Source organism: Leptodactylus fuscus, chromosome 7, assembly GCF_031893055.1.
Source record: "Leptodactylus fuscus isolate aLepFus1 chromosome 7, aLepFus1.hap2, whole genome shotgun sequence".
In the NCBI taxonomy this organism is placed as follows: Eukaryota; Metazoa; Chordata; class Amphibia; order Anura; family Leptodactylidae; genus Leptodactylus; species Leptodactylus fuscus.
This window is the reverse complement of record NC_134271.1, coordinates 119082182-119154270: the sequence shown is the minus strand read 5'-3', so window position 1 is coordinate 119154270 and position 72089 is coordinate 119082182. Positions and strand designations below refer to the sequence as shown.

Sequence of the window (72089 nt, the reverse complement as noted above, 5' to 3'; positions counted from 1 at the left end):
GCTGATCCGAACAGTACTCTCTCAACTCTAATTTTAACCCTTTAACCATATACTACTAATGATATTTCTTATGTCTACAGGTTTCTAACAGAAACATTATTTCCCTTCTCCCCTAAACACTCACTCCCATTCAGCCATTCCATGCTTTACCCCTTTCCCCTTTGTTCCTTCCTTTTATGTTTTCCCCTTATTTATATTTTTGTTATTTATCTCATCCATTGATTCATTGATTTATTCCTTGTTATATATACATACTCCCACCTCCTCTTTTCCCCTTTTTTCTTTTTTTTAAATTCTTATATCCCTTTTCTTACCAGTTTCCCATCACTTTCTATTATTATCTTGCCCCACCTCCAGTTCAGTTTATTTTTATCATCTTTACTCCTCTCTTGTCTATTTATATTCCCTTACACTCTCCCCATTAATTATTCCCTCAAGATGGCCGAAGGCACCCATCAATCATTGCGCATGCACCATCCCCGATGACCACTTCAGGTCATCGGTGTAGATAAGATTGCTTATATTTTATAGAGATCCTTGTTATACCTACTTACACATGTGTCTAAATACATATATACATATTATATACACACAAACAGAAAATACAGACTCCTTATGCATACTAGTAAGGCTAAATTCACACTAAGTTTTAATTCTGTTGTTCTGATCTGTCATAAAACCAGAACTGACTAAAAACTAATGTAATGACGGATACAGGTGTCCGACAGCTAGTGTCCAATGCTAATGTCCACGGAAGATTTTAGCATCGGACACTAGCTGTGTCCGTTTGCAATTTGCATGATTTTAAATGGGACATCATGTAGTGTCCTTAAGTGTCCGTTTGCAAAAATGTACGATTTTTCAAGCGGAAAGCAAAATCCTACATGTACATATACATATATACACACACAAACACAAAATCCCACAATACATATACATATATACACACACAAACACAAAATCCCACAATACATATACATATATACACACACAAACACAAAATCCCACAATACATATACATATATACACACACAAACACAAAATAAACACACCTTACACATGCTATTGAACTTCCACTGTCACTTCACATTAAGGAACACAATCACAAGTTGAACCAATTGAAATTTTGTATTATCGAGACGAGTGGGTCCCCCCTCCCCACCAGGTAAGTGACCCAAGAGATGAAGTGGATTCACACCTCATACACTCTACATCCACATGGACTTAATAGGGATTTTAACCATGATATTTCTTATGTCTACAGGTTTCTAACAGTAACAGTATTTTATTTTTATCACCTTTACTCTTTCTCTTGTCTACTTATTTATATTCCCTTACACTCTCCCCATTAACTATGTCATCAAGATGGCCGAAGGCACCCATCAATTATAGCGCATGCGCCATCCCCGATGACCAGTCAGGTCATCGGTAGATAAGATTGTTTTTCTTGCTGCTTTTTTATATCTCACCCACTTCCCACCAAGGATTACCTAACATATCTTCCTCCACTCCTCATCTCCTTGTGGCTCCCCTATCCTCCATCTGTTTGCACCTTCTTGCCTGGCCCCTTTTTTTGCTATCCAGCCCTACTACATTAGTTTTTCTACATTTCTATTTTCCACATTTCTCTGTTCTTTGTTACCCCTCGTTCACATCAGTGTTTGAGTGTTTGGATTCCGTCCCCTGAACTGAATACCAAACGCAATTGCAAGCGCTGGTGCAGTGAAAGCACACGGACCCCATAGACTATAATGGGGTCCATGAGCTTGCCAGCAGATCTACTATTGATACATACTCTGCAGATAAGGTTTTGGTGTGCTGTCACATTCTGTATTCATATGATTTTGGGAGGTGCCCTCTGTGAAAGTGCACCCAACAGAGTTGTGCCAGTCGAGTGCTGCTGTGTACATCTTTTTTCGGTCTGACTCTATAGTTATGTATATACATCACACACCTTACACAAACCAAGCATAGAGATACTTGTTATACCTACTTACATGTGTCTAAGTGGACACACACAAACACAAAATACACACACCTTATGAATACTAGTTAGGCTAAATTCACACAAAATTTTAATTCTGTTGTTCGGATCTGTCATAAAACCAGAACAGACTGAAGAACTATTGTATTGACAGATACGGGGGGAGCGCATTACAGCAAATTTATTAAAACTGGCATTGCATAGACCAGTCTGAGTAAAGGCCCCGACAGGCGCAGGACACCAGTGATTTATGAAGAGGCTCCAGCTCTAGGCTCTTAACTGGCATAGATATGTAGTGTAACTTATGCCAGAAAACTAGCGAGTGATAATAAATATGACGGATCAGAACAACAGACTTAAAAGAGGCTAATGAGAAATTAATCTTTTAGAAAAATTTGCTACAAAACAGGACACCGTGTACATATTTAAAAAAGACATCTAAATATATATATATATATATATATATATATATACCTACTTTACACATACTCTACTGTCCTACTATATACATGCACACACAGAACGTTTTCCTCTGGCGGTTTCAGTTTTAAAATGATGGATACCCAAATAACCCCACTATAGTCATTGAGGTCTGTTGGACTATTTTAGCGATCTGACTCTGTTGCTCTGGTCCTGTAACGGACCACAGGATTGGAGATGTAACACTAATGTGAACCAAGTGTTACACAAATTGGGGGAAATGAGTATGTTGGCGCTATATAAATACAATTTATTATTATTATTATGCCAAGTTTGCACAAAAAATGGCTACTTTTTTCTCATTTACACCACCCTTTCCACTGTCCCGAAATGGAGTGTAGCGAGGGGCATGGTGTTGGTAGGGCCTGAAATCTACGGCCTATTTTTTCCACTGATAAATCCCACCACTATATATACAGAGATATGTATGACATAATAGGACACGCATACATGTCTAACACTACTACTAATGCTGACACTATTTATTGAAATATTTAAAACCTATACATTTATATGTGCCATATCTATTTATCTATACACACATATAGTACACACACCTTATAATACATCCTATACACATGTATAAATATGTGTAGTGAATTTTTAGACCAGTACTGGACATATATGATTCCCCTCCTCCCACATCTGTAATAAGATTGGTGAAATGATCGCTTGTGTCCTACGATATTCAGTACTATGATTAATCCCAATTACTTATCCTAGATGTGGCCACAATGTTGTCACCGCACGGAGCCGAGCCTGTCCATCTCCATCATCATCACTGCGAGGAGTAACTGACGGCAGCCAACTGTCATTTTCAAATATACATCCAGCAATTCTATTGGTTGCAAGTGGATGCTATTACCATGGTGAGATATACAGCTGAGGATTTAACCTCTTAAGTACCAATACAGTTTTAGCACTATGGCAGCGTTTTTTTTTTCCATAACTATTGCTGTATGAGGCTTGTTTATTGCACAATGATATATATATATATACCCGCGACTTCGTCTGCGGTGATTGTAGCAGTGGGTATATACAGGTGTGGGTAAGGTTTTCGTACTGTGTATAAGGTATGGGATATGAAATGTAACTTTGTATCTTGTTTTTGCTGTAATTCAGAGAATACGTGAGACTTTTGTGTTGAAGTTAATTTGTATTTGAGCTGCTATATATACGGTGTTCTGAGAATCTTTACATAGTGACTTTGGGACAGAAGTATTTGAAGTTAACCCTTTCCCGCCAATGGCAGTTTTTGATTTTCGTTTTTCGTTTTTGACTCCCCTCCTTCTAAACCCCATAACTTTTTTATTTCTCCGCTCCCAGAGTCATATGAGGTGTTAATTTTTCCTGGGACAAATTTTTCTTCATGATGCCACCATTATTTATTCTATATAATGTACTGGGAAGCAGGGAAAAATTCAGAATGGGGTGGATTTGAAGAAAAAATGCATTTCTGCGACTTTCTTAGGGGCTTTGGTTTTACGGCGTTCACTGTGCAGCCAAAATGACATGTCCCCTGTATTCTGTGTTTTGTTACGATTCCGGGGATACCAAATTTATATGGTTTTATTTACATTTTGACCCCTTAAAAAAAATCCAAAACTGTGTTAAAAAATTATTTTTTGAAAAGTCACCATATTCCGACAGCCGTAACTTTTTTATATGTGCGTATACGGGGATGTATAGGGCGTCTTTTTTTGCGGGACCAGGTGTACTTTGTAGTTTTACCATTTTCGGGAAATGTTATTGCTTTGATCACTTTTTATTCAAATTTTTATCAGAATCAAAACAGTGAAAAAATGGCGGTTTGGCACTTTTGACCATTTTTCCCGCTACGGCGTTTACCGAACAGGAAAAATATTTGTATAGCTTTGTAGAGCAGGCGATTTTGGACGCGGGGATACCTAACATGTATGTGTTTCACAGTTTGTAACTACTTTTATATGTGTTCTAGGGAAAGGGGGGTGATTTGAATTTTTAATCCTTTTTATTTTTTTTTTAATATTTTTTTTTACTTTTTTTAAACTTTTTTTTTTGCATTTATTAGACCGCCTAGGGGTATTGACATGGGTGGGCGGTGTCGCGGATTGTCAGAGCGGTGGGGGTCGGCAAACATGGCTGCTCCGGAGCGTTAAAGAGAGCCTCCTGGAGTATCGTTAAGGTGAGGGGCAAAGTGGTAAAGTATATGTATATGTGATTGTGTGGGGTTAGGGGCGAGGCTGTAGAGGGCAATATGAATTTTGTGGCTTGCTATGGTCCAAAGTATGTGAGATTGCAGAGATGGTGGTGTGAGTTTGGGTTTTGTGGGGGTCCTGGCACAAACGTATGTGCGCTATTGTGACGAAAAGTAGCCTATTGCGCAATCGGGTGTATTAACTATGTTTGTGGAAAATTTCAGCCAAATCGGTGGAGCGGTTTTTCCATGATTGAGGAACAAACATCCGAACATGCAAACATCCAAACACACAAACCCACAAACTTTCACATTTATAATATTAATAGGATAGGATATATATATGGAAACACACACATATACAGGTTGTTCTTTTTTTGCAGTTTTGCAATATTGTGAATAAATCAATAAACGTTATTTTAAAAATATTTTGGCCCACTAGGAGACTTAACAGTGCGAGCTTCCCATCGCAGATATGCCTTTGGTTTATCCATTGTCAATGCTTGATTCCAGACATGTATAGGTTCAGCTCATGATGTGCCACATAGTCACTTTGTAGTCCATACACAGGCTGAATCCATCGTAAGGCTAAGGCCCCACGGGACGTTCTGCAGCTCTAAAGTGCTGCGGGAAAAACCATGGCAGGAACGCATTGCGGTTCTTCCTGCAGCGCTTTGAATAGAAAGTTGACAGAGTTTTCCTCCACTGACTTTCTGTTACAATTATATCTAGCCGCCGGTGTTTCCATAGATTTAGTTGACATGGTGCAATTTATAAAACTGTGTCGGCTTTGGAAATCGCGCTGTGGTTTTAAATGCAAAGTGGGCATGGGATTTGCATGAATCCCATCTACTTTGCCTGTACTGTGTAACGCCGCGATTTTTCCTGCGACATTTCCGCCGCAGGTAAATCGCGGTGTTTCCAAGCTGTGGGCCCCGGCCTAATGGTTGGCAGTCCATGTAAATAGGGCCATGATAACAATGCTAATGACCATCTTACCTTTTGACCTTGGTTTGTAAGAATCTGTTAACTTTTGTTGTACCAAGGGAATATTCCTTTATTTTTGTATACAGACTATTGTAGTTGTTAGTTCATTACCCTAAATGACATCTCCATCAACAATATAGACAGTACTATGGAGCATAATGTACTGTGTGGAACCACTGTGGAGCATATTATACTGTTTAGGGGTCACTGTGGAGTATTATACTGTGGGCAGGGGAGGGCTCTGGGCCCACTTCACTAATTACATCACACCCCGTTTTATGGCAGATGTGATATTATTACAGTCTATAGTCTTCATTGCACAGTCACTATAAGGAAGATCCTGTAAAATAGTAAATAGTGAAGGGTGAGGGCGCTCAGAAAAGCACCACGGTCACTTTAAACAGTTGATCAGAAGGGGCCCTGGGTGTTGGACTCCCACCCAGGGCGTAACTTCTGGGGTAGCAGGGGTAGAGGCTGCCACAGGGCCCGGGACATTAGGGGCCCAGCGACAGCCACTACCGCTGAGTTTTTTCTTTTCTTAATAGGCCGTTACCGGCTGGAGTTACTTCAGTCGGTAACGGGCCCTATTTGCTTACCGATCCTGGCAGGGGCCGGGATCGGTAAGTGACGCCGCTGGCCCCACTAGCACTATCGTTATACTTGGGGGTCTTTTCAGACCCTGGAGTAGAATAATCGTAGGCCTGTGAGAGGTAAGCGAACATAAAAAATAGTGTTACTTACCTCTCTGGGCTTCGGGCCTAGTTGTGTGACATCTATGATGTCATATGACCGGGAACTGTGTCGAAGGTCATGTGATGACCTGGCGTCCCCCCTTCCCCCCCCCCCCCCCCCCCCGGTCTCCGATTATTATAATCTGGGGCCTGAAAAGACCCCAGAGTAGAATATTTGTTCATGGCTGTTCACAATGGGGAATAATACTGTGTATAGGGGCCACTATGGGGCGTAATATTAAGTCTAGGGGCCACTATGGGGCATAATAGTATGTGTAGGGGCCACTATAGGGCGTAATAGTGTGTGCAGGAGCCACTATAGGGCGTAATAGTGTGCGCAGGGGCCACTATAGGGCGTAATAGTGTGTGCAGGGGCCACTATAGGGCGTAATAGTGTGTGCAGGGGCCACTATGAGGCATAATAGTGTGTGCGGGGGCATAATAGAGCATGCAGGAATGCAACCTCAGGACAGGTGAATTACACTGGGGTCAACAGCTAAAGAAAGCATACCTCCCAACTTTTGAAGAACCGAAAGAGGGACAAAATGTGCGGCGCGCATAGCGCGCCGCGGCAAATTTAGCCCCACCCACTTTTGTGTTGACTCCACCCACTCGTTAATTTTTCATGTGCCCGCACAGAGTATAATCCTCCTACAGTCACCCGTAAATTATATGTCCACCCTCTATCTCTCCCCCAGTTTCATATACACCCTTCATCTGCCCCCAGTTTCATGTCCCTCTTCCATCTCTGCCCCCAGATTCATGTCCCTCCATCTCTGCCCCCAGATTCATGTCCCACATCTCTGCCCCCAGATTCATGTCCCTCCATCTCTGCCCCCAGATTCATGTCCTCTCCATCTCTGCCCCCAGATTCATGTCCCCACATCTCTGCCCCCAGATTCATGTCCCTCCATCTCTGCCCCCAGATTCATGTCCTCTCCATCTCTGCCCCCAGATTCATGTCCCACATCTCTGCCCCCAGATTCCTGTCCCTCCATCTCTGCCCCCAGATTCATGTCCCTCCATCTTTGCCCCCAAATTCATGTCCTCTCCATCTCTGCCCCCAGATTCATGTCCCCCATCTCTGCCCCCAGATTCATGTCCCTCCATCTCTGCCCCCAGATTCATGTCCCCCATCTCTGCCCCAATGTCATGCCGTCCTCTCCTTCATCTGCCCCCAGATTCACGTTCCACCTCCACATTAAACTTACCTTCTCCTCCGCTCCCTCGCCGCTCTCTGCCCGCCGACACATGCGGCTGAAGGAAGGAGCTGACACAGGTCAGCTCCTCGCTTCGCCGCTGCCCGCCTCTCTCCCTGACACATGCGGCTGAAGCTGCTCGCGTGCTCGCTTCGCCGCTGCGTCTCTCTCTCGCTGACACATGCGGCTGAAGTGAGGAGCTGACCTGTGTCAGCTCCTCGCTTCGCTGCTGCCGCCGGCTCCTGGCTTGTACATCGCGTCTACAAGTCAGGAGCCGGCGGCAGCAGTGAAGGGAGGAGCTGACACAGGTCAGCTCCTCGCTTCAGCCGCATGTGTCAGCGAGAGAGAGACGCAGCGGCGAAGCGAGCAAGCGAGCAGCTTCAGCCGCATGTGTCAGGGAGAGAGGCGGGCAGCGGCGAAGCGAGGAGCTGACCTGTGTCAGCTCCTTCCTTCAGCCGCATGTGTGTTCAACTCAAATCTGCGTCCTCTGGACGCAGATCTGAGTTGAAATCGGGACATACCTCCCTCCAACCGGGACCGCGGGACATGTCACCCAAATCGTGACTGTCCCGCGGAAATCGGGACGGTTGGGAGGTATGAGAAAGGGACCCAGGGATGTGACATGTAATGACATCCAATGTTCTTTGCTGAGGTCACTGATTGACCTAAGCAATCATGTGTGTTGCGGATGTCCACCAGAAGAAAACAACGGAGTTGTAGGACCAGACTGTACTGGGAGACACGTACCCTGGCCTAACTAAAACAAAAATAGCTTGGACATCCCCTTATACAGTAGTTGTAGTAGTCTTGAGAAGGCCTAGACCAGTGATGGCGAACCTATGGCACGCGTGCCAGAGAGGGCACGCAGAGCCCTCTATGCTGGCACGGTTGTGGTCTCCCGGATCGCTCAGTAACGGGGAATCCGGTACAGGATTCCCCGTTAGTGAGCAATCGCTGCTTTCAGCTGGATGTGCAAATGCACATCCAGCTGAAAGCTGTCAGTGTAGGCCACGCGGTACGCACGGCCTACATTGACTATACAGAGTGTGACCTCTGCACTGGTGCGGACATGATGACGTAAGTCATCAGCGCCCGTAGTGAATAGGTGAGAGAGAGGACGCCTGGCGGCCCTTCAGGTAAGTATATATGTGTATTGTCTGGGGAGGGGGCTGCTCTGGACCATTTTGTGCTGTTGGGGAGAGGGAACTACTGTGGAATATTTCATGCTGTGTGGGGAGGGGGCTACTGTGGAATATTTCATGTTGTGTGGGGAAGGGGCTACTGTGGACCATTTTGTGCTGTTTGGGGAGGGGGAACTACTGTGGACCATTTCATGCTGTGTGGGCAGGGGGCTACTGAGGACCATCTCATGCTGTGTGGGGAGGGGGCTACTGTGGAATATTTCATGCTGTCTGGGCAGGGGGCTACTGAGGACCGTCTCATGCTGTGTGGGGAGGGGGCTACTGTGGACCACTTCATGCTGTGTGGGGAGGGGGCTACTGTGGACCACTTCATGCTGTGTGGGGAGGGGGCTACTGTGGACCACTTCATGCTGTGTGGGGAGGGGGCTACTGTGGACCACTTCATGCTGTGTGGGAAGGGGGCTACTATGGAGTATACAGGTATAATCCCTTGGGGGGGGGGGCACCGCGGGGCAGATTGTACTGTCTGTGGGGGTCACTGCAGGGCAGATTGTAGTGTGTGTGGGGGCCACTGCGGAGCAGATTGTCCTGTGTCTGTGGGGGCCACTGCAGGGCAGATTGTACTGATTTTGTTTTGTTTTTTTATGTAGATTGTGAGCCCCACATGGAGCTCACAATGTACATTTTTCCCTATCAGTATGACTTTGGAATACAAACTCCTTGCAGTTGGTTTTATGCCCTTGGTGGGATTCGAACACCAGGATTCCAGCGCTGCAAAGCTGCAGTGCTAACCACTGAGCCACCGTGTGGCCCCCCTGGCAGATTGTACTGTCTGTGGGGGCCACTGCGGGACAGATTGTACTGTGTGTGTGGGGGCCACTGCAGGGCAGATTGTACTGTGTGTGGGGGCCACTGCGAGGCAGATTGTACTGTGTGTGTGTGGGCCACTGCAGGGCAGATTGTACTGTGTGTTGGGGCCACTGCGGGACAGATTGTACTGTGTGTGTGGGGGCCACTGCAGGGCAGATTGTACTGTGTGTGTGGGGGCCACTGCGGGGCAGATTGTACTGTGTACAGACCTTTCAGTACAAGCTCTGTAAAGCCCAATTCACACGACTGTAATTTGTGAGTCCGCAATTGTGGATCCAAATAGTTTTAAGGTTAAATTGCCGTGTTGGCACTCCGTGATAATTTATTGGGTTTTGGGTTACAGTTTGGGCACTCGGTCTCAAAAAGGTTCGCCATCACTGGCCTAGACAAATCTCATCCAGGTGTAGAAGGTAACAATGCACAAATAGGAAAATAAATATATTTCAGCAGACAGGCTATATTTAGTCCTTGTGAATATTCTTACTTTTTGAGGCATTTCTGCATGTGGCCACAAGAGGGCGATGCTGAGCTGTTTTCTCATTTCCTGTAGTCATTCATGAAATCCGCCAGTTTTCAGACCAAGCAGTTTCGTCATATCAAAACTTTGTGTGAATATGGCTGACTCAAGAGGCCAGAAAGAAATCCCAGCCAGTGCTCTCAGCACTATAAATAACCGGCTCACACGGCACCAGATATACATCAGAGACACTGTCACGAACCTTAGTAGAAAGTACAAGAGGATAATGTCCCTCTTGTTTCTCATCTCAAGCTGTCTGATATAAGATGGCTGTCTATTTATAGCCAGTCATTCATTTGCATCAAAGCAGCAGAGTCAGAAGGGCAGTTTATGGGTTTACTGTACAGAAAGATCTTTTATGGGGCTTCATATCCTCATCCTCCCCCTCTGCCCTTCATAACCAATTCACAACCTCCATTACGTGTCCCCCATTCCAACACTCAAGACCTGGGGAAAAGGAAGTGGCAACTGGACTATGGATTGGCGTAGGCTTCATGTTCCTAAACGTGGCCATACACATTTAAAGAGGACCATTCATGGTTTGGGGCACAGGCAGTTCTATATACTGCTGAAAGCTGACATAGCGCTGACTTCAGCGCACTGTCGGCTTTCCCGATCTGTGCCCCGGGTAAAGAGCTTTTGGTCCCGGTACCGTAGCGCTTTACAGTCAGAAGGGCGTTCCTGACAGTCAGTCAGGACCGTCCTTATGTACAAACAGCGCCAATAGCGCTGTGCTGTGTGTGCGGGGAGGAACGCCTCCCTCCCCTCCTGATAATACTCGTCTATGGACGAGCACTGTGAGCAGAGGGAGGGGGCGTTCCTCCCCGCTCACACAGTACAGCGCGATAGTCATTGCTGTGGAGACTATAAAGAGCTACGGTACTGGGACCGAAAGCTCTTTACCCGGGGCACAGATCGGGAAAGCCGACAGTGCCCCTAACCTAACTGTGATTTTTCCTTGCGAATCGCTGCCTCCATTGTCGAGATATCACTGCTTTTTGTGTACATGCAAATAACTTATTTGGAGCAACAAGAGTGCTGTCATTGCTCTGAAGAGCTCTGCACGGTTTCCATGTGAAAAAAGTACTGCTTGTAGCGGTTTTGTCTCCACATTTTTCATACGGACAGGGGAATAGAATAACCGAAGGCAGATGTGAACCAGGCCTTACAGAGGCAGTGATTCACAAGGGGAAAGCACCATTTGATTTGGGCGACCTTAAACTATGTTTGAAGGCCTAAGTTTATCTGCAGGATTCTGGAGACAAGACTGCCCTTGAGGCATAAGAAGTCTCCAAGTAAGGCCTGGTTTGCATCTGCTTTCGGTGTTCCGTTCGGGGAATCCGATTAGGAAACCCCCCCCCCCCCCCAAACGGAATACCAAACGCATTAAAAAGTGGCTGAGCACTGAAAGCCCACGGATCTCATAGACTATAAAGGGGTCTGTATGTTTTCTGCGCCTTGTCCACACAAATCATGCGGAGAGAAAAGTAGTTATTGAAGTTCTTTTTTCTCTGCATGATTTGTGTGGACACCGTACGGAAAACACACGGACCCCATCTATAGTCTATGGGGTCCATGTGCTTTCACTGCTCACCGCTTTTTAATGCATTCGGTATTCTGTTTGGGGTCCCCCAAGTGGACTCCCCAAACGGAATACCGAAAGCAGATGTGAACCAGGCCTAAGCCTGTAAAATGTAAACAGCATCTGTTGGGGCATTAGTACTGGCAGGGAACTGTCATTCACAGGTGCCCTCCAGTGGGGTCATCACACAGGATTCTGTGCCCACATGACCACCATTATGCATATTGGGATGCGGGAAAGGGTCACTTCTAGTTATTACTTTTTCATAAATTACCACCAGTGACACCAATTCTACCAATATATGGATGTGTAATACAGAAATTGGTCAACCAAGAGAAAGTCACCATCCTACAATGTATCACAACTTCCCTTACTTTCTTCTATTAGGGCTTGGCGAATTGCTCCTATTGCCAGAAATCATCTAATATTACTATGTACTAGTCGTCATTCTAGCTATGTGGTGCACTGTTTAGATGAATCCATCTGTTGTCACCGTTCTCCATGTGGGAACTGGGTCCAGTCACTGTGTGTAAGCTGTATAGAATGTCATGTGGGTGGGAAACAGTCTGAGTGTGTAAATGTGAACAAACCCTAAATGTTTTAGAAGTTTATCAGAACAAAAGACATTTCCACTCGAGACTCATGATGAGGAGACATCTCCCAGACTTTAGATCTTCCATGGCATATAGTCTAAACAGCCTGTGAACTAACTTTCAAGGTATCCAGCAGTTACACCATATACACACATGCAAGATCACTAAGAATTCCTAAGAATTCAACAAACTATATTACACTCATCAGAAAACCATCCAGTTACAGCTTTGTAGACATTCAGATTTTCTTACTTTTTTATAGATTTTAATCCATGACTCGTCTTGCTTTTCCTAGCAGTATGACTGGATTCATTTAAATCCTCCGCACCCTTAGGAAAGTGGCCATAAAGCTTATCTATGTTTCCGGATGACCTCACACGTCCATACCTTTAATGGACAGCTAAGTGACTTCAGTGGTAATTGTGTAATGCTTCATTTCTCCTGTGGTGGCGCTGCAGAGTTTTAAGCTAGCTGTTGGGTTCCCCAACAACTGATTGAGGGAGATCGGATTAGATTATTTCCACTGTTGATGTGATCCTAAAAGGTCTCAATGGGGTTGAGGTTTTTTTATGTAGATTATGAGCCCCGTATAGGAATCACAACATACTTTTGTTTCCTATCAATATGTCTTTGTAGTATGGGAGGAAATCCATGCAAACACGGCAGAACATACAAACTTTTTCCAGATGTTGTTCCTGGCAGGATTCGAACCCAGGACTCCAGCACTAGAAGTCTGCAGCGCTAACCACTGAGCTACCGTGTTGCCCCAATAGGGTTGAGGTTTGTCATTTGTGCCTGCCAATCCATCAATCTCAGTACTCTAGTAATCCATCTAATCTCAGTATATGTTCAGACTCTGACCAAAGAGAATGGCACGGTGTTCAAGACTACATGTAAACGATTGTAGTGGTTTTTACTATCTGCACTCTGCAAAAATAAAAAACAAAAAACATCCATGTCCGCATTGCATCAGTATGTCACCCGCAATCATGGATGCGCAAAAAGACTTTTTGATCCCCTGCACGTATTGGTCTGGGTACTTAAACCACCACCAATGGCCGAAACAAAGGGACAGAAGTGCTCCGAAGGGTTAGTGGTGTGCAGGCCCATAGAAGTCCATCTTCAACTAACCTCCAGACTCCAAGGACAGCTGATAAGACAGAAAGGGGCACATAATTCGTCCATGCACCTCTCCCCCACAATTCAGTGATTGGTTGGAGGTCTCAGCATCAGGATCCCCACAGATCATAACTTCTGACAGCAGTCACTCAGCAGCACTTCATGTAAAACTGACCATTGTTACCCACTATTAGAACTTTTGCACCCCTACATTTCACAGGGTCACATGGACACCAATTCTCAGAGCTGAAATACTGTTTGGTAGAAGAAAAAGGAAGGGGTCAGAGCTTTTCTGTATGTTTTATTTCCCTCCATGCATGTAGAGAACTAAATGCAACAAATATGAGCGGAAACCTTTGAGTAAGCAACCTTTCTTCACAAGAACACGTGCAAAAGGTGGAATTAACTGACTGTATTGTTACTGAAGACAGAAAATTATCCTTGTGCCTTGTTCTATCCACAGAACTAATGGTTAACAAGGCTGAATGTGAGCCAACTGGCTCTGCCGCCTCCATTCTTGGCTGCTGGAGGGGTCAGTAGAAGCATTGTTCTCCTGTGAAATGTGTAACTTGGACCCTGCTACCCCGGAGAAGAAGAACCTGCTTTGTGACATTAGCAGGTGTGACTGACAAGAAGGATCAGTAATGTCGAGTACTTACCATGACTAGTCTTATCAGCTCTTAAGCAGTGCCATATGAAATTGCAGCTCCACTAATACATCACTCTGGGCTGTACAGTCGCAATGGTGAAAGAATTAGCTTAGTGTTTCAATGGTTAATCCCAACAACAAATACAATGATAAGTTTGAGGCAAGGTTCACACAGCGGAAAGTAAAAAGGAATTTGAAGTGGTCTTCTGCTTAAGATTCCTCTCCAAATTCCAGCCCTGTGCATCCCATTGCAGAAAGCCAAAGTAGAGCCGGATATATAGGTTTATGGGATTTGAAGCACAAGGTCTGAGTAAAAAGCAGAGTAAATCAAGACAGGACTCCTAGGTGAGACAATGAAAGTCCTACTTTCAGTGCTCAGAGTTTGCTGCAGAATAGTCTAGGACCTTGATGGCGAACCCGTGGCACGGGTGCCAGAGGTGGCACTCAGAGCCCTCTCTGTGGGCATCCATCTGTGGAACAGATTATACTGTAAAGGGCCACTGTGGAGCAAACTGTACTGTGTGGGGCCAATGTGGAGCATATTGTACTGTGTGGGGCCAATGTGGAGCATATTGTACTGTGTGGGGCCAATGTGGAGCATATTGTACTGCGTGGGGCCAATGTGGAGCATAGTGTACTGTGTGGAGCCAATGTGGAGCAGACTGTACTGTGTAGGGCCTTCTGTGAAGCAGATTGGACTGTGTGAAGGTCACTGTGGAGCAGATTGGACTGTGTGAAGGTCACTGTGGAGCAGATTGGACTGTGTGAAGGTCACTGTGAAGCAGACTGGACTGTGTGAAGGTCACTGTGGAGCAGATTGGACTGTGTGGGGACCCTTCACTATTTATATCACACAGTATCTGTTTTATAGCAGACATAATAACATTGCATGGTCACTATAAAACAAATCTGTGCGATATAAATAGAGAACATTAAATGTTTAAAATTATACCAAATGCAGTACATAGGTGTTTGTATTATTGAAAGCTCTGTAAAGCCCCATTCACGCAACCATTTTTTTTGGGGTCCCTAATTGTCCGCAATTGTGGATCCGCACAGTATTAAGGTTAAATTTCCGTGTTGGCACTTTGTGACAAATTAGTGGGTTTTGGGTTGCAAGTTGAGCACTTGGTCTCTAAAAGGTTCGCCATCACTGCTCTAGGATGACACCTCTATGAGGGACCCAATCCATTCTGTTCCGATGACACTGAGCAGGATAGGACCTGCTCTGTAATCATGTTTCATTAGAAAGGAATGGACTGGAAGCCCCCCCCCCCCCCATCGTGAGGAGTGCATAAAGGAACGCTCACTCCGACTCCCACCCTAGTGTATTCCACAGCAATCTTGGCCCCACATTGGAAGCATACCCTGTCATGTGCATATGGGGCCTAAACTGCTACCTCCTCAGCACCATCACAGATCTGCTATTTCCTCATTTGTTCAAAAGTTTTACCTGTAATAAAACCTAGAAACACAAACTCTGTCCTCTTTGAGGGCTCAGATGAACACCGAAACCTTCAATGAATGTGGAAGAGAGCAGAGACCTGTGAATAATAGTTGGTTTCCCAGTTGGGACTGCTTTCTCCCAGCATGTATAAGGTTTTATGTTCTCCAATTGCCCCAGCATTGGCTTTGTCTTGGTAAAAATTCTTTATAAAAGACTTAGTATAAAAATCAACCATCAATCCAGTTTTCTTGTTCTTTAAACCTCTACAATTCTGCTTGCCATCTTTACTATTCTTGTGTTGAGCTAAGGCTTGACCATTAGTAATCGCAGGTCTTTTCAAGGAATGTATACGACCTAACCATTTATACCTGCTATAATAAAATAATAGACACATGGCTTCAGCTTTTACATGGAAACTGCTAAATAAAAGAACATAAGTGTTAATTGGTGGGATTAATTGGTGGGATTCTGAGACCCCTACATAAGGGTGCAGAAGTGTTGAGCCATCTCCTTTTGTTTCTGTGTGGCTCCCCAATGAACTGCATGTGGCATGTAGGGGCCTCATAGAAACCCTAAAGAATCTGACTTTCCAAGCAGAGCTGACCAGAAATAAAGGGGCCGGAACCTATTTATTTCGTGATCGGTGGAGGTCTTAGCATTTGCACCCCACCGATCAACACCAAAGTCACTATGACACATTGGAAGTTTGTTAAAATGCTAGTTTCCCTTTAAATAAGAATAAGATTCAAAGCCAGATACGGAGGGTAAAATATACTCTTTATAATAATCTCATAATTCCTTTATAAAAGAAAAAGGAGGACAATTTACTCAATGGGAAGTACACTCAAGGTCTCTACTGGCAATACACTGCAATAACATGGATATAGGTATATTATTAATACAGGTATTGTGACCACCGTCATCATGGGTTCTTCAAATAAAAAAAGAAAAAAGGTTCCCCCATTATTTATGATGGGATATTGCAACAAGTATCATTTTAAGACTCGGATCACACTGCTTTTGACGCATTTATGTGCAATTATCAGGGTGAAAGACGGGAAAGGATCCAGTAGGAAGAATCAGTACAAGTCTTTTCCTTATATTTCCCACGATGACTGAATCCACTTCTGATTCTGGCTCAAAGGAATGCACCAAAAATTACATGTGCGATTCACAGCCTAAGGCACAGCGATTTGACCCCAGAACCATATCTAAGAGGTTGTCCAACCATTTGATATTGATGACCTATTCTTTGGATACGATCAGTGGGGGATGCCCATCATCCCCACCGGTCAGCTGCTGAAACCAGAACTATACAATGGGCACGCCACATAATGGCAGCTCAACTCTTATTCAAGCTGCATTAGGTCAGCATGACCATGACATGGCTATGACCACGACGCACTCTAGTTCTGGTACTGGTTGAGAACCGGTGAGGGTGCGGGATGTCAGACCCCCACCAATCTTGTATTGAACACCTGCGTCAATGTCAAATGCTGGGAACCCCTTAAAATGTTATTGACTTGCAGTTTGTGCTCCAGTCAGTACTTCTCTAGCATTACCTGTAGGTAGTCACAAGTCACCTGCATAGACTGTCTGAAGGATGCTATGGTGTTACCATCAGGCTGGACATCCTTTTACATCCATACTATATATAATACAGGTCAGTAATACAGCAGCATATGTGTGTAATATAAAGAATAATCTACTTCCTACTACAGATTATAAAGGATATGAGAAGTCACCTTTGGTTGTCTTGACCTATATAGTGCACTCAGGCTGCATATAGTTATATGCTTGATGACCTCTACTCACCAAAGGGACGTAGTCACGCATCCATATACTGTAGCCACATCTGAGAACATTATCATTCAGCTGCCCAGCTGACAAGTTCAATAATAATACATAACAATTGCTATACATGTAGAAAATACAGTATACTGTAACTCATAGGTTAAGGCTGTATCCACACAAATTTTAGTTGCGGCAGATTGTCCGACTGCATTTGAGGACCAAAATCTTATCCACACAATTTATTGTCCACACAATTAAATTTTCTGCATGGAAATAGAGAAGTGATGTAAATTTTTATTTTTCAGCATGTCAATCTTTGCTGCAGAAAGAGCAAGAATGTAAGGCTGAGTTAACACGTAGTTTTTTGGTCAGGATTTTGAGGCCAAATTCGCCTCAAAATCCTGACCAAAAAGATGGCTCCCATTGAAGTCAATGGGAGCCGGTCAGTTCTTTCTTCCAGGAGCCGTTTGTTCGGAAAAAAGAAGCGACATGCTCATTCTTCAGGTGGATTCGCAAGGCAAATCCGCCTGAAGAATGAGGACTCCCGCCTCCCGACTAGGCCCAATATAAATCATTGGGCCTAATACGGAGCGGAGTGCGCGACTGGATGTCGGTGCACTGAACCGACATCAAGTTGCAGTTACCTGGTTTTTGGTCCGGAAATGGAGGCAGCCTCTGCTCTGTGTCAACCCGGCCTACGTTGGGGAAGTGAAAAGCTGGAATTTTAAATGCTTGGGTTGCAGATTTACCGTGGATCTGAAGCAAACTTCAAAAATTGTCCAAAACTCCAAAAATAGTGATCTTTATGTTCTTATGCCACCCCCATGGCTACATGTGACTGCCACTGTAGTCATGTTTAAGGACATCATTGCTCAATTCGGAAGTACTGGGTCCAGCCAAGGGATCAGGGAAGCCTTGCCTTGGCAGTGAAGATGCAATTGTTTGGTTTTCTTTTTCCATATATAAAGATTTTTTTTTCTTTTGCATCAAGATCAAAATGATTTAGTAAAAATTTTCTGGAAAGTGTGAATTCTGGGTCCATAACAAATCCAATCAGTGTGAACATAGCATTAACATGAGACACCCAAGTTAAGGCCTTATTCATACGACAGTGAAAAACAACTTTATTATTATTATTTTTTTTTTTTTAACATCACTCAGCCACTTTAAGAGCCAACAAGGAGAAAAAGTGGGCAGTTAAAAATAGACATGTTTCATCTCTGTCCCTTGTAATGGACCCAATAGAATCCAATGGGTCCATTTTAAAAGGATGTAAAAAACAAAACAAAAAAGAATGCCCAAATTATGTCAGTAAAAACCAGATCAGTGGGTTGGGTTAAAGGGATGGACCAATGAAATTCACCCATTATTTAAAGGGACTCTACCATTAAAACACATTTTTTTCTCGTTGACACGTAGGAATAGCCTTAAGAAAAGCTATTCTTCTTCTACCTTTAGATGTCTTCTACGTGCTACCGTTCAGTATAAATCCTGGTTTTCACCTGTATGCAAATGAGTTCTCTTGCAGCACTGGGGGCGGGCCCCAGCACTCAAACAGCACTGGGGGCATTCCCAAAGCTGCGAGAGAACTCTCCAGCGACGCCTCCATCTTCTTCAGGAACGTCCTCTTCACACGCCACAAGAAAAATGGACGCTTACACAGTAAGTAAGCAGCCATTTTCTTGTGGCCTGTGGGCATGCACATTCAGCTCTTCCCGAGGCTACAAGTTTAACCGCCACTGCCATAAAAAGAGGCGTAAAGAGGACGCTCCAGAAGAAGATAGAGGTGGGAGAGTTCTCTCGCAGCTTTGGGGATGCCCCCAATGCTGTTTGAGTGCTGGGGCTTGCCTCCAGTGCTGCGAGAGAACTCATTTGCATACCGACGAAAACTGGGATTTATACCAAACGGCGGCGCGGAGAAGACATCTAAAGGTAGGAGAAGAATAGCCTTTCTTAAGGCTATTCCTACGTGTCAACGAGAAAAAAATGTGTTTTAATGGTAGAACCCCTTTAACGTACATGGTATGGATGCAAAACGGATCAATTCTCCTTTTTTTCATGGCCGATCAACAGACACGATCGTGTGAATATTGCCTTAAGGAATGGTCACGCCAGACAATAATGTTATGACACCACGCTATGAAATCCATGTAGGTTTTTTTTTTAACTGGACTGTATGAATGGGACCTAAAAGCGCTAGTTGTGGCCACTGTCCATCCCACAAGAATAAAGAGACACAAACAGTTATCTGACACTTGTGTTATATTCTATGTACCAGAGTGTATAAATAATGTGACATAACACAGGTAGATTTGAGAAACAGATAAAAGCTGAATAAACAGTAAACCATCAGGAAAAATAAAATAAAATAATACATTGATAAACAGCTTTGTTTTAACCATTCAGCTGCCGGAGACTCACTGGTCACCTTACACAGCAGCAAAACTCAGCCCTATCCCGGAATGTCCCAAATTTCGACAGGAAAACAAGGGAAGCTGGGTAAGGAGCGCACTGTAAGAAACTTTCTCCCAAAAGTCATAAAATTTTCTTGTACCGTACGTTTAGTTAAATATAGACATTTGTTATTTATACATAAAATCACTTGAATAAAACTAGAAATTATTTAGTTCCACTAAAAATTCATTCAGATATTGTGTATTTTTGTAGGTCATCCAATCGCTCGATTTCTATACAATGTTAGTTCGTCTCTGGAAGTACCAGAATTATTATTAAACTGCGAGGAGAGAAGAAGATGGGGCATGGAAAAAGTATACAATACATACATACATATATATATTTCTATATATTTGTTCTATAGTTCCCTCTCTTCCTTGCTCTACCAATAAACATTCAATTTCGATCCATTCGACAAACATTCTGATCTCGTGGGATGTCTCATATGTTACAAGATGATTGAATAATCTGCATTCACACAGGAATGGCAAATAAAAAATAAAATAATATTAATTACAAAAGGAAAAAATAAAATAATATTTATATATATTTATATATATATATATATATATATATATATATTTTTTCTAATGCAAGACTGGCACTGTTACATATTCTCGCTGGTCCTATCTGAACGCAGATAGCTCCGGGTACAGTCCACTTCATGTGATTCTCTTCACCTAAAAACTGCCCGCGTCGGTTCCAGCAGCCACCTGGCAAATTAAGAAATTCTTCCTGGGGTTTGCAGAGTCACTGTGTCATCCAGCTGCTTTGTGCTTACCCCCACAGCAGCCACACATCTCCCCACAGTGGTGACAGGCTCGTAGAGGGAGGTAGCAGCACATACATGGGGCAATGAAGGATAGAGTGACTAGAGCCAGCCAGCGCAGGCACAAGTTTTCATCGGAGGCATCACAAGAACAAGGGTCGGAAAAGTCTCCCTCTGAATCCGACATGCAGTGGTAGAGCATACTCTCGGCACACAGCATGCAGCTGACCTGATGGATACACCTCCGGATAGGATCTGGAGCATCCTGGCACTTTCCCCTCCCATTCTCTTCATGGTTGAAGCGCTCCTGGCAGTACACGCACCGAGAGCGTTCTCCATCCTCTTTCCTTCGCTTTTTTATCGAGGACGTAGGTTGAGTCTTAAAAACTGCAGATGTTTTTTGCTCCTTGAGTGAGTCGCTGCCATTAGCTGGAGAGTAAAGATAGTTGTTTTTTTTAGTGTCCGCCTTGGTGAAAGGAGCACTTATCTCATGTTCCTCCCGCTCCGTGTCATTCCTCCAAATGTCAGGATGGCGATAGTCCGCATAGCGTCGAATGATGATGTCACGAGGATTGATACGCACAATCTCATCTTCATCCTGGAAGCTGACATGGCGGATGGGTTTTAGAGGGACCTGGAAGAGATGGTGACTCAGGTAAATGATCATGCCAAAAGGTCAGCTGGCTTTATGACTCTAAGCTTACTAATTTTGGTGGGAATGGCCGTCCATGGTGGTGTCCTGATTTTTCACATATGGCACATGATGGAGGTGGACAAGCCAACCCAATTGCTCTCAGGGTAGACAAGCCACTGCTAGAGGTGGCACCAGCTTACCCTCTCCCCTTCAGAACATGTCACCCTGAACATGGAGAATAGCCACAAAAATCTTTAAAAACATCCCAGCACTTTCTCCCTTTATTTCCTCTATTCCTTTAATTCTATTTGCTGCATAGAAAATAATTAAAACATAGCACTACATAAAGAAATCTTCTCTGTGTCTCTCAGGAGATCCGTCATCTCCCTCCAACATGCTTGTCCTGTGTCTACCTGTAAGACAACTGTCTGCAGCAGGAGCCTCCCCCCTCTGACCTATCTGCAGTAAAAAAAAAATAGATCTATCCCCAAGAATTGTCTTCTCTATTCACTCTTCTTCATGTAGACTTTGGAGCTAGAAATTAATTTACGAATTAAATAAAATGTATTAATTGTATTTTTGAGAGTGAGAATTATGGCTGGGCGATTATGACCTCTCTTGACTTTTGCCTTGATAACGATTAATGGCAATTATTTAGGTCACGCCCTTACACTATAAGCATGTGTTAGGCGATCCTCACTCAACGGTTTCATTCGGACTAAACACGGCCTAACTAGAACTACTATTGTACTCTGGGGCCTCTTCAAACCCCAGAGTATAATAAGCAGAGACCCAACATAAGAAAAAGGGTTACTCACCTCTCCTGGGCTCTGGGGTGACTCCCTGCTGTCTTTGGATCCTTTGCTTGATGTCAGGGACCACTGAGGTCTGATTGGTCCTCACTGGACACACTGTGACGCTTTTGTCTTTGCATCATGAAGCCATGTGACTAGCTGAGGCCCAATCCCAGGCCTTAGTGGTGCCTGACATCAGTCAGAAGACCCATAGACAGAGGGGAGTCACACCGCAGCCCAGGAGAGATGAGTAACACTGTTCGTTATGGTTGATCACCTCCTGAATAGAGTAGAATAATAGCAGTTCTTCCACGGACATCTTCAGTCCAAACAAAACTTATAATAACTGAACCGAAATGATTTAGGGCCATCCCTAGTGTGAGTATACCTGAAAAATAAAATTTCTAAACCCAGTAGTATTAGGGCTAAACTGTATTGCTTCCTGCTCTCACCACTTATTTACCTGGGTGTGCATGTAGGCTCTTCTGGGATTAAGGTTCTCAAAGGGAGAAGGCCTGATGGCAGAGCTGCGATAGAGTTCTTCTGTTGGAATCGAGTCACGATGGAAAAAGGAGTCATTGTTCTGAATGCTGCAATGATCTTCTTTGCTCATCTAGAGAGAGGACAGACAAAAATTCATGATATCAATCTAATGTACACTCTTACATTGTAGGATAAACGCTTGATACTACATGCACTTGTTTGCCATGCATGGTCTAAGCCATTCTACACCGTGACTAACTGTGAAGCATGCCCATGGTTCTAGTGAGCACTCAATAGCTGAATTACATGCCGTAAAGTGATTATTGTGGAAAAATAGCCACTATGTAAAATGATTCTGCCAATTCATTCACCATACATTGGTTACCTCTGAACAGAATTTGTTTGCTAGCAAACACATCCCGAGGCTGCTAAGCCAGAGATTGGCTGCAGTGGTCACCGAATGGTGGGAACCACTAAGGCATTGATTCTCTCAACTTTCCTGCTGTCAGCCCAATTTTTTGAAATCCCGGACAACCCTTTTTAGCCTTTACTCTCAAGTCTGCCTGTTTTTGGCAAAAAAAAGCTGTGGACTCTCTCTTTTTCTGGTTACGATGTAGGGATCTTGGACTGGCTTCTTTGGACTATAGCCATTTAGTCTCTGACAAACATGGTAAGGCCTACAATTTCAGTATTTAACACAATCCTACTAAAAACCAGGGTTTTCCACTGTAATTTAAGGGTCCCTATATTGAAATCTCTATAAATTTGGGTTAATGGGGGTTATACTGTATATGAAAATGATTATAAATCACAGAAATTAACAACATCACATTGAGAATTTAATCTATATTACCTATATTTGATATACATAGAAATTATAAATTCACTATACTGTTAAGGTCATAACAAAATGATCATTGGTCCCAACCAGGGACCCAGGAACGACCTTTGGCTCTCGGTGCAGATAATAGCATACTAAAGTTGGCCATGAGTTTTTTGGAATCTTATGGCCAACTTTATGATATCCTACGAATGGCAATATCATAGGAAAAACTCAACCCCAACCAACCCAACAACTTGGACTAAATGATGATCAAAAACATTTAACACTTAACCTTTGACCCCCCCCCCCCAAGGTCTCTGCCATATCACATGACTACTGAAGTGGAGTCATAGAAGATAACCATTTGCTAGCACATATAGTAGGGAACTGCTTGATGTGTAATTCTGTAATGGCATGTCCACATTACTTTTAATGGGTGTTCATGTTGTCATTCACACAGCTACAGATCTGTATGACAAAAAAAATGAAAAATTTAAAATATTGACGCTATTTCTTGGGGCAATTGTGGCAGATGGAATGAACCTGAATTCACATGTTGAACTATGGCATATCATGCTGCATTTCCACCACAGAAATTTGATGGTCAGCATCGGATTTTTGCCTCAATTTCCAGACAAATCTGTCATATGGACATATGGCATTAAAACTTTGTGAACTAGAGCCTTACAACAATTTGAGTCTTATAGTTTGGCGCATGGTGAAACATAAGTTGAGGGTTCACTCAGTCTACAGGGTAACATGTAATATACCAAATATACGTATATGTGTAACTTGGATTTTATTCATTTAAATTGCTGTGTATTCTGGACCTAGGAGTCCAGTGGGCGATGTTACCCACCTTTGACCATTACAGTCAATTGTGATGCTGTCAATCATTGTATAGGACCGCCCACTGGACTCCTCTTCAAAGAAATTCCTTCTCATTCTAGTCTTAGATGACAAGTTCTACCAAATCTTTTCCAACACAACTATATATCCATCTGCTTAGCTTCTCCTGCTCTATAACATGCTGCCTGTAGCTACGGCAGCCTGTCCAAAGTGACAGGTTCCCTGGTTGGTGAATAGGTACAGAATAAAAATCCCTTGGAAGACAAAGGAACATAGAGGACCTGTTAATGGCTACTTATATTTCCTATATTCAAATTTTGATCATTAATATTTTCCAGAATTTCCATTACTGAACACTTACAATTACTGATTCCTTAAGATCCTCAGTTTTTAGTGTCTATAAGGGCAACATGAAATTATATGATAGGAAACCATTCTTGTGAGCTTATGTTTTCTTGCTGCCATTCTCATCGGTCTACTATTTTTTGGATTATATGTTGCAAAGATGCCGAACACGGATACATTCAGTCCCACCGAAGAGCTGAACATTGTCAGAGACAAGACTAAGATACAGTTCTATGTAGTCAGAGGCAAAGTATGGAGCTGCAAGTGAGTGGGCAGCAGCATGCCAATGAAGACCCACTTTATAAACAAGGTGACGTTACCATGGAAACACTCCATGGCGACACAGCAAAAGACAAGGAAAAAAAGGGAGAAAAACACAGGAGAAAGAATGAGACAGAAAAGTGCTCAACTGTATCCATGAGGCTACGGCCTGGGGTAAGATTTCATCGAAACGTTATAAGATGCCGCTTCCAACATCTTGATGGGTTCCGATACAACTCATACACATGCATCTTGTAATTTAAGGGGGAGGGGGTCACATACTTATAGTTAGGTCTAAGGTCTCTTTACATCAAGTGTGTAGAGGCTGGTGGGAATCCAAATGCAGCTTAGATTTTGGTTGTTTTTTCTTAAAAGGAATGTGTCACCAACTTTTTATTTTTTAAAACCAGATATTGAAATTATCACCTTTTAAATTTGTTTCTATTGACGGATTTCATTTTTTTCAGTACATGGGTATAGGGGCGGCCATCTTGCCGGAGCTTCTTCTCTGCTCTGTTAATGGCACTTAGTGGTGTGCTTTACAGCTTTGCAGCAAAGTCTTGACTTTAGAATGTAATAGTCTGGAGAGTTGGGGGGAGAGTTTTTTTTTAGACATGCCCCGTACAGGGAGAGGGAATAGATAAACTGTGACATTATCCATAGTGATGTATTGACAGTAGGGTTGAGCCGATCTTGAGATTTCAGGATCGATTTTAAAATCCGATTTCCGATCATTTTCCAGCCGATTGGGGGCAACTAGAGGCAAACATGTCCCCCTCCAGCTACCTCCACGGTTTAATATCCTCCTCCGGCTGCCCCAGTTTAATGTCGCCCTCCATCTGCCCCTAGTTTAATGTCCCCTCTCCAAGTACATTAAGTTTAACTGCCCCCTACATCTGCCCCTAGTTCCCCCCTCTTGCTCACACATGCTGTCTCTTCTCTCTTTATCATCCAGCAGCCCCCATTGCAGGCAGCTTGCAGAAAGCACACAGTCCTGTGTGGCTCCGCCCACTAACGAGTCATAGCCTATCCTGGTGATAGGCTGTGATGACATCACAGGTCCTTGAAAAAACTTCCACTAGCTATGTGGGCCGGACAGAAGCAGTCAGAGGGCCGAATGTGGCCCGCGGGCCGCACATTGCCCAGGTCTGTTCTATTGTAATCCCATTTCTGATCTAAACAAAGTAACTGCTGCAAAGAAAATCTCTTCAGAATTGGAAAGCGTCAGTCTATAATTAGTCTTAGTAGTCAAAGCTAAAATGCCGGGAAATAGAACTTTTTAAAATACATTTAGATATTGAAAATTTACAAAAACAAATTTTCTAAAAAAAAAAAATCTTCAAAAAAATATGTTCGGTTAAAAATTGATAAATTTCTGGTGACGCCTTCCCTTTAAAGTCAGTTTTCCACTAGAATATGTTGGAATAAAATTTGCCAAATTTATCAAGAGGAGCGGGGTCTGTTTGTTTAATAAATATGGCAGATCTCTGGCCGTCTGTGCGGCAGAAAAGCAATACCATAAGTCACGATTATTACCTGAATAAGTTATGATAAATATGTTGGGCTACTGGACAACCCGACCCTTCTACCAATAAACCTCGTTGCATCCACGAGCCACTGGAGATGGGGTCTGGCAACTTAAAAGCCAGCAAACTTGTTAAAGGAGATTACCAGGTTTAAGGCTCTAAATCCCAGCAACGAAAAGACATGCCACTGGTTTAGGGGCCCTCAAATCTGGTGCCAGGTTCCCTTTAAACATGTTCGCGTGAAATGACTGGATAGTTTTGCAATAGTGTTAAAGACACACATAAAAACGAAAAGGTATCAGTTTTAAGAAAAGGTCTCATATTTCACCAATAAATCAGAAACCTTATCCTGGTATTTTCTTACATTTACACAGATGAGTTTCTGACTCATCTTTGTCAGCGTTGCCAATTTGCTCTCTATGCTAATAACACATCTTGAGAGAAAGAGACAACAGAAGATATCTTGGAGCACCAATCTCAATAAGAGTCTCCGTGAAAGACTCAGAGCCAGGTCCCATCAGGACAAAGCCAGAAAATATTTCCAGAACCACGCTTCTATCTTATAGCTACAGACAGCTTGACTTAGTTAATGGTCTTACAATACAAAACAGACAATGCGCCCAAGACGCCCCTGGGTCACATTTTTATATCAACTAGCTCTCCTCTAGTAGGTAGGAAGAATTTAGCAGGTAGAACTTGCAGGAGGAGAGCTAAACTACCTACCTTTCCCAGGGAGCACTGCACAAAAGACTGTATTCACCAGCTGGATCTCTTCAAGGAGTAATCTAGCTGAGCCCTATTTGTAGATGCCAATTTCTCAAAAGGGGTTCATAGAAGCGATTAAATATAGAGGTTTGTAGTGATTTAAAGCTAAACTGTCCAGTGACTTATGAGGCCCTGATATAGAGGTTTCTATGATAGAAAGGGAGAAACAGTTCTGTGATATATAGGTTTAGATAATAGAAGGAGAGAAGCTGAGCTCTATGATATATGGGGATATATAATAGAAGAGAAGCTGAGCTCTATGATATATAGGGTTATATGATAGAGGGAGAGAAGCTGAGCTCTGTGATATATGGGGATATATGATGGAGGGAGAGGAGCTGAGCTCTGAGATATATAGGTTTATATGATAGAGGAGAGAAGCTGAGCTCTGTGATATTCAGAGTTATATGATAGAGGGAGAGAAGCTGAGCTCTGTGATATATGGGGATATATGATGGAGGGAGAGGAGCTGAGCTCTGTGATATATAGGGTTATATGATAGAGGGAGATAAGCTGAGCTCTGTGATATATAGGGTTATATGATAGAGGAGAGAAGCTGAGCTCTGTGATATATAGGGTTATATGATAGAGGGAGATAAGCTGAGCTCTGTGATATATAGGTTTATACGATAAAATGAGAGAAGCTGAGCTCTGTGATATATAGGGTTATATGATAGAATGAGAGAAGCTGAGCTCTGTGATAGAGGAGAGAAGCTGAGCTCTGTGATATATAGGTTTATATGATAAAATGAGAGAAGCTGAGCTCTGTGATATATAGGGTTATATGATAGAGGGAGAAAAGCTGAGCTCTGTGATATATAGGGTTATATGATAGAGGGAGAAAAGCTGAGCTCTGTGATATATAGGCTTATATGATAGAGGGAGAGAAGCTGAGCTCTGGGATGTATAGCATTGTAAGTACACAGAAGGCTGTCAATCACTGTGTGGGCGGAGTAAGCAGGACTCTCACTGTCTATTAGGAGTCATATAAGGACGTATGCCACTTTTTAATCAGAAATTGCTATAAACATATATATCACCAAGTTCAGCTTCACTCCCTCTATCAGGGTAGCAAAAATCATGGAACAGGTTCACTTTCAATTAGAGGAACACTCCAGCAAAGCTGATTCACTGTGTTATACCTGATGCAGGACCTAAGGGGACAGGGCATTACAACAACTGCACCAAAGACAGAATCCAAGTGTCTTGTAACACCGCCAGGCCATGAACCAGGTAGAACACGGTCCCTTTACACAAACTATGATAACTGAGGTCTCAGTGTACAAACACTTCATGGACCTGCCCCATGTACATAAATCTATGACAAGAATACACCAGGCCATTTTGGGGATACAGGGGAGAGAGAGAAGAGACGTCCATCTTGTAGCATATGAACAGTCACAATACAATATGTAAAGCATGGAGTCTGGCTTGCCATGAGAACCAGGGCCATGTGTTTCGGTCCAACCAGGAGCATTATACACATGGAGTTTGTATATACTACTACACTCCATAGGATTCTGTTATGTTATTCCTGTGAAACTGGCTGCATATATGTACTTGCACACTTCTTATTACGGAGTTGTTTATGTGTACACCGCTGTAGACTATGCTGGCGCTATATATAAATCACTATAATCTTAAGAAGTAAATAGTGTTGAGTATTATTTATAGTATAGGACAAATGTCAGGATAGTGCAAACGGATCCATTCGGCCATTTCTACACCTCTCCCATTCCAGAAGACCTGTAAACAAAGTTTGGTGTACGAGTTGGGGGGAAGAGTCTGCACCTTGCTCGCTGCCAGCTTTTAATGCACTTCGGAAATCTGCCTTCTCCCAGCTGCTGGTAGAACAATTATGGCACTGTGGTTGCTATGAGATTTGTTTGATTTCTCCCCAGCCCCCTTCTGAAGCCGCAGTTCTGTGCAGGGGCAGGCAAGTCTGTGGAGAAGCTATAAAAGTGTCTCCAGCTGCAGAAATGGCAGCCAGATGAGCAAGAAAGCTGGAGTGGGGGAGGGGAGGATAGCAAAGCTTTCCCTCCCCCCTCCACCCACTCACAGCACACAGAACTTTTCTCCTGTCATCCTTGAGCATCCTACAGGCAGCCAGGAAGCTAAATTTACTATGACTGTGCCTGGGCCAGCAGGAAGTGGGAGATTGGGAGATTATAGTGTATTGCCGAGGCTTTAAAATGGAATCCCATGCTCACAAAATACCGTCAGAGGGACACAGGAATCCATAAAGATGGAAGGGAGGAAGAAAAGAATGGCAAGAGAGGAAACTGGAGGGGAGAAGGAAGAAGTACTGAATAGGAAACAGACTTATGGGGGAGCAAAGGGGTTTGGATCGAGTTTCTATTTACATGTTTATGCTTCATACTACCGGAAACAAAATTAGGATAGGGAATATGGAGAGGAACTCTGCTGGTGTGGACTAGGAGGTGGGAAGAAAATGGAGGTCAAGCTGGAGTGGGAAAGAAGAGGGTGGAGGTGGGCTAATAGGAATAAGAAATGGGGTGGAGTGGCTAGGAATAAGGTGGGAGTGGGGCTCCTAGAAATAATAAAAGGATAGAGATGATAGGAATAAGGTGGCGGTGGAGATGATAGGAATAAGGTGGCGGTGGAGATAATAGGAATAAGGTGGCGGTGGAGATAATAGGAACAAGGTGGCGGTGGAGATCATAGGAATAAGGTGGCTGTGGAAATGATAGGAATAAGGTGGAGATGATAGGAATAAGGTGGCGGTGGAGATGATAGGAATAAGGTGGCGGTGGAGATGATAGGAATAAGGTGGCGGTGGAGATCATAGGAATAAGGTGGCTGTGGAAATAATAGGAATAAGGTGGCGGTGGAGATGATAGGAATAAGGTGGCGGTGGAGATGATAGGAATAAGGTGACTGTGGAAATAATAGAAATAAGGTGGCGGTGGAGATGATAGGAATAAGGTGGCGGTGGAGATAATAGGAATAAGGTGGCGGTGGAGATGATAGAAATAAGGTGGCGGTGGAGATGATAGGAATAAGGTGGCAGTGGAGATAATAGGAATAAGGTGGCGGTGGAGATGATAGGAATAAGGTGGCAGTGGAGATGATAGGAATAAGGTGGCGGTGGAGATGATAGGAATATTGTGGAGGAGGAGCCCACAGGAATAAGTTGGAAGTGAAGCTCGTAGGAGTGAAGGTCCTAGGAATAAGGTGGAGGTGAGCTAATAGGAATACTATAGGGAGGTGATAGGAATATGGTGGAGGGGGAGAATAAGGAGGAGGTGGAGCTAGTAAGGAGGAGGTGGAGCTAGTAAGAAGAAGGTGGAGCTAGTAGGAATAAGGAGGAGGTGGAGCTAGTAAGGAGAAGGTGGAGCTAGTAAGGAGAAGGTGGAGCTAGTAGGAATAAGGAGGAGGTGGAGCTAGTAAGGAGAAGGTGGAGCTAGTAGGAATAAGGAGGAGGTGGAGCTAGTAAGGAGAAGGTGGAGCTAGTAGGAATAAGGAGGAGGTGAAGCTGGTATGAAGAACTAAATAACACTAACAGAAAAAGTTACAAATAGGGAAGACAGACAACCATTAGAAATGTAAAATAATGAAAAGAATGAACATTTCTGAATGTGGTTTGTATATTATTTTACTTTTTTTTTTTTTTTTTTAGCTTTTTATTTCCTTTGTCTTAAAAATAAGGGAAGGGATATATGAAGATAAAATCTGCTGGCGTCAGATTCGTTTTCATACATCAGTCACACTCGCTTTTAACAACATTCGATTGGTATTTGTCATGCCAAAAACATCAGCAGTGACTGCATCATAAGACACAAATTACATCCCAGGCACCAAATATTAGCCTGGAATCTCTTTGAAATGACTTCTTGTGTCTGTCATTCATACTGTATTGTTCAGATGACTTAGTTGGGAAAAAAAAACAAAAAACTTTTTTTTTCCTTATGTATGACATATGTCAATTGTTTAAACAACAGAAAGAATGGTAGAGATTGTAAAACGTTCCCTAAGCAATTAGGTAATTGCAATAAATGAAGTCCAATCAGTCCTAAAGACTCCAGACCAGGCTAAGCCCAAACTTCAAACACAGATGATAATTGGCCGTTTATCTTTCGGAGATTATAGCCAGAACCCCCTACTTTTATTTCTGGCAGCAGCAATTATATAGATGACATACCTGAAATCCTTCCTCTGATCCAACATCTGATTCCCCATGAGGTGTAGGAAAACCTGCACACAACAGAAAAACATAATTAAACACAGGAAGTCTATCATCTAAAAGTATAGTCCTACTCCTAAGAATGCAGTACGATACGTGAATGCACCGATAACGTCATTTACAGAAAACATCCTGTAACCTGGTATCCAAAATCCAGAAATTCGGATATTCCAGCATCTTCATAGCTAACAAAAATCCTCAAGACAAGAAAAAAAAAAAAAAAAAGTTTTTTTCTCCCCAAATATAAATGCAATCCAAAATCTTGGAAAAATTTCTATTCTAAAAAACGGGTTGGCTGACCTATGGACATCACATTAGGGGGTCACTAATTTGTCACAGCTACTAAGATTAGTGGAACTATGTATGGTATAGAAGGTCTTTTACTTAAAGGGATTTTCAAACCTAGGTTATTAATATCCAATCCGTGGTAGGGCCAACACTCAGCTGTTCAAAGCAGCAGAGGCACTAGGGTGAGTACTGTGTCCACTTCACAGGTCAATGACAACACACATAGCTTGTGCACAGCTCAGTCCCATTTAAGTGACTGGTACTGAGCTGCAATACCAAGCATAATAACAATGTACACTTTTCCTGATAATGAAGGCTGATCGCCATGGGTTTCAGAAGCCAGATCACTGTTTGCTGGACTGGCTTCATTTCCAAAAAACCCAAAAAATTTTAAGGATAAGGATGTGACTTGTGCTCTCTAAAAATGTCAACAACATGGGGATACCTTGAGTAAGGTCTTCAATGGCACGGCGTATTCCCCTATCAAAAGCTCTAGCGTCTGCTGGACTCTGGAATGTGAGGCCAAACTTCTTGTCTCCAATCCTCCAGTGGTGGAAAGTTGGGGTGACTTTATTGTAGACCAGCTCCCTCTTCAGAACACACTCCAGGACCGCCTAAAGAAAGCAGACAAGTAACTATAGACTACATAACAAAAGATCCATGTCCCATAACACCACAAAATGCCAGTCATGGAGCAGATGACTCAACATTGCTCTGAAAATGAAAACTGCAACAAGGTTCTTTCCACCGCTACCAATTGTGACATGCTATCGATAGGCCATAAATTTTAGGTAGGAAAACCCCTATAAGCCTGACTTTTTCTACCTTCGGAATTCAGCGTCATCATTACATAGACTGTTTATATAGTTTAATCCATTTCTCTGGTCCTGAAACAGTCCAGAAGAATAGATTAGAGTGCGTTCGCATCTGTGTCGTATAAACTGGCCACGTTGGATCTTTTGGCAAATCAATTTTTTTTGGCTTCAAGAGATAAGGGTTTCTATAGCTTTGGACACTTAATCATATAGCAGAGAACATATCCAACAATTCAGTCTCCCAGAGATGACCTCAGGCACTGCAGTGGGGGTACTTGCCTGTACAGATGGTTCTATGAATTAAATACATGTAAATTACCTGTAACCTCTCCGGCATCCATTAGGAAGTTTTTTTGACACTCCATTGGCCATGCACATTAGTCAGCTAAGGCCTCATGCACACAACCAAGTGTGCAGCCCAAGGTTCTTCTGATATTTCATAGGACATGCTATATAAGTATCAGAATGGAATGGAGCCCCGGAACACAAGCTGTAAAAGATTAAACGAATGCGCAAATTGGCTCTGCCAGCGGGCCTCGGACAGAGCTGACTTCACATGCGGGCAGCCATAGAATTACAAGAGCGCACTGCGCATTTTCATGCATTGGAACCAACACGCACGCCGGAAGAAGAAGAAGGTGAAGAGGCAGATGCTGACGAAGATGGAGGCGGCGCTGGAGAGAGTTCTCTGGCAGCATTGGGGACGCCCCCAGTGCTGTTTGAGTACTGTTGCCCGCCCCCAGTGCTATGAGAGAACTCATTTGCATACCAAGAAAAAACGGGATTTCAGGCAAACAGCGGCCCAGAGAAGACAACGAAAGGTAGGAGAAGCATAGCCTGATTTAAGGCTATTGCAACGTGTCAGAAAAAAAAAAAAAAAGTTTGAATGATAGGATCCCTTTAAATGAGTAAACACCCTACTATATAAGGGCTCATTCACACGGAGGAAAATTTTTCTGCCATGTGTTTTTTTGGCGCAGCTGGCTGCAACGGGATGCCAATGCAGTGCATTGCGGCATCCCGCTCCTGACTAGGCCCGAATGATTGGGCCTAAACAGGAGCGTGATTCCAGCCGCAAAATCTGCAGCAAGATAGGTCATATCGCTTCTTTTTTTCGCTACTAGCTACCAGAAAAAGAAAAGCAAGCGGCTCCCATTGAAGTCAATGGGAGCCATTTATGCAGGAGGATTTTGAGGCGGATTCTGCGTCAAAATACGCCTGCTAAAAACTCAGTGTGAACATACTCTAATAGTCTACTCAGCATCTCCGGCCCACAGCTTAGACTACATTTCCAATGTGACTGGTCCTCTTTATGTCTCAAAAGCCATATAAAAATCCGGGAATAGGATGTCACTAATCCTAACGTCAGGCTTAGGAAGCCCCATAACATCATCCCTTTTCTTCTGTTACAAACACTATACCCATGTTTGGAAAAAAATAAGACTTCTAGAAAAGAGAGGAGAAAAAAAAAAAAAGGAGGGGGAGGGGGGTCATTTGGATGTATGGGAAACGACTGATCTAAATACAGCATCAGACAGTAACATACCGCAACAAAATGATTTCACCAGACAGACGTATAATTCACACTAATAGGTAGTCGGGGTATACTTGTCCGCTCAGAGCTGCATCAGCAGGATGCCATGTGGATTTATCCCTGGGTGATACACAGATCAGATGGAGGCAATGCTATGGCTTCCTGTAGACTGGCTGGAGCCCAGAGCAGGAAGGTGACAGTAATAATGCAGGATGTGTGGAGGCAACATGAGGCCTGACCTGACTCTCACTGGCCTCCTGCATACACCAAGCTGCAGCTGGTCCCAGGAGGAGGCCTCTTTGCTGCTCTCAAAAAAAAAAAAAAAAATCGATACCCCTGCTGCTTCTGGAGGTCACATTCCTCTCCTTAACGCTTCTGTATTGCCAGAATACAATCAGGACGCTGTCTCTCTGCATTACCTCTGCGGTCCTCCATCGCCCGCATTCGTTTATCGGCTCCCTATCCCGTACATGTTGTACGTGCTTATCATTCTAGTGACTATCTGCCATCATATAGCCAACTCCTGAATTTATCTCAAAACAACGGCGTAGATTTATTAAGACTGACAATTCATATATAAAAAATTAGATTGTAGAAAGGGATTGTGACAAGTTTATTAAAAAGCGCATGGCTACTAATAAATTCTGGCCAAAAGCTGGTAAATGAAATCCACGTCAGCAATGAGCAAGCTTAATTTGCGCCAAAATTTGCTCCACTTTCCCATTTTTTGGGTTTGGATGTTGGTCACTCTCCGCTAGGTAAGCCATGTGGCAAATGTTTGAGCTAGAAGTGAAATGTTTGGGGGCAATTTTCAACCTTTTAGGGCATAAGCCAATTAATAAATAGATGTGGGTCAACCTATTTCCTTTTTGACTTCCTCATGACCAAAATGTACTTATTGTATCCGTTATACAATAACGGATACAGGAAAATGGCGACGGACATGTGCAGTCGGCACTTTTTCAGGGCGCGTGCACACGGAGTAAACGTGCGCTCATTTTTGCATAATACACGGGTAAAATTCAGACTCCCTTTGACTTCAATGACGTTTTTTACACATGTAAAAAACGCACGTTTTTGCATGTTTTTGACACGTGTAAAAAATGTGATTGAAGTCAATGGGAGTCTGAATTTTACACATGTATTAAGCAAAAATGAGCGCGCATTTACTCAGTGTGTCTTCCTTAAGAAGACGTGACGGGACAAGGAAGAAGCGGCAAGGGAGGCTTACAAGAAGAAGGAGACGCTGGGCATGCCCCCAGTGTTGTGAGAAAACTAATTAGCATATGGACGGAAACCGGGATATCTAAGGAACGGGGTGGCGGAGAAGACATCTAAAGGTAGGGGAAAGGCTATTTTTAAGGCTACTTGGGTTTAGCTTAAAATGGGATTCTAATGATATAATCCCTTTAAGCTTTAGAATGTCTAGTCTAACTTTTGCTGGCTTGGTTCCAGACTAAATATTGGTGCAATGTCCAGGATTTTGGCACACTGTCCGCCTCTAATTCAATGCCAAATTCACCATGTCAACATACCCTAAGATTGTCTAGTCTAGCTTTGCACTGGTTAAGATAGAAAAATAGTAGTCTTGTGAGTTGGTAATTCCATGTTCTTTTTTTTTTTTAAAGTAACTTTCTCCTGGCAACCCCTTCCAAACCAGCAAAACTTGTGCAATCTTTTCCAAATTTATGGTCATGAACTTAAACTTTCAACATGCTAACTGAGCGCTATACAGTTTAAAATGTAGCTTTTAGATTTTTTTGCAATTTCTCTTAGGGCTCGTTCACACGGAGTAAACGCGGTGCGCAATGCGCCGTGTTTACGGGACGTTTGCGCCGTGATTTTGACGGTACATGTTTGCGGTCGCGTTAACGCCGCGCTAACGCGCATTTTCGCGGCGCTAATGCGACCACAAACATGCACCGTGAAAATTGCGGCGCAAACGTCCCGTAAACATGGCACATTGCGTGCCGCGTTTACTCCGTGTGAACGAGCCCTTAGTACTGCACAATCTGACCTTGGGGTGAATAAGCAAGGACCTCCACTCCTGGGAAGATTGTCAGCTATCTTGAATGTTTTCCACATGTGAATAATCTTGCTTACCGATTTCAAATGGTTTGGAAATAGTCTTATAACCCTTCTTAGAATGATTGATCGTGACAATTGTTTCTCTAAGATCATTGCTGATGTCTTTCCGCCCTGGAATTGTGTTGCGCACACCTGAATGCTTCAGACCAGCAAACTGCCAAAACATTTGCTTTTATAGAGGTGGTCACACTTACTGATGATCAATTAAACAAGGACATTTGGTCAGCAGCACCTGGCTGTCACTCATAACACCTATGGAGGCAGTAAGGTTATAACTAATTTTTAACTCACTGCTTCTGCATTTTTACTTCGTTTTTGTTAAATAATGAAACATATTTGAGTTCGTCATGTGTTTTTCATCTGCGCTTGTATTTACCCAATTTTGAGACCTACTAACTATATTTTTAGTAGGCCCTAACCCCCCCCTATAGAATTTAAAGAGGGTGTACTTTGTCGCATGACTGTATATATAATACACCAACCTGTTCAGCTCTTTCTGCCCCATAACAAGGTATCCACAGATTGGACTACATTTTCAATATGACTGGTTTCTTTTAAAGGGGTATTCCCATAACGCTTGTTCTGCAGCCTGCAGGGCTCTGTGCTCTCTTCACTTCCTGGATTTCTCGGCACATTGGTGGGCGGGGTTTAACATGCTCTGCTATCTGCTATGTTTGCAGACAGTAATGAGGGATTGGTTGTAAATGCATTACCACATTATAAAGCTGTTGTGGAAACTGATGTAGCAGAGCTGGATTTGAGTCAGCTTGCATTACATACAGAGGTAACGGACTCCTTATCTCAGCCCTTATCAGCCAAATTCAATTAAACCGGCTGATAAGTGGAAAAGCTGAAGATAGACAGCACAGTAATACCGGAGCTCTCACGTCCCCCCTCCCCTATCTGAGGAGCTCTGTTGCTTGTCAGCCCCTCCCTCCCCCCTGAGAGCAGGCAGCTACATCACTTAGGAAATGAGCAGATAAGTCCAGTGGCCATAGAAATGCAGTGTCAACAATGAAGTGAATAAATTGAATAAATTAAGATAGCGGCCAAACAAAGCAGTTTTGATAAAGCAATGTATTTAGTAAAAGTCTTAAATCCACATAAACTAGCAGTATAAAAAAGATGCTTTTCATGGGACAACCCCTTTAAGGCTTTCCCAACATGCTCATAATCAGATTTACCCACCATACACTAGTGGCCTTCAAGATAATTCCATACAGACTTGGACTATCCAAGAGCTTTATGTATTCTTTGTGTAATTTTTAATGTGCTCAGATGTATCTGGAGTTAACAAAAATGTGGTAATTTATCATTTCCTAATCATCTGTCACATGACAAGAGCTCCGATCAATAATTACTACCAGAATATAAGAGCATTACTTCATCTGATGGGACAGATGACAGGAAGAAGGTTGCAGATTTCAAGGATTTATTCAGCCCACGTGTACTCTGAGGGGCGTCTGGGGAGTGTGGTGGGGGGAGAGACTTTGAGAAGAGGCCAAAGTAAGTGAAACCTGCTTCTTGGATTAACCAGATCAGTGCATTTACTGATGGGAAATCCACAGTGGGACCCAGCTGGTAAAAGCCGCCTCTCCAGCCAGTCTCATAAAATCCTGCTCTCCCACAGACTATGCTGATAATCAATATGTCCACTGTACATCTGCAAAGAGCAGAACTGAGCTGAGCGGGGCAGACGTCTCCTGCTATTCCTGTAACCTATTCAAAACATGCAGTAAAACGGCCCATCGGTCCCACACCTCCATGTCCTGCAAGCGTATCCAATAAGTAAGGCTGATTTTGTAGGGAAATGTATTAAAAATTAACATCTTCAAACATTGGAATTTTCTACGTAAAGCTGGCTATGGAGATGAAATAGGTGCTGGCAGATCTAGACTGAGTGGGATCTGTTGACCTCTGGGAACCCCAGGGATCTGGAGAGGAAGCTACAGCCCCAGTTTAGTGCAACATTCCCATCAGTGCTATAGGGGAAATCGTGAATTGGACAAACTGAGGTCCATATATTCTCTGGTCTGGTTGGACTGATCTAAAAGAGATGGCATAACCCAGTGAGATAGGAATAACCATTTAACTAAATGGCCATCTATGTAATATGTGCACAACATGCAGCTTTTCGATGCACCCCCATCAAAGGCTGGGTTCACATCTGCGTTGTTTTCGTCTGCTCTTCTATTCCATTGTAGGAACAGACTAACGGACAAAAGACCGATCCTTTAAACCAGGGGTCCTCAAACTTTTTAAACAGTGGGCTGGAGGCAGAGCAGGTCGCACAGACATCGGGAGCGCTGCCCTCCGATAGGTAAAGTGAAGTGCGCTGCATGGCCTGGCCCGAGCTCCCCAGGAGCTCCATTATAAATGCACGCCTGCCGGCGTTGTCGGCGGGGCCAGACAGAAGTGCTTGGCGGGCCGCATGTGGCCCGCGGGCTGCAGTTTGAGGACCCCTGCTTTAAACAATGAACAACAATGGTTCCAGAAGCGATGCCATTGACTATAATGGAGTCCCATCCGGTATCTGTTATTTTCAATGTCATACGGAGGATGAAAAAGTCTTGCATGCAGGACTTTTTAGACCTGCAATTTTAGATGGACTCTGCGGTTAACCCCTAAATTTTGCGTCCTGGTTGATCCACCTCTCCCTTTGTTTTGTGCTGTATGTTATGTATCATACTCAGACCCTTTTTACATACAGTGCCATGGAACTAATGGATATTTAATATAAATATGCAAGCATCATGTAAATCCCAGAATAACGTAGCATGGAATAGGATTTCCAGTAACAAATCTCTAAGCAGGGCCAAAGGGGTTTATGTGCTCTTTAGACCCATTTCATTCTGGAAAGAATTGGCGACACCAGATCATGGACTTCACTGATAATATTCTTATATGTATGATTCTGAAAAGCAACATATCAGAATCTCTTCTTTTAGCATAGCTACGTGTGGGTTACTTTCAAACTTTTTTTCCAATGACCCCTCTCTTGTTGATGGCATGGTCTTGGACCCGTACTGTTCACATTCAAGGGTTTTCACCCATATCCTAAACGTGACCAACAAAGCCCTTTGGATCTCAGCCGAAATCTCACGGCACACTGGACCAGGCATGTCTGGAGTGAGCTGATTCATACAGGATCTCGTAGCTTTCATCCACTACCAGTCTGTCTCCTACAGAATTATTACCTCTGCCGGAGACAGAGGAGACAACTACTTGGTAACAGGCATGGTGACCAAGAACCACGGGCACACGTTTTCTTGGAGTTAAGTAAGACGCTCGTCACCAGAAGCCATCTACTGTAGTCAAAGCAATAATCCGCATGTAATGGAGCAAGCATATCATCCATGGGGTAAGCCCTTGTTTCTCCTCCCTGTACAACTGCATTAAGGAGAACATTGAACAGAGCAATGGTCAAGATGGTTCTGCCACTTTGTCCAACGTATAGATGGCAGTCGGAAACATCTATGCACAACTTCCTGGCCAGTTCCATAGACATCAAGGTTTAGAATGTTCACATATATATTACGTTGTTCTTAATGTATGGGAATGCCCTTAAAGGGATTTTGCAGAATTGGAAAACATGGTTGCTTTCTTCTTCTTCTCAGGAAGTGACATCATGTTTGTAGGTCACATGGCTATGTTACAGCACAGTCCCATTAAAAGGAATGAGCCGGAACAGCAGTATGGCTGTGTGACCAACAGATGTGATGTCACTTCTCGAGAAACAGAAATCATGTGGATATAAAAACGTGATGTCATGTTTTCTAATCCTATATAACCCCCTCTAAAGGAGTTTCCAGGTTTAGGGAAATAAATCTGCTTTCTTCTAAAAACAGTGCCATACCTGTTTACAGGCTGTTTATGATATTGTAGCTCTGCCTTATTCACATCAAAATACCGGATACATGGAACTGCTTATAGACAAAAGCGGCCATGTTTTTCTAATCCTGGAAACCCCTTCTCCCATAACCTCAGAATACTGAAATACATGTGTAAAAACTCCAAACAGAGCTGAACGCATAAAAGAATATACAGACATGGGTAAAAAGAGATGTGAATAGCAAAATAAAAATCGGGATTGATACTATTATAGAGCAACACAAAGTAAAGTGACAAATATAGAATTATTAAATAGTGAAGGGCAAGTGCGTCACAACGAGTGGTGCGGCACTTTGCACTTCCTCTCTTACCGCTTTATCTCGGAGTCTCTCTCCATGGACAAGAAAGTCGGCGCTACTGTTATCCTCAGGGTGGGTAGATTTGTACACGGTGACAAAGCTGAGTCCCCCTCCTGCAAGCGGCAACCACCCGCCACTTGAGTCATCCCGTGTCATCACCACAGCTCGTACACGTGCATAACTGTCACTGCAAGAGACAAAAAATAAAATATTAGAGCCAAAAGGTCATATAGAAAAGCAATCTGCAATGAAGAAAAGCTGGTGAGTATAATGCACATGGCCACGTTTAACTAAAACTAATTCACCTTATAGTGATTAAGCTAAATATATTAAGAAGTACTCAGGTTAAAAAAAAAAAAAAAGTTATATGCTCCGCTCTGAAGCGCTAACCTCCTCTCTACTCCTCTAATGCGCGCAGCTTTTCCTTTAAAGGGATCCTATCATTAAAACTCAAATTTTTGTCCCTAACACGTAGGAACATTAGATGCCTTCTCTGGGCCGCCGTTCGGTATAAATCCCAGTTTTCTTCGGTATGCAAATGAGTTCTCTTGCAGCACTGGGGGCAGGCCCCAGCGCTCAAACTGCACTGGGGGCATCCCCAATGCTGCGAGAGAACTCTCCAGCGCCGCCTCCATCTTCTTCAGGAACGGCCTCTCTTCGCGTCTTCTTCCGGCGCTGGCTTCAAATTTCTAGGCCTTGGGCAGCCGACTGTGCATGCCTGCCAGCCACTAGAGAATGGCCGTTTACAGTACCATGTAAGCGGACATTTTCTTGTGGCCAGCGGGCATGGCAGTCGACTTTGCCCTAGGCCTAGATGTTTGAAGCCAGCGCCGGAAGAAGACGCGAAGAGAGGCCGTTCTTGAAGAAGTTGGAGGCGGCGTTGAAGAGTTCTCCTGTAGCATTGGGGATGGCCCAAGTGCTGTTTGAGCGCTTGGGCCCGCCCTCAGTGCTGCGTGATAACTAATTTGCATACCAACGAAAACCGGGATTTATACCGAATGGCGGGTCAGGGAAGACATCTAAAGGTAGGAGAAGAATAACCTTTCTTAAGGCTATTCCTATGTGTTAGGGACAAAAAAATTGAGTTTTAATGATAGGATCCCTTTAAGAACAAGGTCATACTCTCAATGCAATACTTGGACTTATACTGTAGTTTGACCTCCAGGGTGCATCAGAGAAGAGATAAGTGCTCTGGAAGAGAGCACATAACTTCTCAATACAGAAGTCAGTAAATTAATGAACTCAGTGATAATATACTAGAGATACTCTTTAATATGGAAGTCTCCCTGCTAATTCGGTCTTAGGAACCCACATCCATAAATTTTCCCTGCAGTGGTATCACATGGACAGTCCAAGTCCACTATAGCTCACAAGAGGAGGACAAGGTTGGACAGACTGGGATTGACAAAGTGCACACAATGGAACTATGTAAAATTGGTTGACAAATTTTCTCAAATAAGGCATTTTTTTTGTTTTTTTTTTAAAAGATATACCATATTTTACAATAACTTGGCTAGAAGGAACCAATGACTGACTGTAATACATGGAGTGATGAGCAGCAAATTCTTTGCTTCTGCTCACTTGGAACATATCAAACGCAACTTCTTTAGATACATTTACCTTAAACCATTCTTACCATTTGTTTGAGACGTGAAACAGAACACTTACATTTCATAGAGATGATAATGCTAGTCTATGAAGCCATTTAAGGCATAGCAATCCCCATTTGCTAGTCACGATAAGACACTGATGATGCAACATTCCATCAAGACAACTTTCCAGACAAATAGAAGATGAATATTTATTCTCTAAAACAAGTCAATCGTAAATTGTAGTCACTAACAATGTGTCCCGGAAATACATGAACTCATCCAAATGAAATCATCCCCCTCCAATAAAACAGATCTGTCGCTACCAAAAATACCATTTATATGAACAATAAACCAAGTAATGTGTTCACTTCACAAACTCTGTGACATCAGACTTGTGCAATTCTCAAAGTTCATGGCTGCAACAATCTAAAAAGGATCCAAAATAATTCGCAAATTCATATGCAAGGCTAGATTCTCATCTGCGTCAGACTCTCCATTGGAGACTCTGCCGGCGGAAAAAAAGTCCTGAACATAGGGCTCTTCTCTCAGCTGGTTTCAGTATAAAAATGGCAGAAACCAGGCAGGCCCCATTATAGTCTATGGGGTAACCAGTGGACCCAAAGACAGATAGACCAATGCAAGTGTCATACACTACCTAAAAAAAGTTTAGCTTAGTAAAAGTTGTCCATACACATTAGATTAGTTGGTGGGGATGGTCTAATGCTATAGGGCCTCCCAACTAGCTCCCAATGGCTGTCTGAACCATAGGTAGGTACCAAACCTCTTTACTTTAACCCATCCTTGGTCACCAGTTTTTAATTTATCTGGGATAACCACCTTAAGAATCTAATGGCTTACCTGCCTCTCTTTTTTTGCTGAAACTATGTTCGGAAGTTGTGGGGGATAGAGATTGGCTGAACAAGTGGTCAACCTACCACTATCTTCTGTGAACGTCTGGCTTAAGACCTTGTGTTATAGCTACAATCCTCAATTTTTGAAGGAGCTTTCAACAATGGGGACAGCCATGACAATAATTAATAGGTGACATCTGCACTTCCCTAAGGGAAACCCTAAAACACCATCTATCAGACGTAGCTGAAGAAGGGAAATGAGAAATGCTTTTGGACTAAAGCAAGAATATTTGAGAGTATTTACACAAAGAGGGTTTATACAGTTACAAGTGCCTGGTGGAATTTTTACAGCAATGTGGATATTCTTCAAAAGAATAACAGCAAAATCTGTCCCAGCAGTGGCTCAGTGGCCATAGTCCTCATAGTCAAATACACGAGAAACAAAGAAAACTCAAGATCCTGGACTGGTACTTGTTAATTCCCCTTCTGCTCTAGAGCTGATGCTCTGATGGCCCAGGCATGTGCATTCGGCTCTGCCCGAGGCCTAGAAGATTGAAACGGAAGAAGACACAGGGAGAGGCCGTTACAGAAGAAGATGGAGATGCTTCTTGAGATTCCCCTCGCAGCATTGGGGACACCCCCAGTGCTGTTTGTTAGCTGGGGCCCGCCCCCAGTGCTGCGAGGGAGCTCATTTGCATACCGAAGAAAACCAGAATTTCTACCAAACAGCAGCACGGAGAGACATCAAAAGGTAGGAGAAGAATAGCCTTTCTTAAGGCTATTCCTACGTTTTAGGGAGAAAAAAAAGGGTATGCAATGATAGGATCCCTTTAAGGGGATGGATATCAGACCTTCACCAATCTGATGTTGATGATCTACCCTAAAAATTGATCATCAATATCTTCACCCTGGACAAACCATTTAAATTCAGGTCACGAGAGTCCAACATTACTGCACAAAGGTAAAATGAAGACAAATTCTGAACTCCTACAAAGTATGTTTCCTGAATGGACTGGATGCACAGAATTCCCACTTAAGTATGTGAACCTTAGTTTGTGCACATGTTAAACTCATAGAGCATGTTGTGGCGCTTGTCTGTCGGCATACGGCAGCAGGGATATCTCATATCCTAAGTCTTGTTTATGCCCATGGCTTTACATCAATATTGTGAAAGGTGCCAGTGTTTGACAGTCTATTTCCTTCAATTATGCTGCGTGCACTTTTCTCGCAGGATGGCTGAATGGCAAGCTCTGTGCATCCTTGTCTCATTCACTTACAGCCCGGAGCTAGGAAACATTACATAACTGTGTCAGATGCACGCTTAAAGGGCCACCAATCCCTCCGCATAACATGTGCTTAGCTGAGCAAGAGCAGAGACTAGTAAAATGGGGCATGAACATTACTAGACACTGGAGGTTACCAACTACGGTCTCCAGACGATGATCTTTACAAGTGAAACCTTTAGGAGTCCATATGGTTATTTAGTCTCCAAATACCCGCAGGTTCCGTTCTCACTAGTCCTATACTTCTCTCATCTAATATTTTATACATCAAGAACAAGAATGAGGAAACAGAAGGGACAATATCTTAATGAGAAGATCTAGTGGCAATTTTGGTGACAAAACAAATAGCAGAACAAAAAAAAGTATACTAAAGCTTACACATTAGCTTAACGTTAACTGAACCTGACGATTTTGGTGGGACCAGTAGACCATCTCCCAATGGCAGATGTCCAGGAACAGGAGGGTCAGGCAGGTTGAACCAACCTTTTTATACAGGGCCGCCACCACGTGTCTGCCAGCTTCTCTTCCCATTCAGGACAAATATAAGCTCGATTGAGCCAAGCATGTATATATGGGGGATAATAGAAAAAAGGAAGAGTGGGTGGTCATCCGAATTCCATAGGCACACCATCGCATTACATTTCCCATACAAGAAATGGATAGAGCAACTGTGTCTATAATATACGCCGTATACCATCTCTATATGCCCCTGATTTCACACAAAACCCAATAGAAAAAAATTGTATCATGCTCTATCAAATTGCAAAGTTTAAGCATTACTTTGAGATAAGAAAACCTAATTAACAGTGTTTTAGGGAGTTATAGTGTCTTTATGTACATGGAACATTTGCTATATATTCTACACACTATTTGAAGAGAGGTATTGGGACACCTACAGAAGCTTCTAAAGAGGACCTTTCATGTCCCTAGAGATGGGCTGTATTATATACCGCTAGAAAGCTCTGGATTCAACGCACCATCAGCTTTGCCAGTATGCATCTGGGTGTCAGAGACATCGGTGCCATTAGTCTCTGCACCAATATCCCTCCACTGTCAGAAAGACACGCCTTACCGCTCAGAATCCTCAGGCTACTTTTACATCTGCACCGAAATCTCCTTCATAATGTCCCCCTTTTTCCTCCACCATTTTCATTTTTAAAATGACGGATATCGAACGGATATAGTCCATGAGGTCCACTACTGCTATTATAGCACTCCATCTATCCATAGGAGCAGATCAATGGAAAGGCGATGGAAGTGTGAACCTATCGTGATATGTCTGTCCTCCATATACATGTGCCATTATCCAAATGAAGCAACCCCAGTTGTCTTCTAGTGATCTGTATGGTTTCCATACACAAGAAAATTGTCAGCCAAACTAGGTGTCATGTAACAGAATCATTGACCAACATGCTTGATCCTTTTCTTCTTGGGGAGATAAGCCATCATTGGGAGGTGTCTGGCAGTGGCTTATCCCCCTCTTCCTATTGAAAACAAATATATAAGGATCATCAAGTGAAATAGCAATCCACCATATACTCAGCAATCTAATGTGTATATATGACTGCCAGCTAAACTTGTCCAACTTCAACGGGGTAGACAAACTGTATGTTTGGAAGCTTCTTATGCCCCAATGACAGATAGTGTGTTAAATAAAAATCAGACAGTTGGATTTCCCTGCCCGATACTTTTTCTGTAACTTTTTGTTCCGTGGCAGTCCACATACATTGCTCGGCCAAACATTTACATCAAGAAAGATAGGCGTCAGCCAAACAAGTATGTAAAATATATAGTTGCTTTGCTTAACTTTCAGAGCTGGTTTTTATCTGCACCCAAGACAATATTTTGGATATCCCATGTACTAACATAAGGCTAAGGCTCATGTTGTAAAATGTTGTGGGTTTTTTTTGACCCAAAGTCAAGAATGGGGAATGTATAGGAAGTCCTTGTACATTTCCCTTCTGATAATTCCCACTCCTTCCTTTGTCTCAAAAAAGGCAACAAAATTTAAAAAAAAAAAAAAATCACACAGCTTAATCTTAAACCGTTTCATCACCGAATTACAAAAAAAAAAATATAAAAACAATTCATCAGTTTGGATAAAAATAAGAAAAAATGGATAAGGAATTATTGATCTGTTTGGAAGCGTAAAACACATACGTCTGGACATCTAGCACCAAAGGGGTTAATGCTGTCTTTTTTTTTCCCCTTAAGCAAAGTTGCATGTCTTTCTTCTATTACATAAAACAAACAACAGGAAGTTTTTTCTCCCATTTACTTTCTTCGGTCTGTTTTCAAACCCCTCAGGCAAATGGTTAACCTATTTCTTCATAACCAGTTCCCGCCTACCACCAGCTTTCTATCAACACCAGGGATTTCTTTCATGGCAAAGGAGCGTAAAAGCTGAGGTGGGGGTGCAAACCGGATGGTGGAGAAAAGAGCGAGAGGGCGAGAGCAGTGGAAGAAGAAAGAGGAGGGAGAACCCAGAGTAACGATAAACCAAATCCACTGGGAAGCCATAACACGTCAAAAATATGTTAACTATGAACACTAAGCAATGTGTAACATGCGGGAGACACATCTGGGAAGAACAAACACCAAAGTCTCCCCTTCCAAAATATTCCTGCGATCACTTGATATTACGCACTGTGTTGTCTGAATCACATCTGCTGCTGAACTGCAGAAAGTTTCCATTCCATACTTTAGTATCACCAGACCAAAACATCAGCTAAGCTCTGTTCACATGTGCGTTATGAGCCTCCTTAAAGATTCTGTCTCAAGAATTTTGTAAAGTTTCAAAACCCAATGAACTCCATTATAAGTCAATCTTGGTCAATGGGAACCAGTGGATTCAGCTCACCATCATTTTTTACTTTTTAGCTCATATGTCGGACCATAAAACCAGAAATGACAATGCAAATGTGAACTCAGCCCATCTGCTATGAAGTGTAGATACCCTCCATATCAACTTAAACCATCAACACGAAATTACAGAATAAAACCATGGTTCAATGACAGAGGGGAGTTCACATTGGATCCAACATTCACATACAGTAGATCATTCACATTCTGCCTAAGGAAACCACTTTTTTAATGTTTGCAGCTTTTTTTTGCTCTTAGGCATAGCATGCCCTATTTTCTGTGGTTCTGTACAATTCAATTCAGCAAGAAAAAACATAGAAACAAGTAAGTTAATCAATCTCAATAGTGTGGGGTGAAAACAGAAGCTGGTCTCTCCCGCAGTATTGGGCTTAGGTTCCTTGGGCCCACCAGATAAAATTATTCTGAGGGACCATACTTCAACGAGCTCTAGAAAATAATCCATAGTACCCTTCAATTTTGGATGTCTTCTACTGGGCCATTATTGTGTTAAGAGCCTGGGCCCATCCAAGGATCCTCTGGGGGGCCAGTGTGACACTGTTCTCCCCATGTTATTTCTGGAGGAATTTATGTCTAGGTATAAATTTCTCATGCAGTGGTATCTTTAGCATTTCACACCAGCTATTTATATGTAAGGGTAGGCTATGTCCACCAGAATAGAGAGGAAACACCCTTTATGATGCCTATATGCCCTACGACCCACAGGACAAGACTACCCTATTAAATAGAATCTGTCGGCAGTGTTGACCCTGTAAAACCTTTTAACGCTCATGGCGTCCTTTTTAAGCACTCTGAATGGAGAGTTGTAGTCACAGCATGACCGAGAAGAACCCTAATTCTCAAGTTCCCATGGTCCTCTGAAACTGGGTGTAGATGTATGACTATATACAATGTGTATGACTATATACTATATACGATATGATGCAAAACCAACATTATAACCTGAAGGAGAATCAGGTGATGATATCCAGGAGATGTAAACAGGAAATGAAGCCAAAGGAACACACAACCGAAACCAAAATTGACATCAGATTTACTAGTTATCATGGGTGGTCCTGCCTCCAAGACTTGTCCAATCATTGAAATAAAGGGATTGTGGCATTCTGCCTCTTCAATCCTCACGAACAATCTACTGCCATACTTGGCTTTCAAAGGGACATGTGACTCAGCAGAGCGCAACTACACCACTGTTCCAAAAATTGGTGGAACACACCACCTACAACAGTTTTCGATACATTTCTTAGACCAACCACAAGTATTTGTTTTTTCAATTGTATTTTTTCAATTTTGTATTTTTTGTTCAATTACAGCCCTACAGAGATTTCTTAACCAATCGCATGTTTTGGAAAACCCATGAAGTGTCTAAAGCCATATTATTATACTAAACTGTAATATGTATTACCCTATACACTGCCCAGTCTAAATACCTCTTAAAAGTTATGGACACCTTTAAATAATTTTCTACTGAAATGCATATTTTAGGCTGAAATAATTTTGGTAACAGTTTTTTCTTAAAGATTTTGCAGCATTTGGCTTTTTTCTGTTTACATGTATTACAATACTCAGAAAGCCGCAGAAAGTTGTTCTGTGCTAAATCCACCAATGTCTCTTATGGCTCGATCTCTATCCATTCTTAAGCAATCATCTAATCCGACTTATGAGACAATCAAAACTTGGACATCTGGAGATCAAGATTTCAGAAAGTAAGTGCAATGGAGCAAACTGTGAACGGCTTTCTGCAGCTTGCTATGTATTGTAACACATGCAAGCTGCAGAAGCCAAATGCTGCATTAATATAAAAAAAATTGGTTTAAAATGCATGCCTTGCCAGGTCTTAAAAGTTTGTAAAGAGCAGAATAATAGGCTTCTGTCACACAAATGTCCCTATTTACCTTCCAAACGGACTTATTGCAAGTGCTCATTACACTAGGTGCTAAAAACCATCTCAACAAAACATACACTATTGCCTATTGCATAGTGATAAATTACCATGCCAGGTTTCCAGCGGGCTACTAGCTACATATATTATATCCATATATTGCAGGTAGGCTTTATAATAATCAGATATTTAATAGCCAACATGGTGGTAAAAGGGAGAACAACAAGAAGAAACCTGGTGACCTCTATCAGATTGTGAAGTTACCATCCAATTAGCCGGCCCCTGACACACCAAGCTAGGTTTGGCTGCTTTCCCTAGTCTTTACAGCTGGAGAATGTTCCATTTGACTACTTATGGGGATGAGCAATAGTATTGCTCCATGTGCAGTCAGGATGTACATAGCAAGTGTAAAAAAACATGTTGAGTACAACTAAGTATCATAAAGAGTCATGTACATGCTTCATCATCACCTGAGGAATAAGCAGTTGCCAGTGGTGTCTAGTGGAAGCTTGTTTCCCTTTAAAGGGATTCTATAATTGGTTTTAGTGATATTTATATAAGCATATATTTGCAGAGCCTTTAGAAAGGCTATTCCAGACATACCTTTTATTTATTAATCCTCCCAGCCGTTTTTGAATTAGCCCGCTTTTATTGATATGCGAATTAGCCTCCATGGAGCACCGAAAGTTCACTGAGCACTGTCTGATGTGTGTACACAGGGGGAGGTGAGAACAGGGAAGGTGATGGGTTATCATCATTAGCAGCCTCCCTGCTCTCACCTTTCCTTGTTTACACACAGCGCTCAGTGAACTTCCTGAGTACGCCTTGGAGGCTAATTAGCATGTCAGTAAAACCGGGCTAATTCATAAGCAACTGGGAGGATTAATAAATAAAAGATATGTCTGGAATAGCCTTTATAAAGTCTATGCAAATATATGCTTAGTTAAAAATCACTATAGCCAGTAATAGAATCCCTTTAACCATAAAACCAAAACACTTGCATGCTTGGACAAAGATGGGGGAGTCGGGAGCAATAGCTGACAGCTGTACGAGTTATTAAAAGGTGCATGGCCAGCTTTAGGCTCCGTTCTCACGGAGTAACGCGCTCTACACATTGAAATCAATGGGAGGCTTTGTAACCCATTGATTTCAATGCGTTACGCGCGTAAACTGGCACCCATTGAAATCAATGGGATCTGTTTTGAAGCACCACGCTCTGACATGTCTATACGTGTCTAAAAGAGCGGCGCGTTACTCCGTGAGAAAGGAGCCTGCTAATGTCATGGCAGATGCATGTAGACCAAACCTCGACCACTTGTGGTGTCCTGTGACCACATGACTACCTAGGTAAATATTTTCATTCACCTGCAATCGATGGCCACCACATGCAGGCGGGGTTTGGGAATGAGATTGCAAATTGCATGTCTTGGTTACACAACCATAAATGATCAAAATAATTGGATCGAGCTGAATATTTCAGCAACAAATTGCAAGGAGCACATTTTTGATCAAGAGATGTTATGTCTTTAGTAATTACTTGAATTCCCTTAATAACTAGCCATGTTGGAACATCTTTTATTAAACCTTTGCCTTACATTGTTACTAGGGTAGGGGATAAGTGACAGATCGTGGGGAAGAACTGGATCCCGAAACTCCTTGCGTTGTCCTATGTGAATGAACGACTGCCACTACATTCACTTCTACGGATGGCCATCTCCAGAAGCCACATAGAAGTGAATGGAGTGCCAGTCACACACGAACACTGACACTTTATTCACATGGAGAATACAGAATTTATACGCATGACGAATGAAAGAATTTACTAAAACTGACAAGTGCACCACCACAAATTACTCCACAATTCACGCAACCTTTGGCTTCTTGTCATATGGGATTTGAGACGCCTTGTTCAAAGGCAAAAACTTTCAAGTGGTTTGATCGATCTTAGATTTGCAATACCTATCTTATCTACCTTCAAGTTATACTTCATGTATGTATTGGGCCTGTGATAGGGAATGATTCTCCGTATTGAAGCAGGTGGTCTTCATCCCCCCACTTCAGAGAGTCAGTGCATGGGACCGCTTTTTAATTTTCTTATTTTCTTCTATTTTTTTTTTTTTTTTCCAACGATCACAGAAGACGGTAAGAAAAAAAAAAAAAAAAGAGGATCAAAGCGTTGTAAAATGAAGTCTATTAATGGCAATGAGGGAGTTAATCCACAGCAGCACTCAATGAACTGCTTATCAGTCATTTCCTGTCCAGGCCGCTCCCTCCATCCAATGGTTAATCATTCATCCTTTCTTGCAGAAATTTATCAAGCAGATAACATTTGCAAACGCCCTGCCAAGTTAGGAAGCAGACTGTGAGCTGAACTGCGTGGGGGCGGCTGTACGGAGGACTAACCAGATCACGAAATCCTGTAGACCCATGTCAGCAAATCCTTTCTACTGTATCAACGTGGTCAAAACAATAAAATGTAAATCCTAGCTAAAGACTGCTAGGATATAATCTCTGCCACCAAAATATTCCCATCAAATTACACAAGATATACAGATAAAAAATGAATAGTAATAAAGATTGAAAGAATTTATTATTCGCGCAGATATCCGACCACTATAGGCACAAATCCTTGTTTGTCGGCTAATCCCATCTTTTGCACGGTTCTAAAAATCGCTGCCGTCACCATCAGATCTCTCATTTTAACAAGGATTGTGCTGCCGACAATATACAAACCGTATGGGGACGAATTATCATATTCACTGCGGTTTGTCACTAATTTGCTTAAGGCCCTTTAAAGGGCGAATTCACATGCGGCAGATTTTATTGGGATTCCGCCATTCATCTGAACAGGGCTCGCAGAAGAGATGTGTTGGCTTCCAAAACAATTCCATTCCGATGAATGAAACTGTTCTTTAGAAAATTCTGCAAGAAAATCTGCCAAATGTGAATCCCCCCCTGGCAGAAATCAACCCATAGATGTGGGGAGCCCTGGAGGCAGTTGTTCCATATGTAATATGTTGGGATTCCATTAACTGTATTATAACAGTTTTCTGACATTAAAAAGTTTAAGGTCTGCAAAATCAAGCTAGGTTCACATGGGTTGGAAAGCCATAGCAGAGTCCACCGAAAATCAGTCGAGCGCTAGGGTGAACTTTTTGCCAATTGCACCTTTCTGTGGGATTTCAGCCACACTCAGGGCTCGTTCACATCTGCGCCCCGGTCTCCGTTCTGCAGGTTTCCGTTTCCTGCACAAAACAGAGGCAGGAGACGGAAACCTGCAGGACTCTTTCTCACCCATTCATTTGAATGGGTGAGAAAGCTGTCCGGCCGTGAGCGGCAGTGAGCGTTTTATACTCTTCGCCGCAAAACCGGGTTTTTTAATCCGGATACAGAGTTGGACACGCAGTACTCTGTGTCCGGATTTAAAAAAACGGTTTCGCGGCGGAGAGCATAAAACGGTCACAGGCACTCACGGCCGGACCCGGTCTGTGGTTTCCGTCTTCTTGCAAGCAGAAGACAGAAACCACAGAACGGAGACCAGAATGCAGGTGTGAACCTGGCGTCACCAGAAAAAAAAAAAAAACTGCCAAAAATTAAGCATATGGCTCTTAATAAATTTGGCGTCTCACCCAAGCACCCCCATAAGTATGTGTCAGATACCCGTTACAGATCACATGAAGGGCTCATCTACAAGGCCCTGTAATACAGAACCCATATCGGATTCAGGGGTGATACTCTAGGTATCAATCTCCGCTCTATCTGAGGTTGACCCTGCCATCAATGTGTCGTATGAACTTCCACGGATTTGCACCAGGATTAACTCCCATTATCATTCAGCTTTTCCATTCACAACAGCGGCAAAAATCCACATGGAAAGCTGCCTCAGACCTTACAAGGGTATCAAAAAGTGATCAGCTTCGGCTGATATAAATCCCTTCCATTGTTTGGAATATATCAGACATGCTTCAAATATCAGTAGTCAGACCGCGTATGTTTCGTGGCACTCTATCCCAGATTTACTAATAGTTCGACAGCGTAAATTTAGACAGGCGGTCTGAGAATGTGCCAGATTTATCACAGTGGATGACATATCTAATGTATCTTTAGACTATCTAACTTTGTACCAACTTTTAGTTGGCTTTTACTGGAAGCCAGAATTCTGTGACACAATTTTGGTGCATTTAAGTAACATGTGGAAAAAATTTCAGTCCAAACTACCATGCGCCATGTTTACGCCAGTCATACCCACAATAGCAAATCTAGGCCTATGTGTGTCCTAGTCACAAGACACAGGGTGCCAGCCACAAACGGCAGCCTACAGTCTTAAGACTTGAACAATAGTCTGTGCATGTAGGGGAATACAAAGTTGTGCTCACCAGGAGCATGTCTGATATTAGGGCCCGTTCACACGGAGTAAACGCGCGTGTATTTTTGCAAAATACACGTGTAAGGGTGCATGCACACTGAGTAACGCCGGGCGTGTATGAGAGCCGTACACGCCGGCGTTACAGCAGGGCTGCCGAACACTTCCCATTCAATTCAATGGGAGCGCTCGTAAACGCCGCTGTTACGAGCGCTCCCATTGAAGTGAATGGGAAGTGTTCGGCAGTCTGCCGTAATGCCGGCGTGTACGGCTCTCATACACGCCCGGCGTTACTCAGTGTGCATGCACCCTAAAAATAAGACTCCCGTTGACTTCAATGACATTTTACAGGCGTATTTTTACACGTGTAAAAAATATCATTGAAGTCAATGGGAGTCTTATTTTTGCAAAAATACATGCGTGTTTACTCCGTGTGAAGGCTCCCTGAAAACCAAGCCCCTATTTCATTGGGTAGACCATAAAAATATATTATCACAATGGGGGGGGGGGAGTAATCAGCTAACAGGTTACATTTTTCACATTCCATTTTTTTGGTTATTCTATCAGGTATAAACGGCATCAACTACATTGAACATAACAATATACAGGACGGTTTACCCCTGGCTAGCATAATATGTAACAAATGTGTTCCTATGTAGCAGCTGTATATTTTCTGGCTTTGCCATTTCCTGCAAGAACAAGGGGTTTTTTTTCCAGCACTAGAACCAACAATCTGGAAGCGAGAGAGTTAACTGAGCAAATACGGATGAATCAAGAGTGACCCACAAGCAGAAACATATGAAGCATTAATGAGATGGGAGAACATCCACCCACACGTGCAGCCAGGCCCAGCTCAGCGCTCACAGCAGCTGCTATGTTTTCAGGGGCTGTATGTATCACAGGCTGAGACGACTGACTCACAGCGCTCACTGCCTCCTCCATCTACCATCATCAAGACTCCATCATTCAGCCAGCCCTCAGCATTTCCCAACCCTGGAAGTCATGCAACCAGCAAACCCACGGGAAAGAAAACAGGAAATCTCTTCAGACTTCAGCTAAGGCCTAGATTCTTAGAATGGTTTGAACTCAGGCACTAAAAGGGCTTTTCCACCAAGCCAAATAATCGCTAGTACATATAAGTTGTTGTGTGGTTTTTTGTTATGGCGGGTGTAACGTCAGGAGATGTAAAAATCTAGGACGCAGTCGAAGCGGCCATCCACAACAGGGGTCCAACTTATATGTGGATGGTGCACCCACTGACATGTATGGGACTATTCGTGTCAGTGGGACCAGGAGTTTTTTGGCAGCAGAATCCGAATCAAAATCCGCTGCCAAAAAGGGCTCCCATTGACTTCAATGGGAGACACTCACTACTTTTTTCCGCTAGCTGGTAGCAGAAAAAAGAAGCGAGCTGCCCTATCTTGCCGCGGACTCCGCAGCTGACTCAGCCACGATGTGAGGCTCCCTCCCGATTGGGCCCATTCATTCGGGTCTAATCCGGAGCAGAATGCTGGTGCACTGCATCGGCATTCAGTCGGATCTATCCGCGCGGTATGTTCACACGTGTGACTATACCCTAAGATATGCATACTATTCCTATTGTAAAATAACTTTCCATGCAACCGCCTTTCTGGCTGTATATAGTGATATATCTCTGAACAAGTAAGGTTTGCATAACTAGACGCATTAGTCATCTTAAGAACCTGGGTGACCAGGGCTTGAGGAGTTGGTGGGCCAAACCACTATGAGAAGCAGTAAAAATCCTCTACTTCATTAAAAAGCTAGTCAATTAATTCCCATGAAAGAAAATGTATAAAACTATGCAAATAGGTAAAAATATTAATAATTGTAAAATATCCTTAATTATAATTTTAATTTTGAAGCTGGCGCCGGTAACTTTTTTGTAGACTACAACTCAACCCAAAATTGGTCCTGACTCTGACGCCACAGCTCTACGGGTGACATGTGTCATGTCGGACAATCATTATCTCTCCAGGATAAGTTCATATCTACGTGGACATTTGGATTTCTTTTGGTCCAACATAGGACTAAAGAAGAAAATAGGATGAAGCGCTGGATCCATCACGACAGATACTAACAGGCCACAATGACTTATAATGGGGCCTGTCATCTGAACAGAAAAAAAAACAGAGCATCATGACGTGACAATATAATATGGGAGAATCAACAACGAAGGCTCGGAATATAAAGAAAATACAAAGACAATGCTTAGAAGTTCAGCCCATATGATGGCTACAGGAGCTGTGACTAGGTGAAAGGAACTTGACTTAGGATCATTTCTCTGAGGAATCACGTCAATGTCTTCTATAAGCCATGATATGCAAGACATTCAAACCAAAGCTGAAATAATCTCCAAATATGGAGAAAAACGTATTTCCTGCAAAACAATGCTAAAAAGCATACCCCATTTCCCTAGGGCCGTGGAACACCAGTCTGGTAGCAACGAGAGCGAAAGCAAAGGAGGGATCACTTTTTACGAGGCAGTGCGAACGATGATGTACAATAATGGGGTTAAAAAACATAGGAGTGCCATATAACGCTCACGAACGAAACCATATTATACATCCATGTTTCAAAGAGCAGCAAATATCTGACAGAACTAACTTAGTTTTTTTTTTAAATTAGGAGTCACTATTAGAGATGAGCGAACACTGTTCGCAACAGCCGTTCCGAACAGCACGCTCCCATAGAACTGAATGGAAGCGTCCGGCACGCGGGGGGTAAAGCGGCCGGCCGCCGGCAAAGTCTGCGTGCCAGGTGCTTCCATTCATTTCTATGGGAGCGTGCTGTTCGGATCAGCTGATCCGAACAGCGTTCGCTCATCTCTAGTCACTATCCCTTGGCAGCTGACGACATGTTTGTGGGCAGCCATACATCGCAAGATGATGCAAGTTCAGAAGCAAGAAAGAGTCAGGCATGTTGAATTCTAATATGCCCGATTCTTTGTTCTTAGGGGCAAGTCTACATCCACAAAAGATCTGTGCTTTGTTTCAAACATCTCGGAGAACTATCTCCCTATAGAGTTTCTTCAAAAACTGCAAGGGTGCCTATAAGAACCAATGGAAGGCAAAGGGAGGTCGCACCAAATGTTGATGGGATTTTGTATTCAGTAAAAGAGAATATACATTATATGGATGGTAACAGGTCTAAAGTGTATCAAGCCCTCGCTACTGTCCCTGATGACAAGGAAAAGAAGGATTGGGCATGCCGTAGTTTAAACATGCCCAATCCATGGATCATATAAGAGATGAGCCACTACTAGAGGTGCCTGCTTATTTCCCTGCCTACATGGCTGTGTTTAAGATGGATGTTTATGAGTCAAGAAGAGATGTAAGAAATGCACATGGCTTGCTCATTGAAGAAAACGGTTAGTGTGGGGGCACAGCATTTTTTGATTGAAAATGGAAAAACACCTACACATACAATTTATAGATTCCTACAAGCTCTCAGAGGGTACTGTTTGCTTACGGAGACACCAGCTGGCCTATTAAGTCTTACAAACTCCCCAGAAAAAGATAAGCAAATTAGCTTTCCTCTAGTAGGAAGGAAGTAGCTTCTCTAATGCCAGTGTAGGTAGCCAGCGTGGGCCAAACCACCTGCTCCAACTGCTTTATAAATGGCTTAGCCATGGTCAGTCAGAAGTAGTAAAGCCCCTCTAATAAGTCATTGATTTAATTGCTATGTAACAATGTAACAAACAATACATTAATTAATTCTACAATAATAATTGTGGAATATTATTAAAATTAATCTTTTTATTATAAGAACTGAGTCCGAGTAACTTTTCTTTGGCTGACTGTACCCATAGTTGGTCCCTTACTTTGACTCCAAGACTCCCAGTCCACCGCCCTGGTAGCTACTCAAATCCAACTTATCAGTGATATATGTTGTCAGGAGACACTTCGTCACCAGTGCTCTAATGTCCTGTATATAGTATGGGATAGTAGAGCCCACTGAAGGCCCCAAGCATACGGCCAAGTGTGCCGTCCAAGAGGGCGTCCAATGCTCTGTTCTGTTCCAATGATTATAGAGCAGCACCTCTCCTGCTCTATGTCATCGGAACAGATGGGTAGCTCCTATAGAAGTGACTGCATCATGGAAGGCACATTGTTGTCATTCAAGTGTATTCCATTATTGGCCCCCGCTTATACTACACACAGTGCATGTGCATTAGGATTTACACCCAGCACTGCATAGCTGGATATAGTGTGGAGTCAAAAACATCAAAAATACCCAGTGTGAATGTGTTTCCCTGCTGGGGGGGGGGGGGGGGATTATGGCTCTCACGAAATTACATTTTTAAATACTTGTATGTGGCGTTCATGGCTCTCTCAGCCAAAAAGTTTCCCGACCCCTGACATATCCTATCTAAGTTTCAGAGCTGAATATAGCACCAAAACCATGGCAGGTAGCCACACACAGATAAGCTATGCTGAATAAGGCTAACTTGTGGGTGGATCAACGACAGTGAAGACTGAAACCCATGGCAGAAAACAGATTTTTGTATTTGGTTTCATGTCAAAAATACACATTTGATATTTTCAACAAGTATTTCACATACCATGTGGAGGAGATTGAGTCAGCTCTCAATGCCATACACCATAGCGTAATGCTACATGCACACTATAGTGTGGTCTTACTGTCCGTAAATATTGATCCATAATCAGCAAAAATCAAGTTGCATGTCATCTGCAATCACGGATCCGCAATAAGGCTTGTATAGATCCACTAAACTGGTCTATTCCGCAAATACAGACAAATATAAGACATGCTTCAAAAATTTTGTCGACAAGTCACTAGTACTTGACTGTATATGGGGCAATAGGCCATTAGATGACCTATATGGGGCTGACTACATCCATATAATGCTTTCCCGCGGAAACGTTCTTCAAATAAATTACAAAAAATTCCGCCTACAGATCCCACTGCTTAAGACAGCTGCCTCACCTTTTCTCATTACGGGGTCACTCGTGATTAGAGGCAGCCATTTTTACAACAGGGTGGAAACAATTATGTGCAAGTCAGGAGTCAGTCAAACAAAATCAAAAGCCACTTTGTAATTTTAAAGGTTAGGATTTAGACAGCCCCTCTCCCCAGTTCCTGGAATTCTTCAAGCTCCATTTCCCATGTGTTAAAGACAATTTTGTTTCTTCGAGTCCTGGGACACCAGGAGATTAAGTTACTAGTTACGAGGATCCGATACTGGCGACAGAACCATCGCCTCCAGCCAGTGTCTCCGTCATGGCTAGAAGTTCATTGCTCTTAAAAGTTGAGCTACTCTTTCTCATAAAAGGTGTAATTATGCATTTGTGTGGCTGAGCAGTATTAAAACAAGTCAAACAAAAGTCTATAACGTTTGGCCGGGGACACCAGGGAACACATGTGGTTTGCCAATTGGCATAAAGTTCCCAGACATCTGAAAGCCACAGCCTCCAGCTTTTGTGTGCCCAAAGTTACAGGCTGGAGACGTCCAACCCTCCTAATCATCCTGGCCGTAAACGTCAGAAGACAACCTGCCTCTTCGTCTCAAGTCATGCTAGGCAGGATTTTTCACTGTTCATATCACCCAAAATCATGTAGACCACTACAATGGCCTCCCTTCTCTATAATCATTGGAACAGAACAGAGCATGGGACGCCTTCTTGGATGGCACACTTGGCCATATGCATGGGTCCTTCAGTGGGCTCTACTATCCCATACTATATACAAAGAGGAAAGACTATTTTACGTGTATGGAGGCTTACAAACCTCCCAACAGCTACTAAAGGGGTGTGCACACCGGGAGCACCAGATCAACTGAAAACAGGGAGAAAAGGATAAGGACTTGTTCACAAATCTACAGTAAGATAATCATGGACAGCACAAAACCCCGCTTATAGATGTGTACAGTCTGAGGTTGATCCATTTTTCAAAACAGATCAACTTTTTTTTGTTCATTTTTAATCATTTGCTATGTCTCTGGATTCGTGAAAAACACCCAACGGCATTCATGTATTCGCCATGATTTTCACAGACCCACTGACTCAGATGGAGCTCCGTGGCACGCAAAACTAACCAAAATGCAGCATGTCTCATTTCCTTGGACAACATATGGACATCTGCATGCAGCCCATTAAAATCAGTGCAGATTTATATAGCCATACCAGGTCCGTAGTATGTGGATGTGCGAATAAGCCCTCAGGGTCCATTCACACGGAGGAAAATGGTGAGGAATTTGGTGTGGAATTTCAGCTCTGAAAAAGAAGCCTCTCATTGACTTCAATGGGTTCCTACAAGTTTCTAGAGCAATGGCTGTGCTCCTGTGAATACCGTCCAGGTGCCGTGAAACAGCAAATGTCTGCACCAATCTACGTCCTCCCAATTCTCTCTCAAAGACAGATGTTGGGGCTGAGAATGACTAGGCTGGTTGATCTTCCTGCTCATGGGGAGGGAGGCTTAGATGTCCAGCATAGATGGAAGCCCTACCTAAAAAGGATAGCTGACAGTGGATTTTGGAGCAGATCTCGAGGTGGGCTTCTATCTCAAAATTTGCCCCAAAGATGTTCCCATGGAACCTGCAGAAAAAAGCCGAGGCTGAACCTTCTGGCACAGGTGTGTAGGCAGAATAGTTTAATACAATGGGACAAGTGTGCTGCGGCTTCAGCGGTGATTCTGTTGCAGAAACCGCGTCAAGACTGGGTGAGATTCTGAAGCATCCAACACTGTCTCCCATTGAAAAAAAAATGGAAAGCAGATTTAGGGGTTTCTTTGTAGCAGATTTTGAGATGAAAGAATACTTCAAAATCTGGTCCAAAATTCTGTGTGTGAACATACCCTAAACATATAATCGCATGACAGAATTTGAAGGGGAATCTGAAGTGGTTTTCCACCTCGGATTCATCTCCACATTCCGGTCCTGTGTAACCTGCAGCGGAAAGCCAGCTTGCCATCACAGGTTTCCTTGCCGAGTAGCCTCAAACATTGGGGCACATCAGCGGTAATCTCGCAAGGCAGATTTCAGTCAGAATTTGGAACTTATTTTGAGATGGAATCTGCCTCAAAATCAGCTGCAAATTGTTCTGTGTGAAAAGGTGCCTAAACAGCAATACAGTCAGCTGAAAAATCCTGATGCACTAATGGAAAATTCCACAATATATAGGGCGTACTATGGATTCTCTAGATATTAATTGGGCTTGGTATCGTATTTGCTGATGTAATTTGTTGTGAATTTTTGGGTTCAGAAGTAACGTGGAAGGGGCATTGACTTTCGAGAAGATTACAGCCATCTTGGCTATGCTTCTTACGTGTGTACAAATATGAATAGGATCGGCTCCATGACAGAGTCTATTCTATAAGAAAAAACATGAAGGAAACATTGATGCTGTATCAAACGAAAAAAGACACGGTGGCTCAGTGGTTACCATTGTAGCCTTGCAGCGCTGGAGTCCTGGGTTCAAATCCTGCCAAGGACAACATCTGCAAGGAGTTTGTATGTTCTCCGTGTACTCCGGTTTCCTCTCACACACTAAAGACATACTGATAGGGAATGTAGATTGTGAGCCCTATATGGGACAGTGACTGACAATATCTGTAAAGCGCTGCAGAATATGATGGCGCTATAGAAGTAAGCATAATAAATAAATAAAATGATCCAAGTGAAGATACTTGTGACTAGGGTTGAGCGATTGGGTTCGGAAAAGATTGGATCCCGATCGGCGATCGAGCAAATTTCACTATCGCAATTGGGATCGGCCAGAAAATTATCGGAAATTGGATTTTGAAATCTCAAGATCGGCTCAACCTGAAAAGTGACTTTTCCCCATAGAGAAGCATTGACTAGGGTTGAGCAAACGGGTTTGGAAAAGATCAGATCCCGATTGAGCAAATTTCACGATCGCAATCGGCTGGAAAATGATCAGAAATCAGATTTTAAAATCGATCCTGAGATCTCAAGATTGGCTGAACCCTACTTGTGACTTGTCTGTCTCATCATACAGGCTATATTGTTGCATATAATATAGATTTATATTTATTCTAATAAAAATCTTCACATAACATTTTATGTATAATCATACACAATCAGGAAAAGTCAGATCTTCACAGAATGGCGGCTGTACACGCAGCTCACGTACACGGCCTGTGTTTACATGGATCTGTCCTCATTAAGAAAATGGAGAACTACCCATGTGTCACTGCCTCCAAGAGAATAAAAATACACTACGGGATCATGGAGGAGGCCTACACACCCAGTACAGCGCACACGCAAGACAACCCCTCTGCAGGTGTCTCATGATGGTGCAACCTATGTGACACTGTGACTGCAGTGTGAATGGACACAGGTATTTTATGAATGGAGGCGGAGGAGGAGGGGGACATCACGTGACGCCAGAGCCTCCCTGCTCTGATATTTCCCACATAGCTGTGTCAACAAGAAAGGGAGGGGAGTGAGAGGCCAGGAAGGAGGAGAAGACAAGGAGGGAGGGAGGGGGGGGGGAGACAAGAGGAAGGAGGAGGAGGAGGGGGAGAAAAGTAAAAAGAAAAGGAACAAGGAGAGGGAAGGAGTGATTGATAAAAGAAAAAAAAAAAATCTATTCTCCTCCAATCCTTGCGGTGATAGAGAATTACCCCTGGGAAGTCACCATTGACTACAACACTGAAAGAGTACGTGTTGTATCATGGAGAAGTAGTCCTGTACGACAGCCCTTCCCACGTCTATTCGCAGCTCACACTTCCCCCTCGCCCCCCTCCAATGCACGCTTCCCTGTTTTTTTTACTTTTTGTTTAAAAAAAATGAGGCCTTGTTTGGCTGAGACATAGTCTGTGGCTGCGCCCCTCACCCTGGCACAGCCTGTAAAGGTAACACTGCCACCCAGCATTTTATGAATGGGATCCTGCTATGCAAATGAGGGCAATTCACAAAACAGTAGCACAACATGGCGGCGGCGGAGACAACTGAATACACAGAGCACAGGCACCAAACTGAGAGGCACTGGGGAATGAGGGCCTGATGGTCACCACAGGGTGTAAACACACACACCACGTACAGGGAGACGCCATAGCAGTGGGCACACAACTACGACTTGGGTCTCAAAACGGGAGGAAAGTCACATTATAAATCTGTCCCCGCAATACCACATAGAATCCATTAGAAGATACATACAGCTGCACAGAAATACGGATAGCGTTACACACCAATATATACGTGATCCTTGTATCATACCGCAGGTATTATTACACATTAGTCATATTATTATATAATAGAACACGTCTCCTGACAACTATCACATGTACACCGAGGTGTCAGACATGGTCATGGGTCAGTGCATTGTATTGAGTAGCAAATAACTATACACTTCGATGGCAAGAGCACATTCTCTGCAACATGACATGAAGCAGATGGGCCCCTGGCATTAGCTGGGACCAATCGCTACCCCGCATGTTACTGGATGAGTCACCCAGCAACACGCCACAGATAACATGTATGAAGCCATGTACATGAATGGAGACGTGAGACGTGCTAAGAATACAAACAGAATTCACTATTTTAACAAGTCACCTAAGGTTTATACCAAAAATTGGTGTGTATATATATATATATATATATATATATACATATATGCGCACACACACACATATATATATATATATATATATATATATATACACACACACTCACATACATTGCATGAGACATTACACACACATATTATGTATATATATATATATATACACACACACACACACACACACACATTTTCACACTAAGATATACATTCAAAGACCACACTATATATAATATAGGATAAAAATAGTATACCCAGAATTTCACACCAAGATACAAAGAATCACAAGTGTCCTGCATATCCTGAAACAGTATCCATCTGCTCAGTTATAGCTGATCCACTGGTATATCTGCATGTTAGTGTGTATTTTTATATTATACACACTCATTATACATAATATTATTATATACTTTCATACACACCTCAGTGATATGACTTCTGTGTGCATAGAATACATACACCATGGAGGCCAACACAATTGCACAGCCTTTTACCACAGGACCGCCATTGTAACTTAGATACACGTCTTTTGCATTTTCACACATTTTTTACATATTTAACAATTATAAGTAAAGGCGTGCAGCGGCGGCCGTATCAACTTTTGCAATCCTACAACCTGCAAGAAAAACTTCCCAGACTGTATAGGATGTAAGAACTTGGAGATTAAGGAAAAAAACAATAATAAAAACTAGGTCTATAAAACTATATTTGCTAGACCAGGCATGTGACCGCTTTACTTTCATTGCAGAATTTTATCCTATGGGGCCCAAAAACTCATGCTACATCCAAAATCAATGTCACGGTCAAAAACACCACAAAAGGAAATCTTCCACCTAAACCTATATAGGACAGGATTTTTAAACAAAAACATTGCCATCTGATCCACCCCTGGCCCATTCCGAAACATTATTTTTTGCAAATTGGCGTCAAGATAAAGATGGTGGATCATTCACAACCAAAGTCCATGGAGAAAATATTATTGAATAATAAAATGACTTTGATTTCTTGGGCCTGTATTAAAGAAATCGGAATAACGCCATCTTTACGGGTTTAGGACTACGTTCCGATATCGGAATGCTGTGTGTTGGAACGGTTGCATCGGTGGCCACCTGAAGTCGTTTGATGTCACGACAGGTGGGAAAGCGGCCGTATACGGTCATATATGGCTATAGGGGTTTGTATAGGGACGCAGTGAGGGATCTCAATGTGTGTAATGGGGTCGTGAGCTGTGTGGGGCACATGTATGAAGGGGTATAGGCATGATACACAAGTCATAGGGCAGATATATATATATATATATATATATATATATATATATATATGGGCTATAGTGTTAGAGGACCCCTGCCATAGGCACACATAGCACTACACAGGTGGCACACTCACTCTGGCTCCTGCTCGCTGCTCATTGTCCTCCTCTCACCGGGCACCGATCACAAGCTGCCTGGGCACGGCCGGGACGCAGGGAGTCTCCCGGGAGAGCCGCATGGTGAGCTGCGGTGGATTCTAGATCCAGATGGAAGAATTATCCGAGAAAACAGCGCACGTACACCCGAGCAGCCAGCGGGGGAAGCGATCCAAAGCCGCCGGGCCAATCCTGCAGCAAGCATCCGTGTGAGTGCACATCCAGAGTGGCCCCCTCCTCCCTGCTGCTGGCCGGGCACTCCCCCTCCTCCATTCTCCTCCCTATACTGGGGGTGGGAATGGGGAGGCTGCTCCTGCTGTATACACGGTTGAAAATAGCTTTTATTCCAACCAGTCCTCACCAAAAGTATTTACAGAGTACTGCGATGCAGCGCATATGATACACCACTACAATACTCACAGATAGATAAATAAATACATGTCCCATACCTCATGGAGCAGGGCAAGGCAGAGCACAGGAAAGAAATCTCCCCTGGCACTCCACCTCACCCCGCCCCATACCAATATTTCCTAACCCCACAGCATATATGCAAACCTCAACTTAGCTATCTGACATGTGGAGGGAGAAGTCACAGGCCCAAAGCTTTATTGAAGTACAACACACACATGAGGGAGGCATGCTAATGACATTTGCTAGCTAAACAATGACTCTGCCAAAGCACCCAAGCCAGCGTGGGGGAGGGAAGGGAGGGGGAGAGGGAAGAAACACTGGCTTAGGGCTTTGACAGAGGGCAACAGTACCAAATACAAATCAAATCAAAATCAAACAAGCTTTATTGGCACGTCCGAATAGATATTTGGCATTGCCAAGGCTAGTAAAGTGGGGGGTGGGGGTATGGTGGGGTGGGGTGGTTGATTTGGGGTATAACAGTCCGTGGAGTCTCATCTTCCTCTTAGTTGGTGACAGCTATATGGGGAGGTGGGGGTGGTGGTTTGGGGTATAACAGTCCGTGGAGTCTCATCTTCCTCTTAGTTGGTGACAGCTATATGGGGAGGTGGTGGGGGGGTGGTTTGGGGTATAACAGTCCGTGGAGTCTCATCTTCCTCTTGTTTGGTAACAGCCGGACACGTATTGGGCAGCGATCTCCACAGTGGCCTCTGCTTCTCCCAGTAGGATGTAGAGTTTCCTCTTCTCGTCTGCAGATATGAAGTCTGGGATGTGGGCAGAGAATCTTTGGTAGTAGACGGCCCTCACAGCTGAGTATTTGGTGCAGTGTAACAGGAAGTGGGTCTCGTCTTCTAGGGCCCCCTAGTCACAGTGCTGGCACAGTCTGTTCTCCCGTGGCTTGTACGTCTGCCTGTGCCACCCCATTTCCTCAGGGTCTGTCTGTGTTTGGGGTGGCGTATTCTCTCCAGGTAGATGGCTATGGTGTAGTCCCTTTGTAGGGATTGGTACATGGTGAGTTTCTTGGAGTTATTTATTTTGTTTCTCCATTCTTCAATGTACCGCTCTCTGTTTGCCTCTGTGGTCGCCTTTATTTCGGCCTTGGTTATCATATGTTGGTGCTTTTGGTTTGGTGGTTGGCTGTTTGGTTGGGGGGTGTCAGGTTTGCTCAGGTGGCTTAGCCATGCTTGGTGGTGGTAGGAGTCAGGCTTGCTTCCCTGGATGTGCGCTTGGAAGGCTAGCGCCCTCTTCTGTATGGTGAGCCATAGGGGGAGTCTGCCTAGCTCTGCCCTGCTGTTGGAGGTGTTGCGATGGACATGGAGCAGGTACTTGCAGAACTCCAGGTGGAAGGTCTCTGTTGGGCTAGAGTTCCATTTTGGTTGGTATCGGAACGATGACTGCGTCAAATATCTTCAGCCATACCCTCACCGGTGGTTTGAGGTGGTACAGTTGTCTTCTGATGGCGTAGAAGGTTCTGCAGGCTTTTGCTTTCAGGGTTTCTATTGCTGCTTTGAAGCTTCCTGATTGGCTGAGCTCCAGCCCCAGGTAGGTAGCTGTTTGTTTGTGGGGTGGGGGCTTTGTTGTGGCCCTTCTTCTGAAATACCATGACTTTGGTCTTCTTCTGGTTGATGGGTAGAGCCCATGTGGTACTGAATTTTTCCAGCACTGACAGGCTTTCTTGGAGGTCTTTCTCGATGGGGGACAAGAGTAGGAGGAAGTCAGCGTATAGCAGGAACTTCACCTCCCGATTGTTCAGGGTGAGGCCTGGGGTTGGTGAGGCCTCCAGGGCTGTAGCCAGTTCATTGATGTAGATGTTGAAGAGCGTTGGGCTCAGGCTGCAGCCTTGTCTGACCCCTCGGGCCTGTTGGAAGTATGCTGTCCTTTTTATTATTATTATTATTATTATTATTATTGTTTATTTATATAACACCATTAATTCCATGGTGCTTTACATTTGGGGGTTTACATACAATACACAAAATATACAGGTAGATATAATACTAACAGTGACTGACTGGCACAGTGGGCTAGAGAGCCCTGCCCGCGAGGGCTTACAATCTATGGGGGAAGGGGGAAGAGACAGAAGGAGAGGGGGAGACCATGTAGATGGTGGTGTGGTGATAGTGTTATTGGAGGTTGTAAGCCTTCCTGAATAGATGAGCCTTCAGGGCCTTCTTGAAGCCTGTGATTGTGGGGGTCAGTCTTATGTGTCGTGGTAAGGAGTTCCAGAGTATGGGAGATATACGGGAGAAATCTTGTAGGCGGTTGTGTGAGGAGCGGATGAGAGCGGAGTAGGAGGTCAGTGGAGGATCTGAGGTTACGTGTGGGCAGGTAGCGGGAGATTAGGTCCGAGATATATGGAGGGGACAGGTTGTGGATGGCTTTGTATGTTAGCGCTAGTAGCTTGAACTCAATTCGCTGGGCTATAGGTAGCGAGTGGAGAGACTGGCAGAGGGGAGCAGCCGATGAAGATCGGGGGGAGAGGTGAATTAAACGAGCCGCACAGTTTAAGGTGGACTGGAGGGGGCGAGGGTGTTTGCTGGGAGTCCATGGAGAAGGGTGTTGCAGTAGTCTAAGCGGGATATTATGAGGGCTTGGACAAGCATCTTGGTAGTTTCAGGGGTGAGGAAGGAGCGGATTTGATGGATGTTCTTGAGCTGGAGGCGTCAGGAGGTGTTGAGGGTTTGAACGTGTGACTTGAAGGATAGGTCAGAGTCCAGGGTTACCCCAAGACATCATTCACCTTTTCCCATTCACCTTCACACTGCACTGGTTTCCGGTGTAGGAGCTCTTGATGACGTCATAAGTTCTTCCTCCTATTCCACTTTCTAGGAGTTTTAGGAGCAGGCCTGGGTGCCATACTGAGTCGAACACCTTCTTAAAGTCCACGAAGCAGGTGGTTTGGCATGAACCCTGCTTGGCTCTTGCTGAGGACCCCGTGTTGTGTGAAGAAGGTGAGGATTCTGTTATTGATGATGCTGTTGAACAGTTTCCCCAGCGTGCTGCTGACGCAAATCCCTCTGTAGTTGTTGGAGTCATATTGGTCCCCATTCTTGTAGATGGGGGTTATGAGGCCTTTGTTCCAGTCTTCGGGGAAGTGTCCAGCATTGAACACGAAGGTGAATACATTCCTGCAAAGCAAAACACAAAATGGAGGAAACAGATGGAAGAAAAAGTCCTCAGGCCTCTTCTTCCTCTTCGCCTCTCAGGCTGTCCAGGATGGAGTAGTCCCGGAGCAGGCTGTGGATAAGCCTGCAGCAGTCCTGAAAGGTGACTTGTTCCCTCCTGAGAACAAGCCTGTTTCTGGCGAACCAGACAGCGTCCTTAAAGCAGTTCATAAGGCGCCAGGCCTTATTACAGTCACTCTCTCTGTGGATTCCCAGGAACAGTCCATAAAAAAACGAATGGTAAGAAAGATTGCTCCTGGGCACAGAGTCCTGCAGTTCATCTTCCAAGGCATCCAATAGACCCTGAGCAAACGGGCACTCCCAGAAAAGAAGATTGGTCGGTCTCCTCCTTGAAGGGACATCTGGGGCAGTAGCACGTCTTACTTAGGTTGAGGGTATGCATGAAGGCCCTCACCGCCAGTCCTCCCTGAATGGCCATCCACGACATGTCCTTGTGTCCGTTGGTCAGCAGATCCGATGAGACGTTTCTCCAGACGACCTCAGCAGATGTCGCCGGCAGCCCTGGAATCTCCTCCATGGTGTCCTTAGCTCGGATGAGCTTGTGGACCGTCTTTGGCTTCCAAAGGTCAGGCTTGAGCCCCTCCAGCTGGTGCTCCCTCACGAACCGGGTGACGTCTCCGTAGTACCAGGGGACGGTCCAGTTGTAAGGGACGGAGCTGTCCCACTTGTCCCATCCCAGGCGGCGCCACAGGGGAAGCAGGAACAAACGGGACATGGCTCTGCCTGCCGAATCCTTGCCAGTCCTCAGGGTTCTGCAGACACAATCACAAACAAAGATCAGTCTCAGCAGAGTTGGGATGTCAGGCACCCCCTTACCTCCTTTGAGTGGCTCCTTGTACATGACGGCCTGCTTCACTCTGTCCATCTTCGAGCCCCAGATAAAGTGAAACATGATCCTGCACATGGCTTTGACCACGGTGTTGAGAGGTGGCCAGGCCTGTGCGGTGTACTGGAGCACAGACAGTATCTCATTCCGCAGGACCAGTGTCTTTCCCTCCAGGGAAAGCTGTCTGAGGCTCCACAGTCCAATTCTCTGGTTACATTTCGCCAAACGCTCGTTCCAAGACTTGAGAGCCACTCCTTCCTTCCCGCACCAGACTCCCAGGATCTTGATGAAGTCCGGTTGCACAGTGAATGGAAGAGGTGCGGAGGTCGCCAGCTGCCAGTCCCCGAAGAGCATGACATCTGACTTCCTGCAGTTGACCTGAAGCCTTGCCGAACTTCTCGCAGGTCTGGACGAGCGTTGAGACCGATGATCTGTCAGAACAGAAGACGGTGATGTCGTCCATGTACAGCAAGCACTTGACCACGTGGTTCCCAGGCCCCGGTGCAGTGATACCTCTAATCCATGTATTTTGCCGGATAGACCGGACTTGAAGGGGTGAAAGAGGACAGCCTTGTCTGACCCCAGAACGGATAGGAAAGGGGTCAGTCTTCCAGCTGTTCACCAACATCGAGCTGTGGATATCAAGGTACATTAGGCTGACATACTTACAGAACCCCGCACCCAGACCGAGTCTGCGGAGCGCCTTAGCCATGAAAGCGTGAGAGACACGATCGAAGGCCTTCTCCTGATCCAAGCTGACCAGGGCCGCATGTGCACGGTGGTCTCCGATGTAGTGCAATGTATCTCTCACCATGGCCAGACTGTCCGCAATCCTACAGCCTGGAATGCCGCAGGTTTGGTCAGGGTGGATGATCCTGCCGATGACCACCTTCAGTCTCGTTGCCGGAATCTTCGCCAAGATCTTGTAGTCCTCGTTGAGGAGAGAGATGGGTCGCCAATTCTTCAGCTCGCGCCTGTCCCCCTTCCGCTTGTATAGGATCGTGACGATGCCTTCCCGCAGCGACGGCGGCATAGTACCCCCCACCACCATCTCCTCATACAGGTCCTTCAGGTCCAGGCAAATGAGGTCGCCCAGTGCTAAATAGAGCTCTGCCGGGAGACCATCACTGCCCGGGGTCTTTCCGGTCCTAAAGGATTTAGCGGTAGAGAGCACCTCATCTGCCGTCAAAGGGGCATCAAGAGCCTCGGCACCTGCAGGATCAAGAATGTTAGTGATACCTGACAGGAATTCCTCAGCTGCATTGTCATCGGTGGCCCTCAGGGAGTAGAGGTCGCGGTAGTAGTCGTGGATGACTCCCATCACTTCCCGTTTCCCCCGTCGGATGTTGCCGTCCGCATCCCTCATCTCTTTCACGGGCGTGTGGGCTGCGTGGAGTTTCCTGAAAAAGAATGAGTTACATTTCTCACCCTTCTACAGTGTCTCCACCTTGGAACGGAAGATGACGTGCTGAGCCTCCTCCTCAAAGTGCCTCTTCAGGCCCTTCTTGGCCTCAGCGAGCATGTCCCTGATGTCCCAGCCGCAGCGCTCGAGATCCATCAAAGAGTTGAGCTCTCGCTGCATCCCCTTCAAGTCCCTCTTACGCTGTGACGCCTGCTGGCGTCCCTTCGCCTGGAAGAAGTGACGGATTTGGAGTTTAACATATTCCCACCAATCTTCTAGATTCCTGTAAAAGAAGCGATCGTTACGCCAACACAAGAATGCATCTCTAAGCTCCTCCACTAACTTCCCGTCTTCCAGCAGGGCACAATTCAACTTCCAGGAGCCTGGGCCAGGAGTAAAACCGTGGCCGAGAGCACCCTCAAAGAGAATGACCCTGTGGTCAGAGAAGAAGCAAGGAATCATAGAGTGTCTTACCTGTGTGACTGACCGAGAGGTAAACACAAAGTCAATCCTGGAACGCTGCGAGCCATCCGGTCGACACCAGGTATAATTTACTGATGCCGGCCCCATGGAACCCACAGCGTCCCAAAGAGAGGCCTCGGTCACCATCTTGATCAGCAGCCATGACGTCACATCCAGCTTCGCAGTAGTTGAGGAGCTTCGTCCGTCCACTTCTACAGGGCAGTTGAAGTCCCTGGCCAATACCACTGCCCTGGTGGTGAGGAGCTGAGTGCGCAGGATCTGGAAAAGCTCCAGTCGCTCGGCCTTCATGGGAGAAGCGTACACGTTGATGAGCCTGAGAGGCTCGCCCGCCCAGTTGCCATCGATGACAGCAAGACAGCCACCGACGAGCTCCTGGATGGATTCAACAGTGAAGGCGTTCCCCCTAATGAGGACAGCAATTCCTGCGGACTTACAGTCGCCCCCACCAAACCAGTAGGACGGACCGTGGCTCCACTCCCTGCTCAGGTGGTGGTATAACCTAAAAGGAGGAAGAGAACACTCCTGCAACATAATAACATTGACATTCAGCATAGAAGCAATAAAAGAAAGTACAGTTTGACGTCTCCTCTTCTCTCTCACACTTCACATGTTAATGGAAAGAAGGTTAATTCCTGCCATGGTGAAAAGGTAAAAGAAGTTAAGGTTAACAGTCAGAATGATACAGACTAGTTACCGCTCCTGATGCCGATGTCCGGGGCCAGCTCGGGTGTCCCGAGGTTGAGGCCACACAATTTCTCCATCTGCTCTACGGTGAGGTCTGGCGCCTCCCCCTCCAGGATCTTCGTGAGGTTGTCAAACTCCACGTTGTTCTCATGGACGGGTTCATCGACAAAGTCAGACACCCTCCTCTCTAGTTCGGCGTCGTCAGGGATAGGATCCCTGTGGACCTCGACCTCAATGGCGATCTTCTTGGAAGTATCATCACTGGGGCCTTCCCTTTCGTTTTTCTTCCTCTGCTGCTTGGGCTGACCTGGGGCGACAAGAGGTTGAGAGGGGAGGGGGGGTATTCCTCCATTGACGGTACCTCAGTAGCTGGAGGGGGGTTGGTTACTGCTACTGAGGGGGGAGAGAGGGCGGTGGCTGGGGCACTAATGGGGGGTTCCACCGAGGTTGTGGAGGCTACTGGGGGGTTAACCTCGGTGGGGGTGGAGGTAGGGGGGGAGTCGATCTCTTACTGTTACCCTTTTGGTCCTTGCCTTTGGTCTTATCCTGTCCTGGCTTCTTCTTCGTGGTCGCCTGGGTTCTAGCCTGGGGCTTTGAGGGCCCGGCCCAAACCTCTGGGGCCTTAGTGGTCCCGACTGGGGCCTTGGAGGCCTTGACCCCGGCAGAACTCACGGTGGCGAGGTGTCGTTTCTGCTATTATACTCTGCGGTCTCTCTGGGACTCACCTCCCCTGGTCTCCATCCTAATCCAACTTCATGAATAACATCAAGGACTGCAGAGGCCTGTGATTGGGCCTGGGACCAAGACATCATATGGGATGCCTGAAGAGGAGCAGGAGCAGAACCCAAGGGAGGTGAGTGACAGTTTTTTTGGTGTTTCAATCACTTCCCCTGGACCTCAGGTTATTATACTCTGGGGTCTGAAGAGAAAATTATTACCATTAATTGTAATGCAGGTTGTAGGGTAGTTTCACACACGGCTTCTTTTTTGGAAGCAATTGCAGTTTTTAAACCAAAGCCAGAACTGGAGGTAACAGAGAGGAGAAATGTAAGGACTTCCTGAATATTTCTCATTCCTGCGGAATCCTCTTTTAGTTTAGGCTAAAAATCCAGGCTAGAAATCTGATAAAAACCTATAGCGTGTTTGCAAAATACACTTGGATAGTTTTATTATCATTCCTACACCAGTTTAAA

At 44.0% G+C, this 72089-nt stretch overlaps 1 protein-coding gene and 1 long non-coding RNA gene across 2 annotated transcripts; one reads left to right on the top strand and one right to left on the bottom strand.

Annotated features, from left to right (window-relative positions):
• Positions 1–19514: 19514 nt before the first annotated feature.
• Positions 19515–64177, bottom strand: SPRED1 (sprouty related EVH1 domain containing 1). Its single transcript, XM_075282923.1, has 6 exons — positions 63890–64177; positions 40105–40279; positions 31911–32079; positions 31136–31188; positions 22385–22534; positions 19515–21127 (listed from the first exon to the last, which is right to left on the bottom strand). The coding sequence occupies exons 1-6, from the start codon at positions 63910–63912 to the stop codon at positions 20483–20485; spliced, it is 1215 nt and encodes a 404-aa protein (XP_075139024.1). The 5' UTR covers positions 63913–64177; the 3' UTR covers positions 19515–20482.
• LOC142214138 (uncharacterized) lies at positions 30228–30397 on the top strand. Its single transcript, XR_012717259.1, has 3 exons — positions 30228–30248; positions 30290–30305; positions 30346–30397. It is a non-coding gene; the product is annotated as an uncharacterized LOC142214138 (long non-coding RNA).
• Positions 64178–72089: the final 7912 nt, after the last annotated feature.

Coding starts and splice junctions, on each gene's coding strand:
- SPRED1 (XM_075282923.1), bottom strand. CDS start 63,912: ATGAGCAGCGAGCAGGAGCCAGA. Junction 32,080..40,104: donor AGAGACTCCGAGATAAAGCG/GTAAGAGAGGAA, acceptor TGCTTTCTTTAG/GCGGTCCTGGAGTGTGTTCT. Junction 22,535..31,135: donor GATCAGAGGAAGGATTTCAG/GTATGTCATCTA, acceptor TCCTCTCTCTAG/ATGAGCAAAGAAGATCATTG.